Source organism: Onychostruthus taczanowskii, unplaced genomic scaffold (assembly GCF_017590055.1).
Source record: "Onychostruthus taczanowskii isolate IOZ18803 unplaced genomic scaffold, ASM1759005v1 scaffold34, whole genome shotgun sequence".
NCBI classification, from domain to species: Eukaryota; Metazoa; Chordata; class Aves; order Passeriformes; family Passeridae; genus Onychostruthus; species Onychostruthus taczanowskii.
This window is the reverse complement of record NW_024500794.1, coordinates 2,930,653-2,983,820: the sequence shown is the minus strand read 5'-3', so window position 1 is coordinate 2,983,820 and position 53,168 is coordinate 2,930,653. Positions and strand designations below refer to the sequence as shown.

The window sequence follows — 53,168 nt, the reverse complement described above, 5'->3', positions numbered from 1 at the left end:
TTCTTTGGTGCCCCCTCTTCAGGCCAGCCCAGCCCAGCAGGTCTCCTTGGTGGCTTCAGCTGCTGGAAAAATCCACAGGATGCTGCTCTTTAGTGAAAAAGAGTGCAGCAGTTGTGAAGATAAGCACAGACATGAATGCTTGTGGAGAGAAACAGCCACGTGGTTAAATCTCTGCTTGTATTTGGGCTAGAGAGAGCTGAACTAAGGCCTGGGAGGAAGCAGGAAGGGTGGGATGGGGGTGTGCTCTGTTCTGCCTCCTGCCCTCCCTTGATCTTTGCTTTTGATCTGTCCCTCTCATCCCACCAGTGCTTTGGCAGTGCCCAGCCCTGCACTGTTTGCAGGTCAGCTCCCAGAGATGTCCAGGGAAAGGGAAGAGTACTCCTGCTGCCCTGCAGAGGCTGAAATGGGGCTGCAGCCATTGCTGGTGGCCTCCTGCCCATCAGAGGAAGACGTGACTTGTTGGACCGGAGCCGTGGAGGAAAGGCTCTGTGGGAGTCGGCCGCAGGTGTGTCATGGGAAGGTCTAAGCAGCAGGAATTTGGCATAAACAAGATACTGGGCTTGTCAGCCTCGTTCCAGGCTCTTAGCCTTGAGAGCTGTGTCTTTACATGTGAGTTCAGCATGCTCTGTTTCATTTCTGGGATAGTGCTGATAGCAAAGCAACACCTGACTGCTGCCAGTTGTGGCGCTTTCTGTCCTGCTGTGGAAGCTGATGGAAGGAACAGGCTTTGCTAGAGGGACTAGTTCCCTTGGCCTTCACCCAGAGCTCACATACCTGAATCATAAAGGGCTGTGGTATGTAGCTCAGCAGAAATTGGAGCTGAGGGAGCTGGTCTGGTTTGGTCAAGTCTTTTCACTGAAGTTGCACAGACCTTTGAGGTGTGGTGGAGCCTCAGGTGCAATGTTGGGTTACATATTACAGACCCAGACCTCTGACAGAAAGGGGATGGAGGTTTTCACTGGGAAAAACTGACCACTTGGAGGCACCTGGCATCCTGAACCAGAGGTAAGCACTTTTTGCCTGAGGGACATACTGGCCTTGAGAAGGAGATGCCTCTCCTGCCGTGCCCTTCTTGGCCATATGGGCATAGGGCACTGACTGCCCGGAGACAGCACAGCACCAGCCACTGCTGTGGGTATTTGGTGGCTGAGCTGTGGCTTAATTCACATGAATTCACATGACTGGCTCTGGTAGGTGATGGGACCAGGCCTCACAGCTGTGGAAAACATCAGCTCTGGGGAGTGAAGTAGGAATCTGTGGGGAAAAGGGGCCACGTGCAGCCAGGACATAACAAATGGGGTAAGAAAGAGATTTGTCACCTTCAGCAACTGGCTCCAGAGCCTTGCTTGAAGCACTAGCAGCACGGCACCATGTAATAGTGTTAGCTGAATTAATAGTTCAGTGAGACATCTGGCTGTGGAGATCGGCAGGGCTTCAAACCCCTAAACACCTCCTGGTGCAATGAACTGGCTCTGCTGTCTCAGCCCCAGGTCTTGACCCCTGCAAGTACAGGAGGGGTTGAACTCAAGGGCTTCCAATGGGTCCTGGAGCTCGGAACAGGTGGGGTAGGTGCAAGGGAAGGGGATCTCTCAGCAGGACATGGTGTCTCACAACAGCATCCAGGAAGGGGAGGTGTACTGGGAGTTGGCTAAGCAGAGTGCTTTGATTTGGCTTTCAACAGCGCTCCTGAGTTTATGTTGGATTGGCAAGGGGATGGGTTTAGGTTACAGTCCTTTCCGGTACTGACAGATAATCCACTGGGCAAGGACATCCATTCCCTTTTCACGTGTGCATCCATGGACTGCTGGGTCAGGAGGTGCTGAGAGAAAAGAGCACAACATGTCTGCAGAAGCAGGGATGGTGTGGTGGGGTGATGGCATATGCATAAATCATTAGCTGTGAACAAGGTTACCCGAGTTGCTTTGAAAAGCTGTAACAAGTTTTACAGCCCTGCTGTGAGCTAGTTTATGCTGACATAGTGCTAGGAAAGTGGGGAGTACCTTAAACGGGAAGAAAGCTGTTTTCCTGTTTATCCCCATCTCCCTGTCCCTCTCCATAATGAACTTGTAAAAGGTTGTGGGGTGTTTGGGTTCCCCCGTCCCCGACTACTGCTCACGTCGCAGTCTGTGTTCAGGATGGGGCGTGCTGCAGACCTGCCAGCCTGCTCCACAGCCCCAAGCTGATTTTTCCTTCCTTCAGAATCTGGGGACCTGGATGAAGACACTGGGCAGGACGGGGGCTCGCTCTGGCCCCAGCTCAGTTAATGTGGACAGCCTGGGGCCCCCAGGAGCCCTGCCACAGTGGCACTGCTGCTTGCTGGCCTCGCGAAGCGCGAGGTGCTGCCTGCGGGAGAAGGAGAAGCGGTGCTCGCTGCAGAGACCGCAGCCGGGACAGCGGCAGCAATCCCTCTTCGGGTTCTGTGTGGGCAGCACTAAATGCAGCTGAAAGAGGAAGGAGGAAGACAATGTTTACCTTGTGGATGTGCATTTGAGGCAGCTCAATGCATCCACCTTGCTTATGTATCAAAATATGGAGAAGGAAGCAAAGCCTCAAGAGAGACAGTAACACGAAACAGTGGCAAGTGAGTGGAAGAGACTTTAGAGATTAGGGTGTGGGTTTTCCCTCCAGCATCCTTAGGAACATGAAGGCATAAAGACTTAAATAAAAACCTAAGACACCACAAATTGCTCTAGGCATGAAGCTGCTCTGTAAATTGAAACATTTTAAGTCTCTTCCAAAGGCAAGAATCAGTTTTACAAATGATTAAACATCTAGTCTTGCTTGTCTTTTGTTCCTTTTTTTTTTCTTATTATTTAAAAATGTAGCACAAATGAAAAGTGGATGCATGGGGAGAAGGGAGATGTGTTTGACAAAACACACTTGATTCAGCCTTTTTGACAGTTTTAAGAGACATGGTATGGCCCTTTCGATCTCTCTTCAGCACAAGTCAGATGCTGTGGGCATGCTTTAGAAGAGGGAACAAGAAGGAGCTGATTATATCTGGGCCACAGATGTGAAACAGACCTGCAAACCTTTTAGCTTCTATTTTGTAAAAGCTCATTCTTGAGTACTCATAATACCAGATCCTACAGTCGATTATAATTTTGCTTTGTAAGTGGTTGTGAGAAACTGGTTTAGTAATTCAGTAACTAGACTGTGGGAAGCTGTGCAAATTCCTTCAGCAACTTCATCTCGTGGGGACTAAAATATTCCTCAAACATTTAGCTACTTTTGTTGTTCAGTGACCTCTCTCTTTGTCACTGGCAAGAGCAGTGAATTTGAACATTCTTCAAATGTTGAATTGAATTTTAAAGCAAAAGTCAAAATCCAACGCCAGGTACATTTCAAGGCTGCTCTCTGGTCAAACATCACTTTATTTTCCAACCGTGTTACTGAGGGAGGGACCTGCTTCAAACTGGGCTTTCTCCAAATCCAAAAGCACACAGCTATTTAGGTGATTTACCACCCACGACCGAGGCAGGGCTCCGTCAGGACAGCCACTGGTGGTCTCTGGCAGGGAGGTGGCTCTCTGGCTGCTCTTGATGTGGGATACCCCCTCCAGCAAACTCAGCTCGTTTAACCCTCAAGGCTTATTCCTCGTATGACACTTGTCTTCTGCTCAGCTGGCGTGGTGGTGTGACTGCTGGTGGCACTGGGTGTTACTGGTCTCTTCCCACAGTGACAGCAGTCAGGGCTCAGGGTTGTGGTTCCTCTTCTAGATTTTGGGACAGCAGGAAAAGAGGTCCACCAAAAGATTCTGCTACTTCTGCCCAGGCTGGTGAATGGCTTTTCCCTGAGCATGTCCCACCTGTCCCCCTCAGAATAAAAGCCAGTGACAGCCTTGTCCAGACATTTTTCTTCTCAGAAAGGAAATGTTCACAGCTGTGGGGATCCAGCACGGGCTCGTGGCAGTGGTGTGTGGGAGGCTGCTGTCTCCCTGAGCTGGGGAAGGGGCAGTAGGGGCAGGGAAGGCTCTGTCCTTCAGTGACCCTCAGTACCATATGCTGTGGGGGTGGATTGAGAAGAAGGAAAGAAGGAAGAAGGACTACACAGAAATGGAGAGAGAAAATAAATTGGGGGAGCCTATGAGGGTCGGAAGAGTAGTATGTCAAGAGGCATGAAAAGAAGGTGAAAAAGGTGTTTTCTTGTTTTCCATAGCATTAGGGACAATGCCCTTTGAGTGCTTTGCTGATCCCCTTTATCACAGGGGCTTGGCAAGAGAAAGCAGGGAGCGAGGCACAAGGATCTTTGCTTCCATCCCAAAGGCAGTTTGGCAGTTTGTAATCTGATTCCTGAAATGGGTCTTCAAGCTGCAAGGCAGCTCTGTAGCTTATTTTTTTTTTTTTTCCCCTTTAAACAGCTTAGCACCTTTTAAACCTGGCAGAGTGTTCTGGGTGCTGGGTCAAGACTCTGCCCTGGGCCCTGCCCCATGGTCCCCATTGTCATTAGATGTCATTTTCTGCCAAAGAGGAGCGAGAGTCATCCCACGGCTGTCCCCCAGGAGTACTGACCAGCCAAGGGCTGCTTTGCTAGAGGCCAGTGGTACAAGGGAGTGGGGAGGAGGCAGGGGATGCTGCAGTGCACTGGGTTGACCCAGAGTCTTGGGTCCCAGGTAGGACAAAGTCCTGCTGGCACAGCCTCATTACCGAGGTCTGTTATCCGTCCTGCTGTGCTCTGCTGTTTCCAGTTTCTAGCAGCTGCTCTTGCATGGCATGGCATGGATGTACCTGGGGTGTGAAAGCACCCAGGAAGCAGTGAGCTTTGCCTCAGAGGCCTGGGGTGCTTCTTGCCTGTTTTCCATCCCCCTCTTCAGCCCCCCAAGTCCAGGCATCGGTGTGCAGCTGGCTGTGTGTGGGACTTCCTCAAAGCCAAAGCTTGGCTGCAGTGGAGAGGAATCCAGATGCAATCTTGGCCTCTTTTCACAAGACTCTAAGTCAGTGGCAGCTGGGAAGTGATATGTTCCTGTCTAATTAATTATTTTCCAGGGAATAAAAGGCGATGTTTTCTGTTTGGTCTCTGTAATGGATCCATCATTCCTTTAGGTATGATGTGCAGACAGACATGGAGAAGCAGCCGGCGTCCTCTGCTCCGTGTTCACATTGGTGTCTGGCTGAGCAGCTTCATTCTGGGACGGGAAGCAGCTGAGACCTGTGGTTTCACTATGGGGCTGTTCCTTTCCCAAGGGAGACAGGAGACTCATCACTCCTCAGAAACATCACAAAAACTGCTGACCCTGAAAACATGGAGTAATCTGCGATTTCCAGAGTGCCTCCCTTGTCCTTTCCTCCTGCAGCTGTTTCCCAAATGGCTGACATAAACTCGGAGCACTTTTGGGTTCACAGAGCTCCACATCAGCGACTGCTGCAAAGGCAGAAACTTTCTCCTCCATGCTGCAGTATGAGAGCTGCAGTGTGATGCTCCTGGTGGGTTTCCTTCTCCCTTGATTGTTGCCCATGAGCAGCACAGGGTGTGCTGTGGCACGGCACCCCAAACAAACCCCTGCAGCCCTGTGTCTGGGGACTGGGAGGAGGTGCTGCATAACTTGGTGTTCTTGCCACATATAACGTGTTAAGAGGGTCCTCATTGTCGCTGGGGACAGAGAAGACCACGTGTTGGAATACTCTGGGTAATAACTTGATAGTGGTGGGTTAATGGTCAGACTCAATGATCTTAGGGGTCTTTTCTAACCAAAATGATTGAATGATTCTGTGAAGAAACTGATGAGCTTGAAGCACTCCTGGTTGGATGAGGGCAAAATACAATTCCTGTCTTTATCTGTATAAAGACCTGTTTAATATGTCTAGTTACTATGCTGGAGCAAAAGAACTATTTGTGAAGAGAGATGTGCTTGTTAAGCACTCAGTGCTGCCCACGTACACAAATTTGTATTTTTTTAATAAAGGTATTTTTTGCACGTTCCTCATCCAAATGTGCTTACTGTTTCTTCCCAGTATATAATGGGCAGGTTTAGGCTGGCTTTGCTCCTCAGGGCCACCAGTGCCTTTCAGATGCAGGATGTTCCTACTTGCGACAGTGGAGCCCAGGAGCACCTGGGCCTGCAATCCTGTGTGTCATCCCCATGCCTTACCTGTCCCTGCAAGAAAAACACTCAAATTCAAGCTGCCCTCTCCTTCACAAGGGGCACTGTGTCCTTCAGCTCTTGGTCATGAGGATCTTGGGGCAGAAAAGGTGTTACAGTTAAATGGCAAAAGCTTTGCTGCCTGCCCATCCTCATTGCTGCAATCCTTCCTCTGTGGCAATGCTTTCCTGACTTTTTATGTGATTGTCCTGAAAGCTGACAATAAACAGTTCCTGTTTGTGGGCAAAGACAGTGCTGAGAACTATAGTGGCAGACTGAGGGAAGAGAGAAAGGGCAGCCCCATCCTTGGCACCATGAAGGAGTGGCAGCTGTAGGATTAGCTCTTTCCTGCATAACTCAAGGGAAGCTTTCCATAAACCACTGGCACCACTCCCTAGTATGAGTTCAGCCTCTACACTTGTACATTATTTATTTCTTTTCCCCCTAGAGGTCTCTTGCTTTGACATGTTCAAGTGCCTGTGAAACACCTGTGCACTTGAACATGTCCCTAGTGCTGTCTGCAGGGTCTACCTGCTCTGCCTGGGTAATCTGGGTGAATTCCTCTCAGAGCATCCAGAGTGGGGTACTTCAGAACAGAGGAGCATCCACAGTGGGAGAGGAGCACACAGAAAGCACTCAGGCACTTGGCACGTCTGGAGACCGTGCCAGTTAGGAAAGGCAGTAGGGGAACTTTTCATTATTCTTTGTGTTTGGGGTGACTGACAGGGGTGCACGTGGCCAGTGCAGGCTGCTACCTCATGCAGGGTGAAACTGTGCCTGTTCTGCTAGTTCTTTCCTCAGGTCAGTAGCTGTCCCTTAGTCACAGGCCAGGAGACTACCAGAGGGCTACTTCTTTCTGCCTCTTCTTGCTCCTTACCAGTGTGGGTGAAGGAGACCTTGAGTCCTGCTCACTCCCTCTCTGAGCTGGGGTCCTCCAGCAAACCTTGAGGAAAAAGCAGAAGGAGAATGCTGGGCACCCTGTCAGCCAGCAGAGAGTAGGGAGTGAGTGGAAGAGAGGAGGAGACCTCCACGCTGAGACCACACTGAATTTCAAGACTTCTGAAAATTGTTCATGACCCCAGAGCAACCAGTTGATTATTCTCCCTGAACAAACTTGGTCATCTTCTAGACAACCATAAGTTGACCTGGGGGCTTTGCTGCCTCGTCTATTCTTCTAACAATCTGTGTCTGAAAAGCACATATTGAGGGTTTGATACTCAACAAGGAGCTAACTTGGCCTACAGTCATCTGCCATGTTAGCACAGTATTCATTCAAGTGCACAGAGACAGAGAGAAATCCACCTATGTGTTGTTCATACTGGTATTTTCCACCAAGGGGATATGGCACACATGGGAACATATCAATACTTCAGCTTTTTCATATCAGTAGTTTCAAATTTCTGTTTCAGCTAATGTAGAGAGAGGGAGTCAAAGAAACTTATCAACAGGCAGGAAAAAATCTATAAAATCTTGCTTTGCAGTTCATCTAATAAAGGAAATATATAGTGTGTAAACCTTGTTTCTCATCAAGATTCGCATTTGTGTGACTGATTCTTCTGTTCCTCACGCTGTTATTTCCCTTCACATCACGTACCTCTGTCCTAAGGCAGTATAAGGATGGTCAGAACAATGTTTTTTGTTTGTAGCAAGAGAGGAGATGTGTACACCACCTATGCCAGCAACTCTGAACAACTGCAGAACATCTTTATAAATGTATTTTACACCATCTCTGAACTCTCCATTCATTGCACTATTGCCAAACTAATAAGAAGCTAAGACAATTGAAATCTGCCAGCATGGGAAAGCAGGGAGATCTAATGCTGCCACAGTGACCTGCACATGGATGGTGCTGCACTCGCCAGGACCGAGGTACGGACCCTGGGCTTTGTGAGTGACCCCCTTGACTGCAAACTGGTACCCTGAACTCCTTCTCAGCCTGCAGCCAAAAGGGGCTTCTCACATGGGATATCTGAGTCTCTAAGCAGGGAGTAACTGCAACTAAATACTCAAAAGCCAAACAGCTTGAATCCCTCCGCTGCTCACACCCCACTGCAACTCATCCACTATCTAATATGTTTGGATGGATGTGTTCCCTCCTGACATCTTGATCATGGGAAAAGATGCTACATTGGCTTTGGGTGAAGAGTCAGCAAAAGCTGGAAGGTCATGGGGAATAAAAGTGCTTCAGGGTGGGCCCCTGTGGATGTTCCCATTGGCTTGGCTCAGTGCCATGATCTTCAGACTCAGTGGTTTGTACTCACACTGGGCTCCGAGCTGGACCAGCCTGTCCAGCAGTTCAGGAACTCATGAGCTTTGTGTCTCATATCAGGGCCCCTGCACTGACTCCAGCTGTGGCCTCAGCTTTCAAGAAGAAAGAAGTTCAGACAGGGGACCCGGTGTTTGGTTTTGCATTGCACTGCCAGACAAGAATATCCTGTCATTATGTGGAATCACTGAAAACTTTAATAGCATCCCTAAAACCTCCCTCCCCTCCCAAAGCATTTTTCTGGCTCTTAGCATGTTAGGGAGTAGCTACAGACTCCCTCAGCAGAACTTGCAGGATTGAGTGGTCTTGGCAGAGTAGCTGCAAAGGGCATTGTGTTTAATAAAAGGGCTAAACTTTACAGTTAGGGTTTTCCCTATGTCTTGAAGTGAGATTTGGTCTTTGGATGTTAAGTGCTGGGCTGATGAACACAGAAAATACAAACTGGCTCCCTGCGTCCCTCTGGCAGCAAGCAGGCAGGAACTTTTCTCCTGCCCTGGGACACTCGGGGCAGATTCCCTGCAGATTCCTACTGTCCTTACTAAGGAGGCATGATTTGCAGCGGTGCTGGGTGCCTGCAGGTGCTGCCCTCCGCCGGGGCAGTCCCGCTGGCTCAGCACCGCTGGGAATCAGGCAAGGGGCTCCCGGCAAGGGCGAGGGCAGGGGGAGCGGGGCCGGGGGATAAAGAGGAGCAGCGGTGCTTGCTGATGCTCAAACATAGGTCTTCAAATGGAGGGACCTGCCGCAGGGCCAGGGCTCTCGGGCCCCACAAGTCAAACTGCACAGAGTCACAGTTAGTCGTCATCATCGTCGTCGTCGTCATCGTCGTCGTCATCATCGTCGTCGTCATCATCATCGTCGTCATCATCGTCGTCGTCATCTTCATCGTCGTCGTCATCTTCGGTATTTATCTTCCCGGAAAGCACATCCTCTATCCAGTCCTCCAGCTCCTCGGCTGTGGGCAGGTCGTCATCATCTCTGATGTCCATCCAGACGCTGTCAGCCTGTGGGGACAGGTGAGGAGGGGTTAGCTGTCCTCAGGGACACAGGGAAAAGGCGGGACACAGGTGTTGGGGGGAGCACGACTGGGATGCATTGGCTCCCTCTTTCCACAGCCTGTGAACAGGCTCAGCCAGAGCATCTCTCTGCCCATGCATTGGGATCCTCACCTCCCCCTGGAGTGCTGCTGTCTGAGCAGGGGCGGTGGGACTGTCAGCAGGTTTTCAGGAGTGTGTGGTGCTGTGTGCCCTGATGAGATGTGTGCCTGCTGCCTATAGCTGTGAGCAGGAGCCTTGCCCACCTGATGCATTCCTCACTCTGTCTGGACAGCTCTGTAGACTCCAAGTCTACGTAAAGAGATATCAAAGGGACTTCTGCCAGCACCCACTGCATCACCCCAGTTTGCAGGACATCACAGTGGTTCCCTCCTTCCATCCACCACCCTTCTGGGATCTCTTCCTTGGAGCCTTCACAACCTCCTGTCAGCACCCTTTTTCCCCAACCTCTTTTACCTTTGCCTCAGGACCTTGCTCTGGACTCTCCATGTGTGATAATGGTTCCTCCTCTTGGAAGACCCTTCCCTTAGATCATCTCAGCCATGCTTCCATGCACACCACGGGTCTCAGCTGAAGAGTGGTGAGAAACACCAATGCCCTGGAGTGCAGGTGCCCCTGCTCTTTCCCTCTGGCTGTCTGCATTACTTCCATAAACCAAAAGGGATGGGACAATTCAGTAAGAAGACAACAACAAATTTGTGGCTGTTACCCAGGGACAGCAAGATTATTTGTTCTTTGAGGTCTAGAAATGAAACTTTTCTCTCTGCTTTGCTACAGAGAAAATGCTACAGGCATTTCCTTGGGTAAATGCCTGGATAAGCCCCTTTCCATTCACTGGCTCCCCTCCATAAAACAGGATCAGCCTCCTATTTTGCAGAGGTGGTGTGAGGTTTTCTCGTTCAGCATTTGATGTTGCAGAAGCAACTTCACATATCAGAAGACAACTACCAGCTTTTGCAAATGCATCCAACTTTTTTTCCTGTCTGTGGTGTTTAATTCTCTTTAATTTATGGCTTGCTAAAAAGCCAGACTAATTTCTGCTCAAGGAAAGCTGCGTCTCCCATACAATATTTTCCTCCTAAATCACCAAAACTGCAATAAAAAAGAACCCTGGAGAGGCATGCAGTCCTTGCTTCACTCACATGTTAATGTCCCTAACCTCAGGACTGTTTGTGCGGAAAAAACTGACACTTTTAAATAATGGGAAGAGGAGTGGCTCCATTTCACCTCAAGAAGGTGCTGTGCAAATAAAGCAGTGATATTTTGCAAGGCATCATGACCCTAGTCCTGAGCCACAGTCACCACAATGTGATGAGCCAGTTGGGGCTGCTGGGAGCTCTGGTGTTTGCATTGGCAGGTTTTTACAGAAGTGATGGGGTCACGAGGGTTATGTCCACTGAAGCCAACAGCAGTGTTTATTTTCACTCTGTTGTGTAAGTCCCACTTTGTACCTGTGTAACTTGGCTGAATGCAGTGATGTAACACTGAAATAACAAAATGAGCTCAATGTTTGTTTTAGATATCACCTGACAACTTAGAACTTTCTTAAATCTCACTCGAGAAATAAAGAAAGGACTTAAGAGGAATGAAATAAAACCTGCAAATACTGTAATCAACAGCCTGATATAGTAATTTACTATATCAAAGCCAGATAATGCATGAGTTTTTACAGGTCTCTGAGTGACTGCTGATTAATAAGGCATATGTTCTTACCTAATTCTGCTTTCTATATGATTCTCATGCCACTGATAATCCCACTTCCATGAACTTCCATTGAGTGCAGTTTAATGTAGCTTTGACGTAATTTAAACATGACCAGTCACAGTAAATATAATGAAGGGAGGAACTCTATTAAGGGCAAGTATTAAGGGCATAAGTCTGGAAGACATGGGTTCTCTTTCTAGCTTATCCATTCATTTCTGTCATGGTGCTAGGTGACAGGTGCTATTTTGGCCCTTTTCCCTTTTGTCTCTCCCTTAACAATTCTGCTAAGAAGCATTAGCTCACTGGGTCTTCACTCTCTAGGTGTCTCCCCGTGGTCTGGTGGAGTACTGCTCTATTAGAGGCAAAAAGCTCACATGCAGCCAGGGCTGAATCTACTCCCTGACTCCCAAATCAGCCTCTCAGCTGCCTCAGTGGGATGAGCAAGATCCAAGGGCTCTGCTTTCTTCTAATCACCATTGCTTTGCCTTCCCCACCACGTCTCCCGTGTTACAGCCTTGCAGCATCTGCTGTAACAGGAGGTACAACCATCCAGTACACCCTTGCTGTCCCTCTTTTTCTGGGGCAATACAGGAGAAAGGACGTGGAGGCTGGAAGCAAGGTCAGCGTGGAGCCAAACCAGCACCCAGCCCCACACATTTGTCCCAATTTTAAGTACCTCTCTGTTCTCTTCTGATGAAACATCAAGCTCACTTATGACTCAAATTTCAAACATGAAGTCAAGCACCAATTTACAAACACTTCTGCGGTGGAGAGATGTCTGCTTCCGGAGACATTTACATACCCACACAGGCTCATTTTAAAGAGATTAAAACAAACACCCAGCACTTAAATGTTAAAAACAAAGGTAACAGTTTAGGCAGGAGCATGCTGCACTATGGGCTCTCTGATCATCTGGACTGTTATTCTCAGAAAGAGGAAAGAATGGTTTCTCTCTCTGTCAGGGCTGTTACACTGCACTCAGCAGCTCTCCTGAGATCTCTGCTGGTGAGGGTCAGTTTGGTCCCTCTCCCACCTGCCTTAAAGCTCACAGTGTATGGGCAACCTGAGATCAGTCCCATGGCTTTCTGGCTTGAGGGCAACCAGTGAAAACGGTAGCTGCTGGAAAGTTCTCCCAGTAGCACAGCTGTGGGTGCTCTTGCTCCCTCAGCTGTGCCAAAGTAGCCCCGGCCTCTGCAGGTCTCCCTCTGCAGCTGCTCCTGTGGGATGGTGTGGAAACCTTCGCTGCCATCAGGTGTGAAGGGGCAGGCAGGTCTCCCCTTCCCACCCAAATCCCCCCGGCACTTCCTGCACAGCAGTGGCCGAAGGGGAAGAGGGCCTGGATGAGCCCCAGTGTACCCTCCAGGTACCAAGGCAGCAGGATCAATCCCTTGATTACCAGTTTATGCTGTACTTCTGTTAAAGCTGTGTATTTATTTAGCTTTTTCTCAAGCTGTGCAGTTTCTCCCTGTCATCTGCTGGAGACAATCTTTCCCTCCTACACTCAAGCTGTGCCATTTTGCTTCTGTAGAAAAAAGAAAAAACCTCCTTTTACTCCTCTTCTCCTCCCCTAAGCATGGCTTTCTTTTCCCCCTACACACACTTTTTCTCCACAAAGCCACCCAAGCTGTTGGAGCAGGGAATGGACAAAGGTGCGTGCTGTGAGTTGGGATGGAAATGCAAGACCTTGAAACCAAACCTGGGCAAAGCCCTGAATCCCAGGCCACTGGATTCAGGGATTCACTGGATTCACTGGATTCAGAGCTGGAGCTGTCCCCAGCAGATGTGGTTTGTGTGTGATTTGGCAGCAGAAACACACTCAGACTAAAGCCCTCAAGCCTGACATCAGAGGTGTTACAAGCCCTGTGCCATGTAGGAAGGGTGAGGCCTTCACATTTTTACCCTGCACTTAACAGTGGAAATCCCACTGATTCCAGTGTCCCTCAGGACCCAACCTAATTTTGGGATCACTGGATTTTCTGGGCACGTGCTACTCACGTCAGTGACGTTCACCACCCCGATCTGTGGTCTGAACAGGTCGATCTTGAAGGTCTTCTCCCAGTACGTGATGAGCTGCAGGAGTGAGACACAAGGCTCAGCCAGGGGTGTTTGCAAAGCCCCCTTGGGCTGGGGAGTGAGGAATGTGCATCCATGTGTGCACGGGAGAGGGGAGAGGCCAAACACAGGCTTGGGCTGCCGCACATGGCAAAGGAAAGTGCCGACTCCAGGGGTGTTCCCGAGACAACGCCTTCTTGGGAGGCAGACCCAAGCAAGCAGCTTTCAAGGACCTGTGGTCCAGTTTCCCATCCTTCCCTGTCCCAGATTCCCTGGGGCAATTCCTGCACTCCCGTGTGTGCGTGCACGCTCCCCCACACCCCCCCATGCCCATCCCATCCATGAATTAAACCAAGAAAGGCAAAGAGCCTCTGCCACTCACCAAAGGAAAGTCGTCAGGGTCAATCCAGACGATGCTCAGGTCAGGATTATCGGTGTTGTCCCTGGCAACCTGCTTCAGGATTTCCAGGAACTCAAAACCGTCTGAAATGATATATGAACCACTGCAACTCTCCTGCGAATGCACAGGCACTTTTTGCTTGTGGGGTTTCCAGCTTCCCTGGCTCCCCTCTGCACACAGGAGTTGTTTATAGTTCTCATTAAAATGCTGTCTCCCAGCGCTTTCTTTTGATAATAAGGCTTTTAATTTCAAGCATCCTCCTCGGGTATTGAAATTAGTTACACATGAATTAAGCCCCATAATCCTTCCGTGGAGTGAAACAATGTCACTGTTTTCTTGTGTTGAGGAGGAACTGAGCCCCCAAGAGGCCAAAGCTTTCCGATTTGCTGATGGCTCTGTGAAGCACCGAAGCCACGGCTTTTCAGGAGTCGGTGGCTTTGTGTTTTCCACATGCCTATCCCACACCCAGCCCGCAGCACTCTCCCAGAGCTGCACAGCAAGATGGATGCAGAGTTAGGGAGCGAATCCTGGTACTGGGGCGGAGGGAATGATTTTTTTTATTTACCCCAGGCAATCCATTTCTATCCAAAATTTGAGTCCTGGCTAGGGCACCTGCTAGCGTAAACACCCAATAGGTGTTTACAATGCAAAAAAAAGCATATGAAAATACACTTTCTTGAAGGATGGAGAGTCACACAAGGAAGAAAATGGGCTCCTACCTGGGTCATCTTCTTCAGCAAAGGCTACAATGTGAATACCTTCCATGTCATCCTCCTGGAAACAACACAACTATTACTGATGGGCCAGGGAGGGAGGACAGAGTCTGGGTAGTTGCTGGAGAGAGGAGCAGTGGGATGCCTTCAAAAAGGACAATTACAACGGGAGGCTTGACTAGAGCCCCACTGACAAACCAGAAATAGGAGCTGAGGTGAGGTTGACTCATGCAGGTATTCAGTGCTGAAGGGGTAGTTTGGGTCGTGTTGCTGAAACTCTTCAGATAAAAATTAGGCGGGCACCATGATGGCAATGGCAAGGGAGCTTCTGATGATGTGAGGCAAAAGCTTCTCTGCAGGAAAGGCCAAGGCCTCTCTAGCACTAGAACAGAGGCTCCCCCTTCATGCCTGAGGTCACCCACTCTCATTAATTTTCAGCTCCCAGGGGATGGTTTGCAAGGAAACAAATATCTGCCACCGTGCTCAGCTCCAAAACAATGCTCCTTTGGGGCTAGCAAAGGAGGTTTTCTCACAATATGAGAGGCAAGATGGCTCATTTGGGCCCCTGTTTGGAGGTGAAGGGTCTAGGTGAGGGTCTCGTGAGCAGTGAGGGAAATTGAGTGCGGGGCTCATTTCAGAGCTCCAATGAGTGGAGGACAGAAATTACGGCCTGCTGGATTACTTTCTCCATGAAACATGTGCGTAATGATATTGGCAAAGGCCAATGGATCTGCTGGCCAGTTCATCATCTGCCTGCTATGAATGTCATCTCTGAATTATCCCATGGATCGGTTTCGCCTTCCTCACCCGCTGTCGGTCCCAGTTTCCATTTCAATTGGTTTTAATGCAAGAAAAAATTCCCATCTAAATGCTAATTTCTTTTCCCTTCTGAGCCCAGAGGTGACAAAGCCACCATCAAATACTGAAAGGGAAAAAAAACCCTGAAAGATTAAGTGGAAAACATTATCTTTAAAAACAATAGCGGATGCTCAGCCTTTGTGGATGTCTTCAGGGAATACATTTTCACTGGGACATTCCAGGCAGATTTACTTGGGATTCAGACCACTTACAGCTGGCAAAATTTACACTGTTGCTTTTTCTTCATATTCACCAGCAGCATTGTCAGACAGCAAAATAAAGAGTATATAACTACATGCCATATATAATTACATGTATGTACTGATATGATGCAGCTCTATTCTGGCCGACAAGGCAGCAAAACAAAACTGGACTAACTCCAGTGAAGGCAGTGAGGATATTGTGACCTGGCAGTGAGATCAGAATCCAGCCCCCTGCCTTCTGTAGTTATGAGCCCCCTGCTCGTAGCAGAGGCAAGCTCTGTATTCCCAGGCTGCTGGTTGAGCAAGTATCCCACCACTGGGAATTCACACTTTTCATGAGGCTGTTTTAGAATATGGTCAGTACAAAAGTGAAACCACTGCACGTGTAATTTGGGTCTCATTGAAGCTCCATAAAAAACCTTGGAGGGGCTTTGGTGGATCTTGGAAGCTGTGTTCTACACAGAATCTGTATTTCAAAACAAAATGAAAAGCTATTGTGCCTAAGTGACTCATAACTCCTGGTTCAATTTTATTACTTCTTGCCTTGCTGTATTAAAGACTCCCAAGGTTTTTGCCACTTTGGAGTCCTGCAGCGTTTCATGTTACACAGCCAAGAAGGGGACATCTAAATGCTGTTATAAATGTGTCCAGTCTTTTGGAAAAATTACTGCATCTTCCTTAGTGTCCGTAAAGCACCTGTTCAGCTTTGTTTTTCAGTGTTCATCTGGCACTTGAGAGCCCCTGACTAGCTTTTAACACCATATTCACTCATAGTGAAGGGATAATTTTGTTATACACAATTTTTCTTTCATTTTCACCCTTCTCTTCCCCACCCCTGCAGATCCCAAGGCTCCTCTGTGTGTGATAGGGGCCAAAATTTGGGTTAGTTCTTCACAGTTGCTGATTTGCATCTTGCTTGCACTGTGAGAACTGCAGCCAATGCACGATCTGCTTTGAAATCTGTATTATTAACTGTACTGCCTGCCTTCACATCATTTTGAATTGTACAAGTGCTCTGGTACTTTTACAAGGACACATAGTGACAGGATGGGGGAGAATGGATTTAAACTGAAAGAGGGTAGATTTAGACTGGATGTTAGGAAGCAATTCCTTACTGTGAGGGTAATGAGGCACTAGAACAGGTTGTCCAGAGAATGTCCCAGTCCCTGGAAGTGTGCAGGGTCAGGTTGTATGGGGCTTTGAGCAACCTGGTGTCGTGGAAGGTGTCCCTGCCACAGCAGGGGATTGGAACCAGATGATCTTTAAGGTCCCTTTGAACCCAAAGCAGTGTATGATTCTGTGAGTTTCCATGAGACATCTGCACAATCTCCATAGCTCACCCAGCCAGCAGGCCACAGAAATCACCCCACCAGCAGCTCTGGTGTCCTCAGCACTTGGCTGAGATGGAGCATCCTTGGGCAGAATCACTACACAGGCCCCACACCTGCCTGGCTCACAGCTTAGCTTTCCCTCTTCCATCAGTGAAGCAAGCAGGAGCCAGCCCAGCTCCCCGTCGCTGCTGCACAAAGCCTCTGAGCACCCTGTTTGCACTGGGGCACGAGGCTGCACAGACAAGGCTTTCCCTTTTTCCCAGAAGAGAGTACAAGGAAGGAAAGGTAGTGTTTTGCCCAGGCAGAGGCTGCAGCTCTTGAGCAGCAGTTTCTTGTAGGAAGCTGGCAGGGGACACGACGGTTCCCGCCACACGTGCTTACCCACGTCTCAAACATGTCCTCTGGGCGCAGCTTCCTCAAGGTGGCCCTGAAAGGAAGACAGAAACGTTCTTTGAGGATATATCCAGCACTGCCACACGTGACACTGTAGGCATCACGGGAAAGGTCATCATGGGCAGGTTTGGCTGGTGGCTGGAGTCAGCCACCACATCCTGAATGCAAGAATGGGGGCACTGTTGGTCAATTTCTGCCTTTATTTATGGGGATAAAACCCTGCCCATGGCCCCATTGGAGTCACTGCAGCCACTACTCCTGCTTGGGAAGATGAGACACCTCTCTGTGCTGGGATGTGCTGATGAATTAGTCCCACGCATGGCAGACTGTTCTGTCTGTGCTGAGAGCAGGAGACAACAATCACTTTTGTTTTGGAGTCCCTGGGACATTCCTAATGGGCTGTGTCCCCCCTTTCTCCTGCTTTCTCCTCAGCATAATTTCAGAACAGAAATCTTTCCCACCTCTGCTAAAGCAAAGAAGACAGAATTAACTCCGGGAAGAAAATTTGGATCCTAACAACGACTGACAAGAAAATTTAAACCCTAAGACTGGTCAAATCAAATTTGTTTTGAGAAGTAGTTCATAAAGGAAAAAAAAAATCATTTTCAGACACATCTGTAGCAGGAAGCCTGGCAGGCTGAGAGTTGACTGTGGTGTTAGAGGGGCATCCAAGGAACACAAAGCCATAGAAGACAAGCACAAATCATCCTTTGCACATCTGCTTGCTGTGGTATCAGCTGTTTGGGGAGGATCCCCCAGCAGAACAGGTCTCCCTGGCTGACCTGCCCCAGGACCTGCTGCAAAGAGAAGTGTCAGTCTGTGAGGTTTGAGAACAGATTGGTAGGAGTGGCAGCATGTTGCCAAAACCAGGTGGAATAAGTGAGATGTGTGACCTGTCACTTCCATTTGCCTTACAAACTGAGCACTGGAAACAAGGGAACATTTTTTAGAGGTTCATAAAGGACCTGAGGAGCCACAGAACTGAGTCCCAGTTAGATCAGAGGAGGAGAATCTCCTGTGGATTAATAACACTGAAGGGTGGAAATGAATGGTCAATTTTCATGACAGAGGGAATTTACCAATTAAGATTCATAGCATATTCTTTGGCATGATCATATGCACAACATATCCTCACATAATCTGAAAAAGGTGGGAAATAGGAATATGGCAGCATTTGCTTATTATATCCAATTCTTTGGCAACCAACAAAGGCCTGACTGTGAGTTGATACAGAAGATCTCCTGAGACTTGAGTGTCTACATGATAGACAGACATATAGCAAGTAACACACTTGCAGAAAACCAGCCCTGATTGTACAGGTGCAGCAATTGGTTCTAAATTAGTTGTAATTAATTTTTGCCTCTCAGGAAAGGGGCCCAGGTGTCACAAATTGAGAAAGAATCAGCTCCAAAGGAAAAAGGCCAAAAGAAGGTCGCAAACAGTTGGGAAATGGCCAAGGAATAAAACAGACCATTATGGCAGTGGACAGCTACACTGTGAGCCTCCACAGTTCTGGTCACGCCATCCCAGAAATTATACGGACAACTGAAAAAGGCACTTGGAAACGTGGGTGTGGTGAGTGAAGGTATGGAAGGACCTCTATTTGATGAAGGTTAAATAATAAGAATTCTTTATCTTGTCAAAGAGGTGACTGAAGAGGGTTTTGGCAGGAATTCTAAAAAATGGGAACGGTAAAGAAAATGTGAATAGCTTAGAACATGGCCAAGGCTGTAATAATGTCAAGGCTCCAGATTTGATCCCTGCAAGGGCCGTTCACTTAAGAATTGGACTTGATGATCCTTGTGGGTCCCTTCTAAATCAGAATATTCTGTGATTCTCTCCCTACCTTCAGTATTAATCATTTTTGTTCCTCTTAAGAAAGAGTTAGTAGGTGCCCAGAGAAATTATTAGGTAGCAAGTATAAACGAAACAAACAAGAATGGTCTTTTGATACAATGCATATTTCAGCTGCTGAACTCATTACAATTGGTACATTCAGCATCAAAACAGAAATAAGGTTAAAACAGCTATAGAAATTGAAGAAACAGCCACTAAACACAAGATCAAGGATACAGTTTTTGAACCAGCAAGTCCTTTCATTGTTGATGGTCTAAAACTAGAGCTTAAATCAGGTGAATGCATATTATGTATTTAGGTGTACTTGTACTTGGCTTTTAAGAGACTTTCCCTAGCTGTTCTCTGGGGGAAGCTCTTGGAGAAAGGAAACTCAGTGGGAAGGATCTGGACACACCCACGTGTACTGGTTGCTGTGTTGACTCTGGATACTTCTCTGTGTTGAAGGAGTGAGGCAACTGGGGTTTGGGTAAGTAAGAGAGAGCAGAATTCAGCCCCCATGTTGCTACACCACAACTGCAGACAAGTGGGGGTCCAACCCCAAAACAGCATTTTGCATGTGAAAGAGGCATCAAGCCAGAGGGTTGCACCATGTAATTTGTATTTGTGGAACTGAGATGAAATCTGGGCTGAGACCTTGGAGTGGCAGTGACCACCGTGCTCCGATGGACACCAGTTTCTGCTGCCTTGGACAAGTCACCCCACGGTGCTGACCACCGGCTTCCTGACCTCCTGTGGAGAGGATGGACTTTCCCACCACAGCCTGCAGCTGCCCAGCTGAGCTGTCTACAGGGAACCAGCACATGGCACCTGCTGAGTTTGCTTCATTTTAATTTACAGCTCATCTCCATGTCTGACTAATTCCAGCCTGTGGCTTTAGGCCTTTTACTGGTGGCAAGGCAGGATGAAGCATTTCTGCTCTAAGTTCAGCATGAGCTGTTGTGAACATATCGCTGTCACTCCAGGCTGCTTCTCCTGCCATGGCAGCACCTTGTCAGATTTGGGATTTCAGACATGTTGTTTTATGGACTCCTTTTAATTTTTTTCTGAGCTTTGGCACTTGCAAAATACATGCCTCCCTACTTGCTTCTACCAAGCACCACAAAACATTCTGAAATATCTAAGACTTGGAGAAATTCCACTGCAATTTTGTGCTGGTGAAGAGTTTGCCTTATTAGGATAGAATTTAGATGGCTGTGTTTAATCAGCCTTCTGATGCTGCTGCTTGACAGAAATAGCTTGGGGGAAAGAAAATGGGAAGGACTAAGGCCAAGAAACCTAGAAGGTCAGCAAAGTGAATTGTGGATACATGGAAGATAGAGGAGCCCTTCATATTTCAGAAAAAGCAGAGAAATGTTTCTGGTGAGTCTCGGACTCTGGCAATGATCTCCTGTCTGTGTGAACACAGACCTCCAGCTGAGCCTGATTTGACATCCCCTCTCTATATAGATGGCCCTGCTTTCCTCAGACTCATCTGGCCCTTTGTCTGCTGAGAAGTGCAGTTGTGGGAGCAGCAGGTAGCCTGTGTCACTCTCCTGAGGCATGTTTCTAAGGGTATAAAAATACAGCACCTCCAGGTAGTTGTGCCCCTATACTTAACCCTGTGCTTTACACAGGATCTGCCTCTCCAGTGACTTCCAGACTATTTTTGTAGCTGAGTCCCTAAGCAACTGTGCAATAAACCTGACTGCAAGAAGCAAAAGCATCCACAGCTCCTGCTGAGTTGATCAAACACTGTAGGTGCTCAGCGTCATTCCCACACAAGGCTCAACGCTGCTATAACAGCTGTGGCTTCTTCTCTGTGCCTACAGTCAGCAGGAGCTTCTTGGGCCATTGTGGCTCCTCTGAGCTTGGTCTGAGCTCAGAGACTGCCTCCAGACATATCTGACATCAGGAGAGGGCTACACCCATTAGTAAACCTGCTTTTGGGAAGGAGGAGATTGGACAGGATTTGGATTTGGCTTGCAAGGCCTTGGAGAGGGTCATCTTCTGTACAGACCTAAATTAAAAGCATGGGCAATTAGGGCAAGGATTTCACTCTCCACTGCCTTCCAGCCTCACTGCTTTTTGAGTGAGGACTAACCAGGGAGGAGGAAGAGGAGGAGGAGGGAAGCTCTGTTATCCCAGCTCCCTTGTGGTGAACTATGACTGCTGCACAGATACTTGTACCTCTGGGAGTAGGAAAAAACCAGCAATTTCACAATTTCAAACGTGGGTCAGAAAATCATCAAAAGTGGTCATCATCCTCATGTTTTTTGAGAGCGATGCCCTAGAGAGGCAAGGTCACAATGACAGACACCTTAACCCACTTCCCTTGTCCAGGAGCATCCTGCGTGCTACATACCTTCTGTGCTCTCTCACAAAGTCCACCAGCTCCTCTTCTGAGTAAGGCTTATCAGGGATGTGAACAGGCTCATCCATAAAGGGTTCATAGAAGTCCACCTCATTCATCTTTAGGCCTAGCTTCTTGGCAACCTGTTGCAGTGCAGAAGTCACAGGTGAGAGAGCCTGATGTGCCTCTTTGCCTAGCCAGAGTCTTTGCTGCTGGCAGACCGGAGATCAAGGTGCTTCTCCCAAAGCATGCACTCCTAGGGGTGCCCCACAAAATAGAATGGATCTCTCCTTGTTTAAAAACCCACTGATTCCCCCTACACTACTGGTGTCAAGCAGTGGGGCAGAGCAAAGCCACAGCCCAGGGCCTGCTGACTTAGAGGGGCTAGGTTCCAAACCCACATCAGGACCTGCCTCCTTGCTGCAGAAATTGCTTTTTGTCTTGCAACAGGGCCAAAATATCAATGCAGACACCAGCACCACAAAATCCAGGAATGCTGAGAAGGAGAAGCTGAAACCATACAATAGATCTGGGAACATCCTGAGCTCTCAGCAAACAGGTGGTGGCATATGTGAGCTAGCATGAAGATGTGTGGATGCTTACCCCTTTATCAAAGGTGGCAAAGAACTTGACATAGGGCTGGAAATGTTCAGCAGCTTCTTCAAATGCCTTGAAATCTGAAAGGAGGAAAGGGGAATGAAGAAGATATTTCACAGACAGCTGGCCACACTCTGACCAGCCCAGAAGATATTGGGGGAAGAACAAATACAAATTACTGTGAATTCCATTAGAATGCCCAATGTTTCTTCCACCCTTCCAGGGTTTACAAAGAAGGATGATTTCATGTGCAGCAACATGCTGTGCAGTCCCACAGTGTTCAGGAAAGCTGCAGAGCCCAGCTCTGTGAAGCAGGTCCATGGGGAAGTTCAGCTTGGGAAACACATGGAGTTGCTCCAGCATTAAGGATTGCTGCCATTCCCTAAACAGTCACCAAGTGTGATCAGGTGTGCTTCCCCCACTGCAGGAGGAGGGGGCAGGAACCAGGTAAGTTTTTACTGTGACTGCTACCAGGTCCCTCTGAGCCTCAGGGTTCAGCAAAGATGCTGTCAGCCTGCCGGGGGAGTTTAAAACAGGTATTTCCCACCTTTCTTCCAAGTAGTTATTACTGAAGAGTGTTAGGGTCACAGCCCTGCCCAAGCTGCACTGCAGCCCAGTTTGAGAAAGATGAAGGGAGAGGTGGGTGGGCTGTTGCATTGCAGACCTGGTGCTGTGTGGTTTGTTCCCTTGGGAATACCTGTCTTTCTGCTGAAGGCAGGACATGCCATGGTGGGGTGCACACTGCCAGCGCTGCCCAGATAGCAGGGAGGGCAGCTGGGGCTGGCAGATGAGACTGCAGGGCTTGACAAGGAGATTCTCACGTCAGGATTTTTCTAGGCTTGTGAAAGTTGGGTTTGCCCAGAATGGTCCCTGAGTTGCACATCCCTCAGGGCATGGGACCAGCCTCTACCCAGTCTTGGGAGTCAGCAAGGAGGAACATGTCAGTGCCCCTGCCAGGCTGCCCTGCTCACCGCTGCTGTATGTTTGCTATGGTGGTATTTAATGTGTGTCCCCCTTTCCCTTCCCTCCTTCCTTCTTTGATCCCTTGGGCTCACTGCTCACAAGAAGGGGCGCTTTGCTCCTCTTAGTTGTTCTCTCAGTGTAACTGTAACCTCAGCTGATTTTGGGTGAGGTAAACTCACTTTTACTGCAGGAGCCCCTGGATCATGGCTCTCTTCTCTTGCCAGCAGACACCTTGTGGAAGGATCACCAATGCTGGTGTAGGACTGGGCTCATGCATTACACCAGCAGAAACTTGCCTGCAAATGCACTCATCCTCCAGCAATTTTCACTCTGTCACAGGCTGCCATATACCACACTACCCTCCATGTTCATGCAGAACAACCAGTGCTGAGCCTCTAGAGCTGCCAGGCAGGCTCCAAGGCCCACGAGGAACACGTTTATCTTACGTTCTGAGTCTTCTCCCTTGAAGTAGCCGATGAGTTTGATTTCGTCGTCGATCTGGTCAAAGGCCTGAAGCTCCAGCTTGCTGTTGATGACCTCCACGGGGTCTTCCAGCAACTGCCATGACAAATGCATGTGGTAATGCAGTGATTTGCAGCACCAACCTGTGCCTGGCAGGGTGTGCCACAAGCAGCCTGAGCAGGGAGAAAGAGGTCACCCAATTTCTCTGCTGTTGGAAACCCTGCTTAGTGCTCTCTGCCTTAACGTGAGGAGCTGAGGGAAGCAGGTCACCTTCAAAGGGAGATGTTAGTAGGTTCACTGCAGAGGTGGAAGCCTTGAGAGGGAGGCTGATAAAGGACTGGGTAACCCAAATGAATGCTAAGGGACCTATTTTGATAAGGGATAAGGAGTAGCAATTGCAGCTGGCTTTAAGGAGGCCAAGTTGAAAGGAGCTGGTATGATCATTGGGAACATCTGTGAATGATACCTGTGTATCTAAATCTATATATATTTTTTTTTAAGTGTCATTTGCTGGAAGAGGTCATTGCAAAGATCTTGCTTTTGAAAAACATTAAAACCAGCATGTTAGATGGTGACCAAACAGTGGTTTGGAGCAGTAGAAAATCTGGATGTGAATTTTCCTGGGTGATCCTCATCCTATGCAAAATAGTTTAAACCTATTCTTTGGTCCTAAACACATGACAATGTTAATGATGAAGTTGCAAGACCTCTCTGGCACTTTAGACTGTCATTGATGCAAACTTTGTTTCTCTTTTCTTAACTAATCACTGCTGGTGGAAAGGTTCAGTCTGATTATTTTGCCCAGCTATAGTGGTATAAATCAAGTGTATTTTCACTAGCAGAAAAAAAAAGCAGGCAAGCCACTGCCTACAGAGGAGTAGAGAACCTCTGGGTTTCTCTTACTCTTCAGATGAGGCTGCCAAGGCACCACAAATGTGTCTGGTTTTATTTTCTAGCTTTGCCAGGTCTTTTCCTTCCTGAATGGAAATCACAAAAACACAAATCCTTGCTCTCTTTCTTTTTTCACAGAACATGATTTTTCAGTGACACACCGCATGGCATAGCAAGCAAAACCTCATGCAGTGCCTTGCAGCATCCTCGAGAGTGATGTTCCGGTGTGAGGCTGTGCCTTTGCTGTGCCCGCAGCAGCATGTGTGATTTCCTGCTGCCATAGTGGCCTGAGCCATGGGAACCTGGGATCCCACTGCTGCAGGGTCATGGCAAAGCTCTGCCCTGTCTGTGGCCCTTATGGGTGGGGCGGCTGCTCATTTCTGTCCCTGAAGCCCCTTGCATGTGTTTTGGTCACAACACCCAATGCAGCCGCAGACATTGTCGTGGGAGAGCTGAGGTCCTAGAGATCTGTTTTAATTCCCTGGCCATGCCTCTCCTCACCAGCAGTCCTGAACCACAGGTGACCATGTAGGCAACCTGTCACCCTGGGAAACAAGCCCTGCCAGCTCTGCTGCTCACCTTACCTCCCTTATCTGCATTACTGCATGGCCACTTACACAGAAAGCCTCGCTTCAAAGGAAAGCCAAACCACTGCGAAACATTCTCATTTATAAAGCAAAGGCCATGGGTTTTGTTGCCTCTCCTAGGAATAAAATGTAAATAAAGAGAAGTGCAACATAAAGATGTGGGATTCAGCATAACTTTTGCATTTAGGCACAAAGGTGAGTACATTATTGTGCCCATGCACAAAATGACCCAAGACCATTTAGTTCTAGGACTCTGATCTCCTCTCACTTGTGGTAGTGCAATTTGGCAAGTTTACTGAAGAGATGCTATGTTGCTTGTGTCTAGAAATGGGCAAATAGTTTGCAACATAACCCTTTTTCAATGCACTGAGCTCTTTTTAGTTGCTCTATGAGAACCTTACTTCTTGGATATTACGTTTTTGAAAATAGCTCTTTTTTTAAAAAAGAAAGAAAAAGTATGAAAGATTTTGCAAATGACTAAGTGTTTACACACGAGCTTGCTAAATGGGGTGGGTGAACAGCAGTCAGTTATAAGGATTGTAGCTGACTTCCATTCAAATACTCTGTATATGGGAAAGAGGGGAGGTTGTCTCTAAGATATAAAGTGTTTAGTAGCAGATAAGGATACCACCTTTCCTGGGATCTTGTGGCCAGATAGGTATTGGGGAAGATGCCAAATGCCATCTCTACCAGTGAATAGCAAGCAAGGATGAAATTTCAAACAAAGGTACACTTGTTTTTTTTAGCAAACTAAGTATTTGCAAGGTCTTCTCTGAGAGGTTTTATCTAGCTCTGAGCTTATCTGTGCTTACATCCAAGAGGAATTCCACCAAGACATCTGCAGCCAGTTCCCCATCAAATTCAACCAACCGCTCATCCTTAAAGACATAGAGACTTCCCTCTTCAAGCAAGCCTGAAAGAAGAAGAGAGGAAACAATAAGTGGTTAATATGTTGTTAAAAGCATGTTTAGTGCAGAATGTCTTGCTTGTTATCCCAGCAATTCCTCCTGGGAAAGTGCAATTGCCAGTTTGCTGTGTTGGTCTTGTTAGAAACAACCTGAGTAATCTCCTGACTGATGTTTCATGACACAGGGGGCAGACTTCAGCCAGAACTGGCGCTAACTTCTTCCCAAATGCTGAACTTTTCATTCAGGTCACAGTTGGTCTCAGCTGGAAAAATTCTGCACCAGAAACTTGTTTTAGCTTGGCTGTCTATCTTGCAGTAAATACTGGGCTCTAACTGGCAGCTCAGATTTTAACAACCTGTCACTATATGGAAATTGGATTTTGATTCGGGTTGTGCTCACTGTCCAGAGAAGGCTGAACTATGTGAGCGTCACCAGTGACCTGAAAGTGAGCTTCAAACTGTCTGAGGCTTAGCTGGCCTTGGCAAAAGGGTTAGAAACCAATGACAGAGATACCACAGACTGCAGGGTGACAGATTTCAATGCTATATCACTGGACTGAGGTCTGACTGCCACAGAACCTTGTTGGAGGCTCCGAAATCAACAGCGCTGGTCTCCTGCAATGCAGGATGGCAGGGTACCACTGGCCAAGGAGGTTGGTAGTTTGTTGCTTCTTGGAGAGGCAGAAGTTCTTGTCTTTAGTTTACCTCCCATTAGCACTCACAGCCTCTAATTTAGAAAAGAAAATTACAGTCCAGTATGTTTAAACCTTAGGTTTAGCAGTATATTTGTGTGCTGTTGTATTAATGTAAAACAGCATTTCTGTATTGATTTGTGGGCTAAAATATGAAGGGACTGCCAGGCCCTGGAAGGCAGCTGTGTCCAGGGGTGGGCAATGCAGCAGCCTTCCACCTCTAGAGCAGATTTCCTCTTTCACTCTGGGGAACAAGCCAGAGTGATTGGCACCTGACTGCCAAGCCACTGCAAGGCTGTGGCTGCTCCAGCTGTTAACAGGGGTCACTGGGTCACGGGGCTGATGGCATTTGGGGGACTAAATGTTGTCCCCATATCTTCTGGTTCTGCACTGCTGTGTTGGTCCTGTCTCTGTGTAGGAAGAGCAGAAAGTTACTCCATGGCACCTATTTACTATTTCTGCACAGAAAGCTATGAACTTACACCCTGTCATCATTACAGCATGAATTGACTTTCTTTTTCACTTGGTTTGGTTTGGTTTGATTTTTCTGGAAGGGTCTTGGCTTGTCTCTCTCATCCTCACCCCCACGCCTGATCCTGCCCCTGTTGGGGTGGGCTGGTGGTCAGTGTGCAAGTGCCACCATCATCCTCCCCATCCTGGTAACGAGGATTTGGCTGTCCTCTAAGGGACTCCCATAGGCACGTCACTCCCACAGTGTCTCCAAGCTATTCCAGAGATGTCAAACCTGGGACTCACCTAACTTTTTGGCAAGTTTGGCATCCTTCTTGGAGTCCACCATCCCAAAGCCAATGCTCCTGGGCTCCAGGACCTGAGCTGCCAGCTGTGGGAAGAAGCAGAGAGCCCAACATTAGTAGTGTTAACACCACAGGGTAGCTAAAGGGCACCATGCCCTACTAGCATGACATGACAGACACAAGTGACCCATATTCTGCTGCTGAGCAGCACCAGTGGGTGGGCTGTGTCACATGCTGCCTCTCTGCTGAGATAACCCAGAGGTCACAAGGGTTGGGTTGGTTCCCATTGTGTTGCAGCAGGGAGTCTGCTGGCACTGCCGTGTGCTGTTTGACAGTGGCCTCAGGAGAGGGCTCCTGTGTGAACTGGGGACACCAGAGCAGGGGGGATGGCTGGAAGGAAATCCTGTGCCACCAACACAAAGCAAAAGCTGTTTACTCTGTGGTGCCTTGGTGGCCTCCTGCAGGGGAGTGTGACATGGGCACCATGGACATATTAACTCTGGAAGTGCATGGTGCCAGGCAGCAGTGCATGCAGGACTCTGCAGCATGATTTATTCTTCATGCATGTGATGGGGTGGCCAAAGCAGCCTCCTTTTCCTATGAAGTGCTCGAAGTCATGCCTCCTATCTAGGCTTCAGTAAGCCCCCAGGTCCTGGTCCCCTGTTTTTACTAAAGAAACACATCTAAGTCCAGCCATGCTCATGTTCACCTTCTCACAGCTTTGCAAAACCACTGCACCCTGTTCCCACCATCTTTGACGAAGGGGCCTCTTGAAGATATCGAGTTCCTGCCTGTTTTGTGAAAATAGATATGTGAGGAAAGGAGAGACGCTCTGCAAGGGCCTGGTGGTGAGAGCGACCCCGGGTGAGACACTGTGAATTCCAAATTGGCTCCTAGAATGCACTGACCCTGGTAAATGGATCCACTTATGCACTGGATGACTGACAGCCCCACCACAAGCATACTAGAGACCCTACAAGGTAGTAATGATGCTCTGAGAACCACCAAGCAGCTGTAAGAGCCTTCTCCTCCTCCCTCTCCCTTCCTTGCTGCACAAATGCCTCTGATGCTGATGGTCTTCTTGCTGTTCCTCCTCCCAGCCCTGCCGGATGGCGGGGGATGATGGAGATGAGGGGTCAGGAGCCTCTGGGGCAGGAATGTCCCTATTAGGGCACAGCTGTCAGTGCTTGGCAGCAGGAGGCTGGAGGGGGGCAGAAGAAAGCCATGGCCAGAGAGATGGTGGGTTGATTTATGAGGAAGCTCCCCCCCTGCCCCGGCTCATTTTGGCTCCCTCCCCCAGACTCAAAGCCAGTTTGAATGTCACCCAGCGGCACTGCCACCATGGACACGTGGCCCCTTGGCTCCCCTGCTATAAATAGTTTCTGCCTGTGCCAGGCCTCTGTGAGAGTGAGTGGTGATTAGAGGCATTGGGGGGCAAAAGTGGCGGGGCAGCCACCTTGCCTGTGCAACGGGGTGTCATGGGGCCAGCCAGATCCCTGTGCTCTCAGCCTGTCCCTGAAATTCTGGGGGCTGGTGGCAGGCACCCTGGTGATCAGGGCTCAGGGACCTTACTGGAACAAAAGGGAGAGATGGAGAATGTAGTTATTTTCTCCTTTCCACCAATTACATGTCCTCAGGGCTGTCCCAAAGCCCTCCAGGAGGAAAAGGACACCACCAACCACCACAGCATTGCTGCAACTTTGATCCCCCTGCAGCCACCTGCCCTGTTGTCTTTAGGGGCAAATGCCACCGTGGGAGGCAAAAGGGGTGCCTGTGTTGCACAGGAAACAGGGGTGTCAGTGCTGTCCCTGCTCTTTGCCAGTGCTTTGAAATTAAGGTAAGGCTGCAGATTCAGGGTTTGTGCTTACAGTGGACGCTGCCTGAAAGGGGCAGAGCACTAATTTGTGTTTGCACATGCATTGATTAGGCTGATAAGGCACCCGTCTGGTTTGGCATCCCATCTGGTGGCTCAGGCCACCTTAGAGCACCCGAGAGCAGCTGGAGCCCCACATTTGCAGTGAGAGATGGACACCTCTTGTGAGCTCTCTAGACATCTGCAAGTGAGAGGTGGTAAGAGAAGAGATTTTAATTTCCTGTTATGGGGATCTGCCCTGACTGGACAAAAGGATGGAACCTGTAGGATCATCAGCTTTCTGGGACATTGTCAGCACGTCCCTGCTTGTTGGTGGTTGTGTACACCGGCAAGAGGCTCCTGAGAGCCACCACTTGAGGCTCTGGCTGCTCTGTGACCAGAGGAGAACACAGAATGGCCAAGGGAAGAAGACTTGTTCAGTCACGTCCAGTCCATCCATACTTGATTTAGTTTCTTAGAGTTATGTCAGCCACGTGCCAGACAGAGTCAGGGCAGTTTAAGCAGAGTAGTTCTTGACTCCTACACACAGGAGATGGTTAGGGTTTCTTGTGAGTGTTTGAAGGTCAGAAATATGCAGAAAAGCTGCAACACCTGCTACAGACAAGTAGTTGGATGTGAGCAGGGATGTGTGCAAGGAAGGACGCATTGGTCAGAATTCATGTATGTCAGCAGGCAGCACACACAAGGTTGCTCTTCGGAGGGGTGTGGGTGCAGTTCTGTAGCTGTGAGCATGGAAGCTTGCTGGAAAAGAGTAAAAGTGTCAAGAAAACGTGGGTGATGTGATGAAAGCCTCTTTCTGTGAGACTGTGGCAGTGCTCAGTAGTCAAAAAGGGTCTCAGTAATGCCGGAGGTGTGCCTGTTTGTGTGGCAGGGCTTGTGTGACTGTGTCTAGCAAGACTGTCTCCTGGAGGTGTGTGTATGGTGGGTGTGAGTGTTTGGAGGTGTTCCTCTTCACAGGCTCATCCCCAGAGATGTGCAACAGTTTGGGCACATAGGAGAGTGCTTGTGGTGTGTGAGTGTGCCTGAGGGGGCAGAGCTGGGAGCTCAGTGGGCAGCCTGCCTCCTCTGCAGGGACCTTCATGCCAGTGAGACTGAGGAGAACAGTACAGCCTGAGCTTCTCTCCAGAGCAGGCTCTCACAACAGGGAGGTCTTTGTGCAATATGAGACTTTCAGGAGCTCTTCCCACTGTGGCAGAGCCTGGAGGCAGGAGACTTTGCAGGGTGTTTTTGGTGGCATTTGCAAGTGCAAGCTGTGCAGGGGCTGCGCATTGCTCCTGGCCTTACTTTCTCTGCTTTCCACTGCAGCAGGAGAGTCTAACCCGTGCATAGGTGACAATACATTCCCACACTTATATCTGAACCACAAAAGGCAGCAAAATACGGAGCATGCCAGAGGCACAGCAGTTTGGCTAATTTTCCCCTACTCATTACAGTATCAAGCACTTATATATCCCCTTACAGTATTTTCTGTTTCCATAATGCTAGTGGGATTTGAATGCAGATAATGTTTCTAATCTTGACAATCCTCTTGGCTCAGGGCCTTGGGACAGAGGCATCTGTAATCTAAGAGCACAGCCCCTCCTCCTCCTGCCTTTAAATTCATATTGCTCGAAGTCCTGGCCAGCCAGAGCCCTTGCCTTTGTGTCAGCCTCTATCTCCATAGCACATAATTTAGCTTCAACAGCTGCATGGAGACATGGAGGGTAGAACCATGCCCTGGAAGAACTGAACATAACAGATCATGCAGTCCCTGAGGTAGAGCAAGAGCTTTGGGCTGGCAGAGTTGGCTGAGAGCATGAGCAAAGAGCCCAGTAAGTTGCAAGTTCATGTCCCATGCACATTTTACAGTCTTATTCTCACGTTCATGAAGTCTTTGCAATGCATACTTTCTACCCATAGGATCCCAAGCTGTGTCCTGTGCAGCACAGGGAAAAAGAGCTGTGAGTTTGGCAGCACTACTCCTTTCTCCCATATCCCTGAGGAAAGAACCATACTTGAATTTGGGTGACTGTGAGGGGGTGAGTGGCCCTCTGGGATGTGTGGGAGGTCCAGCCCAAAGCGAAGCTTTGTGCAAGTGTGCAAGAGCCCTCTCATCCTGGATGGTGTCAGCAGTTACAGGCACTCAGAATAATGGATATGTAAAGGCACAGCTCCCTGCCCAGCATCTCAGCTCCACACCCATGGTATCTATCTGAGCCTAGGTGTGATGCTGGGAAGTTTTGGGAGATTTAAACAGTCCCATGGGCTCATTCTGAAATCCTAGGTTATACAGCAGCAGAAATGTCACTGTCTGCCTGACCACGCTCTTATTCCAGCTGGAGACAGCACTGATTGTGCCAAACCTTGCACTTGTCAGTTTTGCTGCTAAATGGCAGACAAAAATCCCTCAGAGAGGGTTAAAAATGGGAGTAGGAGGAGTGGCTGCCTCAGCATGGTCGGTTTTCATTGTGAAGTGACATTATGGCATTCTGGCCTGGATTTTCTTCCCACTTCTCTAGCACCTGCCCAGAGCTCCCACAGACAATAAAGCTCATCTTCCCCAGCTGCTCAGGCTTGGGAGGAAGGGCTGGGGGCATTTTTGTGTCTCTGAAAGCCATCATGAGTACACTTAACCATGGGGAGCTTTCTGTTTTGCTATTTAGCAATGGAGGAAGAACAAAACTCCAGTAATGCAGGGAGAAGTGCAACAGGAGATGATAAGGAGACGTCCCTCAAGCACTCTACACTCCTCTGCTGCTTCTCTCCTACTCTCTTTAATGCTGCAGTTGATGCTGATGGTCAGAACCTGGTTGATGAAATGATGATGATTTCATATCCCAGAATGTTAGGTTTTTATTTCTAGAAACAGCAGGAGATGACAAGTTTTTGGTGTATTCCCCCAGAAGTTTTGAATCCTTACACAGGATTGCCACCTACACGCTATATATGGCTACTCTCTTTGAGACATTGGGCAGTTTCTTGGAGAACAGAGGCCATTATTTCTCTTTCCTAATGCTGTGCTGTCCCCACTAGCACCCCCTTGCATACCACACTAGTAATATCTTAGGCTTTTCCATAGTTCAGGCTGTCCTGAAGCACTGTGGTGATCAAAGAGCAGGGACAGAAGCCTGCTGAGCAGCTGCCACTAGAAAAGTCACTTTGCTGGCAGTGGGGACTGAAGGAGAGTATGTTGGTCCCACCTTACTACACTTTTCCACCACCTGAGCTGCTTGGAGAGGCTGAACCTCCCGTCCTAGGGATCACTGCTCCTTGGACTAAAAGGCAAGTCCCCAAATATGGAACATGCAAAGGTCACTCCCTCAGAGCTGGCTTTCACAGGTAATGCTTCAAAAATGCTGCCCTGGAGCTTTAATTGTTGCACAGCCACTCAGAGGGGTCAGACATACGGCAGCGTGCTCTCCGGCTGCCTCTCTAAAGGTTTCACATAGCTAGGGCTGTATTTTTATCTGCTCCTGGCATCCCTAATTTTAGCCAGCTGCCAGCCAAAGCACAGCCTCCCCAGCCACAAGCTAACCAAGGCTGGTGCCCGTGCCACCGAGCACCCATGGGCGCAGGGGCCACCTGCCACCACTCCCAGCCGGTCCCTGCCAGCACGACATCTCAGATGTTTTGGCAACTCAGCTGTGCAACTTGTATGTCAAGGGCAGACAGGGACATGAGTGTGTCTGTGTGTGTGTGTGCTGCCCCAGGCGTCTGGGACTGGGCAGGGGCCACATGGCTAAGCTGCCCTTTCTGAAACAGAGACTGACAGTGTAGTTTGGGGGCTGTCCTTGTCCTTGACAAAAGTGAGGCTGTTTCTCCCTGGTTCTCCTTCTGGCCTCAGAAAATCTGCTTTGAAATTGAAGGCTGGATGTTGTTGTGAAGCTGATGCAGGGCAGAAAGCTGGGTGCTTTAAGTGGGTGCTGGAGGAGGGAGGCATGCTTGGTATTAAGCCCGTTCACCTACACGTGTCCATGTCATTCCTATGCCTCTGGCTCTCAGGAACAAGCCAGATTTCTCCAGTTTCTGACCCAAATGAGTGTAAGCCAGCACCTCTGGAATCCCAGAGAGTTCAGGATGCTGCAGGCAAGAGCTGGGAGCTCCCACCCTGCATCCACAGGAAGGATCAGCGAGTCAGGGCCCTGGGGGAACAGACTGGTCCTTGAGATAAGAAAGACCTTTTCCCCAAGGAGTGAGCAGAGAGAAATAAGAACTGAAGAAAGCTTTAAATATACACAGCCCTCCTTGCACTGGGTTCGGGGTGTCAGAGGTCTGCTAGCTGATGGCAGTGTCTCCTGCCAGGGCCGAAGAGGGTTCCCAGAAAAAGAACATATCATGTACAGCAGCTGGCCTTCACCGGAGCTGTGTCAGAGAGCACGCAGGAATGAGCACCATCAGCACCGCTCAGGAGGGAGCGCTGACCCTCCGGGGTGCTGGGAGGGGAGGAGCGACTGCCTGGGAATTGAGTTCTTGGTTGCTGCTCGCTCCATTTCCTTGGGCAAGTTTTTTTTTTTTTTTTTTTTTTCTCATGTATGTAGGTAAATCCCAACGTGCAAAGGGAAAAAATAAAAAGAAAGGAGAACTTGGACCTTGCTAAGTCACTTATTTCCTAGCCCGTGGATTTCGTGTCTGGTTGCCTGTTATTTAGGGACAGAGGCTGCAAAAGGACCTCTTTGGTCATCAGATTCAGAATTGTGTCATTCGGTCTCTGTCACAAAGCAGTCAGTGTCCATTTAAAACTCATGGGACTGTTCTCCCCTTCCTCCTCTGGTGATTAGGGACTTTGTAGTTCCAGACTTGTTTTATTCATAGCCCATTTGTCCTTAGACTTTGCGCTTAAATAGCTCTTCTCCCTCCCGGGTGTTTAAAAGGAATTATCATATCCCCTTTCCATTCTTCCCACAAAAGAAGTTCAGGCACGAAGGAAGGGCAGTCATGGTCTTTGATTAGTTTGGTTTTAGATGAAGGGCACTGGCAGACCAGGCTCTGGAGTAAGGTCAGGGTGGGCGAGCATGGCATGGCCACCCCTACCTGGTCTGCCTCACAGGGCAACAGCTGCCCCAGCCTGTGGTCAGCTTCTGCAAAATGTCAGGGTCCGGGGCAGGGAACTTGAAATGGTAACTACAAACACCACACATGTCCTCTGAGTAGGTGAGTGTGAGCTCAAGCTAGCCCTTCTTGGGCCCTTCACTCAGGATAAGGCCTAGAAAAAATTCTCCATCATGAGCCTGGTGAGGCAATGGAACAGGTTACCCAGAGAAAACATGGATGCCCCATCCCTGGAAGTGTTCAAGGCCAGGCTGGAGGGCCTTTAAGCATCATGGTGTGATGATCCACCCCGAAGAGGAAGTCACACCTCATTTAGTGAAAGGTGTCCCTGCCCATGGCAGGAGGGTTGGAACTAGGTAGTCTCTAAAGTCCCTTCAAATCCAAACCATTTTGCATTTGTATGAAAGGCACCTCATTATACAAAAATGAGACCCTGCCTCCTGAGAACCAGCCCAGCAGAAAGACACTGGGAACCCTTGCTGGCACTTTTAGGGGAACCTGACTAGCATGGCAGGATGGCAAGACCAAAGAGGATGGACTTTTCCACATTTTTCCTCAATTGCATTTCTGAAGGGAGGGGTGGCTCAGAAATTTCTGAGTCTCCATGCATCTCAAGGTCTTGCGTAGAAATGGGCTCAAACTGCACCAGGGGAAGTTTAGATTGGATATTAGGGAGAATTCCTTCATTGAAAGGGTGGTCAAGCCCTGGGATGGCTGCTCTGGATAGTGGTGGAGTCGCCATGCCTGGAATTATTTAAAAGACATATAGATGTGGCACTCAGATATGGTTTAATGGTGGGCTGTGCTGGGTTAATGGTTGGACTTGATGATCTTAGAGGTGTTTTCCAATCTAAATTATTCCATGATTCTAGCACATCTACAGAGGTTGTCTGCAACAGCTGGACTGTGATAAGAGCTCCACACTTCAGGGCCAAGAAAGGCCACAAAACCTGAGCAGACTTGGCCTTGTACTCTGCCAGCAAAGCAAGCCCAAGCTCACAGGGGTCTGCCATGTCTCCAGGAGACATTTGCATTCTTTAGATCCCCTCCCCAATCATAATTTAGCAGATGAGAAAGGTGCCTTTCAAAGCACATTTATGGCTGTGAAAGTGCGGTCTTAGGAGAGATGCTGCTCATGCAGTCTGTCCAAACTCACGTCTTGGAACTGACAGAGGAACTTCAAAGGAAGAAACATGTCAGTAATAGGTATTTCAGCCTTGGAAATTATTTTGGCCACAATTACACAGAAAAATCAAGGCACACATTGTCCCTAGATGTCAATGTGCCCATCTGTGAAACAGGGAGCTTTCTGTAACCTGTTTTTGTGACTGGCTTGTCAGTGAGTGAAACCCCCTGGGTGCTATTGCTAAAAACCTGTACTCTGCTGGCTGTTGCTGAGTTGAGACCTACTTACATGGCCTCAAAGGGGAAGTAATCAATGCACAGTTTTCCTTTTTCTTTTTCTTCCTCCCTTCCTTATTTTCTACATTGACTTATCTGTAGTGGAAGCACTTCTTTTGTAGAAATAGAAGCCAAAACACCACTTTTATTACAGGCTCTTGCACACATACCTATCCAGACAGATGTCCCTCATCTCTCACCTTGAGGACTTGTTCTGTAAGGACCCAGAGAACTGAGAATTTCTGTGATAGTCATTGAACATGTCTTGTCTATCCATATTTATACTCATACCTCTTCACTAAATTGTGTTGAGGCACTGTCCCATAAATATTTTTTCAAAGAAAATGTCTGAAATCTGAGGTTTTGAAACAAACAGAAAAGGGTGCTTAAAGAAAGGGCTTTGGTTTATATTTCTATTTTTGCTGCTATTTTATATATTTTAAAGATTTTATATTTTTATACATAGAGATGGGGATAAAGTAGATTCTCATCTCCTGATTCCTCTGGATTTTTGGGATAAAGTATACAGATCTAAACTGATCAAACTTTATTCTGTGTTGCATCAGAAGCAGAAAGAGACTTTTTGCTATGTATTACATGGCTCTGAGCTCTTATGGGAATATCTGCTCTCTAGAGAGTTCAAGACCATATGAGAGAAACTACCCCCAAACCAGCTGATCTTGTACTACTTTTTCCATCCTGAGCTGGAAGCTGCAGTAGTTTCAGCACTTGGAAATAAATTAATTAGAAGGTAGAGCTTACATACAGTTTAATCCCTGCCTTTTACTGGACTCAAAATCCTTCTTTCCCTTTCACACCACAGGGAGATACTGGCTGTGTTTCCACGTGTTACAGAATTGGCCAAATATGTTCAGGAGTTTCACTTTGTTCTGCCATTTATTGCTAGAGGCTGGACTGATCCTAGGCCTCATCTGGAGAGGGGAGTACTACATCCCTCTTCTCTTGCCTCTTATCAGACTGGATTGTGCTACAGCACGAACTTTCGGTCTAGGGGTACTGTTGCATTGAAGGGACCAAAATATCTGGGCTCGATGAGCCTCTCTTTTTTAAGGATATTACACATGCACACAGATGGCAAGGGAAGAATGGCAGGGGAGCTGGGACTGAGGGAGTTTCAGCAGAAAGAGGATACCAGAGTGCATCACAGGCAGCCTGCTATGATAGTGAGAACCCCTCAGCTGCTGAGGAGAGCTTCTCAAGTGCAAAAGGAAAGCCCCTAACACCAATGCTCATTTATTCTTGCTACATGATTCCTAGAGACAGGGGCTGGCCCACTGAAAGGCCAAACTCCCTATTTAGGATATTCAGAGATGAGAAGGAGAAGGTCTTAGAAGTGATGGTAGGAGACAGGTAGGTAGGGTGAAACACGGTAGAGGAGATAGAGAGGAGGAAAAAAGCAGAACAGGTATTTCTCAGCTTATTTCCTCTCTTAACCCTTCTTCATTAAAGTTGAGACTATTTAGGACAAGCAGATTTTTCTTTTACTTGTCTGTTAAACAACTATTGTGATTGCTTGGCTTTTTTGTCTTCTTCACTGTGCTCACTTCATGGAACATGCAGAGTTCTTGCAAACATCCCCACAGGGTAGGAATGGCTGCTGTTATCTCTGGGACTGCTTGGATCAAACTCTGAATTGCCCTGTGGAGGCTTTTCCCTACTCAAGGTGTAGGTGCTTTCCAGTAGCCAGCGGTGCAGAGTGGAGTCATAGGAGAAAGGTACACCCTTTAACCTGAGCTGTGAAACAGCCTGTGCTCATGATATCTCTGCCCAGGGTTGTCTTAGAACAATCCTTCCCCAACTCTTTTCCATCCTAGCCAGAAAGCAGTAGGCATCTCAAATCAGTTCTTTTGCTATTTTTCCTGACAGACCAACCCAACAGCCCCCATCTTTCCAATGTGGACCTGAGGGGCTGGCACTGCCACCTCTGGAGCTGTTGTCATGAACTAACAATGGTCCAAAGAAGCTGCCTTTGCTGCCAGAGGGGTTCAGTTGTCTCTGGACCCTGCTGTCACCAGGTGACACCCAGCAGTGTAGGTGGTAAGAGCTGTTAGGACTGCTTCATAATGATAATCACCTTCATCCCCTTCTAAACTGGAAAGTGACCCTGGGCTGCATGGGAATTTGTTGATCCAGTACACCTGGATACAGGGAGCTGAACACTCCATGTGCTGTGCCAAATGCAATATCAGCTTGATGACATCATCCCTTTTCTGGTGACAGTGGGTGTGCATCCTCAGCTTTCAACAGTGTCAGTCAGTCCTACATGCTTCTCTTCTTTCTTGGGAAGGAAATTTTTCTAATCATATCACTTCTTGGTTGCTGTGCATAGTTATGGTTTAGTAAAGTCCTTAAATAAGTGCTTAACTTTACTTATGTGCTATCATGTTGTCAGTTTGACTTCCTAAGTAAATGAGAGCCTTGTGATTCTCTTCTCTCTCCCCTGTCTATCAGCTGCCTTCCCTAATAAGCTTTTTACCTATTGGCCCTTTTAAACCAAATTTTCCAGAGCAGTGATCTCAAACATAATGAAGCTATTGCAAGTTTTATGAAGTGCAAAGACTTGGAAGGGAAAAGACTGAAGTGCCCTGAAAGAAGGAAATGTTGCCATATGAGCTCAGCCCCCATGGAATTTCAAAGGACCCAGTTAAGAGAGAGCCTCTCGTGTTCTTCACTCCTGGGAGAGGCCCCAGTCAGAGCTTGCACTGATGAGCTACGTATTTCAAGGAAGCCATGGTGGATCTCTCTTGCTCTTTTCTAAGGTAATTCTTCATGTCTTTGATCTTTGGAGTTGTACATTTCTTACAAGGCACGTGTGAGAGAAGCAGAAAGGATGGACTATTTGGGGGTTTTCTGGACTTACATTCTTTAAGCCCATGTGCCCACCCATGCATGTCCATGAGACAATCTGATGTAACAACCCTTAACCACCAGCTCAGAGCTTTGCTTTGCTCCACACCTGCCTGTGTGTTGGATGGAGGCTCACTTTTATTCCTAAGGATGGAGACTGATGATATTGTGTGGAAGGGGGCTAAAGACACACTGTATTGCCAGGCTGTGAAAGCAGCATGTCTCAATGTAAAACAGCACCAAAACTGTCAGTAAAGTTAGATGGATAAACATGAGGGGCTCTAGAAATTAGCATCTTATCACAGGCAGCACCCTGTGCTGGGAACCTCTCAAGACAGCTGGCAGGGAATAGTGAGGGCTGGAGTATTTACCTCTTAGATACTGCATTTCAGGCGTAAAGGATCTTCAGCACTCCAATCCCTGACCGCTCTACTGAAATTAGATATGTAAAACCTTCCTGAGTGAACTTTTCTCAGGTTTGGCTGGAAGGAGAGCCTGTCACTGCTTCTGTGCCTACAGAGCAGCTCACTACTCTAAGGCTTGCTCAAATTACAAGAGGTCTGGGTTCAGTTGCTGACTGCTTCCAGGAATAATGATCCCAGGCAGTTCATCTCACAGGCAAACAGCTCCACATCTCAGTCAAGGAGCCACTGCAGACAATTCTTTCCTTCTCCCCGTGCTGCTGAACATGCAGTGAAGTCCAGCAGGTGAACGAGCTCTGACAGGGAAAATTAAGAGTGACCCCCTATGGTACAGCAATTGTGGCTTGAACTGAGGGAGTTGAACGCTCTCACAAGAAGGAGCAGATTACAACCTGGCTTGCCCACTCCTTTCAGAGTGCTCCCATGGTTAAATTAGTACAGAAATTGGAAACTGTAGCACCATTCTGGCCTGTGTCCTATGCAGAATAGAACATATCTTCTCTGTTGCATTCTGAGACCCTCTCCCCTTCTGATTCCCTCTGGGTGACAGAAGCAAAGAAGTGCTCAGTCTGCAGATTTCTCTTGTGCTTGGGCTGTCAGATTGCTGCTGCTGCAGTTCCCCGTCCAGGGGAGGGACTGTTCTCAAACCGTGATACATGCACTGAATCAGCACTGCAAGTGCTTTGGAAATTTTGAGGTCAAAGCCACAAGTGCCAGTTGATGTGTGGCACCATTAGCTGGAAGCTGAGCACTAGGGGACTGGAGGACTACAATTATGTAAAGTCTGCTGCAGGTCTAGCCCTCAGTCTCTTGCCCAAGGTCACATAAGAAGTCCATAGCAGAGAGCAATTGGAAACCAGAATAATAAATCACCAGAATCCTAAGCTAATGTACTCATGGCTGAATACAATCCTGAAAAAGAAAAGCTAAAGGCCATATTATATTGCAGCTGTCGCACCCTTGATAGCATAGGTAATGGTGTCATGAGGACTCAAACTGATGGTAGACATCAGACCATAGAGTCATGGAAACATGGAATGGCCTGGTTGGAAGGGATCTTAAAGGTAATCTAGTTCCAAGCCACTGCCATGGACAGGGACGCCTTCCACTATGCCAGGCTGCCCAGTACTCTATTCAACATGGCCTTGAACATTTCCAGGGATGGGACCTGCTTCTGTCCCAGGTTTCCCATTCCAGGTTTCTATTTATATGTATCTAGTAACTTTGAAACCTATCAAGCACAAAATAGCTATCCTATTAAACAACAATGTGATTATACTATCAACAATACTCATTTCAGCTAAAGTTCAAGCACTACTTTTTTCTTTTCTTTGCCAAATGTTATTTGATCACTCATCTGCAGAAAGTAACCATTGCCTGACGGGTGAGTAAAATCTGGTTAGGTTTTGGACCTTTCTTTCTGGCAGTCATCAGGCTTGTTGAGGAGGTCAGCAGACCTTGAACTTGACACTGAACTTTTTTGGGTCCTAGTCCTCAGCAAGCATATTTTCTTATTCACATTTCCTACACTCTCAGGGATGCAATGCATTTTCTCGCTGGATCTGACAAATAAAGCTGAAGTGTTTCTTCTGCAGTTCTGAATTCACTTTCTTTTCAAGTGTGTCTTTTAGTTAAGAGGGAATATTTGCAAGCTCCTGGTAAGAAATATGCACCTAACAATCGAGGCTTGCAGCTGTATGATTCCCTGGATTACAGCTACAATACAAGAAAGAATGCTACAAATCTACATTGTCACTTTTACCATGATTTATTTTACTGAGGATTAATGAATCATTCGTTCATGAAAGAATTAACAACACTCTTTTTCCAGCACAGAAGAGAATGGTTGCATTAACAAGCAGCTATAGACTGATTCCAAGCAGGCAACCAAGTGTCAGAAAAACAAAAAGGGATTTAATGCTGCACCAGCAGGGAGCTTTTGAGATGGGGAGCTAGGACACCCATTTGCTGCACAGCTTGATAAGGTTTCTTGGCTGACTGCTCCTAGTGGGATAAAAAATGGGACTCAGTCCAGAATACAAGTGGGATACTGGCTTGCACAGAATGAGAAAGGATCAAAAAATTTCAAGCTACAGACTCAGGTGCTGAGATTTGGGAAAGCTGAGCAGAGCTGAGTTCGTGTTTCTGAGGTTCTCAAGGTTACTCGCTGTTGCCTGAGTTTCTCACAGACAGTCCAGAAAAGCTATTTCCCAGCAAACTGAGAAGAGCGCAAAAGAGGCTTTTTCCTGGACTTTGCAGAATTCAGGCAGGGGCTAACTGAAATCCAACTAAACAAACTTTTGGATGCCCAACCTCCCCTGCATGAAACCATTTGACTCTCCTGTCCTGTGGCTCCTCTCCACGACTCTGAGCAGTGCTGTGGTACTGACCCCGACTGGGACACGCAGCAGCACTTACCTCCAGGACCATCTCTGTCATCTGGAACTGCTTCTGGGAGACCTTGTCAGAGCCTACAGGCTCATGGAAGAGCAGGCAGAGCATGTCATACTTCTTCAGTGCCTGCTTGTAATTCTTCTCGTTCAGGTCGATCACTCGGTCTTTCCCATCGTAAGTAGGGAAGTTCAGTCCCTCTTCTGCCTTGCAGCAGAAAAGCAGGTAAAAACCTGCCAGGATCCAGCAAATTGCCTTCATAGGGGCACCCTTGGAGTGCAGCAAAGGGTGGGTAAATGTCCCCCTGTTTCTAAATTTGAGAAGAGAGGGAGACCAAAGACTCCAGGTGAAGTTTGAACTAAGTTTCTCTTAGTTTCTCTAAGTTTCTCTCTGCTGCTTTCCTAGACTTGAGCCCAAACACTGCAAGGCTGGTCGGGAGCAGCAAACTTTGCTGTCCTGTACTCACAACAAAGAGAGAGACAGACGGGAGAAGCTGTCAGGCCAAGCCCTGGATACCTTACATAGCTGTGTCCAGCTCCCGTGTCATTAGGAACTCCATTTTTAGGAAGCAGTTGTTTCAGGCTAAAAATAAACCCTGCAATGAATAAAAAGGACAGATATGACACCATTGAGGGACTTGCTGGCACTCTGCATCATCTGAGAGAGAGGGAGTGGGCAAGAGGGAGGGAGTGGAAGATGTCAGTCCTCGGAATATGCTGGCAGGGTTTGAGAAGGGACAGACTTCACTTGCACAGGGAACCAAGGCACAGGCTGTCCTACTAGGAATTGACAAAAATAGAAGGTATTTACTGCAATTTATAATAAGGGTATCTCTCTTTATATTCCTTTGGGCATCACAGTGATTAAGCTTTTGATAACAGATCTCAGGTTAAACAGTTTCAGAGTCTCATCTGCACCACTAGGGGAAAAGTCCTGTTTCCTCAGCAGCAAAGGAGGTGAACACTCCTGGGACTTCCTTCTCCTGCCTGAAGCACCATTTGGAGCTGCTAGCTGACATTCAAGGTGCTTTCTGAAGCACATTCTCTCTTGTGGGGCAGCAGGAGAATTGCTGGCCCTTGGACCTGCAATCCAAAAGCAGAGGGAAGCTTATGTCACAGCCTCCTATTTTCACAGCAGTTCCCAAGCCACATCCATTGCTGGAGAGTGGTTGTGCCCAAGCCAGTGTCTTTGGACAGGAGACAGGGCTGTCCTCAAGAGGACGGTCAGATGGCACCATCACCACCAGCCACCCTTTCTGGGACCTGCCTGTTGGACTGGAGCAGGTTTTTCACATAACTCTCTTGCATTTCCCAGCAAGCTGTCCTGCATATTCCTCCTTCTTCATGTCCCAGGGATGGTGGCCAGTTCCTCCTTCTGCGGGAGCTGAGCACCAGCTGCTGCTTTGCTGGATCACCTGCACGGCGCTGCTGGGGGAGAGCGGTTCAGAGGCACAGTCCCTCAGCTCTTCCCTCCTCTGACCACGGTGTCACCTCTGACCCATGACTGGCAGCAACAGGCAGGTGGAGGCAGGCCAGCTGGCCACAAGCCAGCCCTGGGGCTGGCATGGATCCACTGGAAAAGGCCTGCTGAAGGGCTGGCAGAGAAGAGCTTGACAGGGGGCACTGCTCCCTTCCCCCTGCCAAAGTGATGTGCAGACAAGTGGCCTTATCAGGTCTTTTCCTTGCATGCTGCTCCATCACAGCTTTGCTCCATCCACACCAGGGAAGAGACAATATTGCTTCTTAATGCAGTTGTTTCCATTTAATTGTATGTCTGGGATTGTTTCAACATTTGGGGAAAAAGGTGAGCATTACTTAGCAGTTACAGAATCATAGAATCGTTTGGGTTGTAAAAGACTCTGAAGATCATTGAGTCCAGCCATTAATCAAACACTGCCAAGTCCACCACTAAACCATGTCCCTAAGCATCACATCTACATATCTTTTAAATACTCCCAGGAATGGTGACTAGAACACTTTCCTGGGCAGATTAAACACATCTCCTGGCTGACTTAGGAGAACACATCCTTTCACTTCTATGTCAGCTTTCACTTCCCACCTGAACAGCCCACAACATATTGACTGAAACCCTCCGGGTAATAGTTTCCAAATCTGTCTTATTTCCAAAGCCTTTTCAGAAATTTGACATTTGCTGTCAAATTAAAGTCCTAATGAAAAAGCCTGAGGAATATGGGTAAAAGCCAAAGAAAGACAAGCTTCCAAAATACACTTCTCAGAGGCAGACTGCGGGGGCAGTCATTTTTAGAGGAAAAGGTAAGTCTGAATTGCCTTTAGTGGGAGACACAAGTCTTGTGTCACCATGGGTGGCAATGGCTGGTTAGGTTTATGCTGAGTGTTTGGGATGTAAAACACAAACCCAAGTTTGAGGGATGATTAGGCATACATTGGGCTGGCTGCTTGCCTTTGAAGGACTCCCATGGATCTGGGGTGCAGGAGCAGGCTTCACTGGTGTCACAACGTGTTTTAAAGCAGGAGCATATTAGACAGGGTGTGAAAATGAAATGTTTGCAGCTACTTCAAAAATTGGCTTATGAGGCTCCTGACCTCCTTTATTCTTGTAGATCTTCAGCAATTGCTCCACTTTGATATTGCTAAAGCTATTTCTGATGCGCTTTTTCTCTAGTCTGAATAACTTTTTAATCTGCCTAAAAATAGATAGAATCTAAATGTCATTTTCTCCTCTTTGTTTTTTTTTTTTTTTCTATCAAAAAAGGAACAAAAATGCTTCTTATTCACAAAATTGTTGCTTTGTTAGCCCCACATGAATCTTGTTTATCTGCTTGTGGCATGAATAGCAAATATTTGTGATTTTTTAGGCTTCACCTCTGCATCAAAGGGAATTCTTCCAGCAGACCAACCCTGGATGTCATGGTCCCCAGAGAGTCCATCTCTTTGTGTCTCCACTCAGAACCTCAGTGGGGCTTCTAGGGCTAAATCTAGTGGACATTTTCTGTGGTCTTCTAGCTCTAACTGCATCTATATGAAATTAAAGACACCCTGTTGACCAAGGCAGAAGTAATGGTGAATTCCTCAAAGTTGGAACAACTGCCTCAATCACCTGAAATCCTTAATTCCAATAAACTTTAGTCAAAGCAGATGTTCTTCTTGCAGTCCTGCCTATGCAGGTATGAAATCCTGGATTCGTGTGTTTTGGGAATTTCAGAACAGCAGTTAAACACTTGAATCTGAGCAGAACTGCTTTGTTTTTTTCCCCTGGGGAATAGCAGAGCTGGGACTGAAGCAGATGCTCCCACAACCTGACAAAGGCCATAAGTGTTGTGCCTTTCTCTTCATCATCTCTCTTGGTGCTAACAGCAGCACACTGAAATGTGCTCATCTCAACCCCAGAAGCAAAACTCCTTGGAATTTCAAAACATGTCTATCCACTCTCAGATAATGTTTTAAATTTGGAATTTTGGGCCAGGCTCACTGTCAAGAAAAGTATAGTGTGCAGACCCCATGCATTTGGGCAACCTGAGTTTTGTTGAAGGCCCATTTCTACAGGACACTGGCATAAGTTTTCTGTGCATGTCAGATCTTCTTTCTTAGGGTAGGAGCAATAGCAGCTCCCCTCAGGAGGGAAGGATAAGAGGAGCAAAGAAATTTCGCAGGCTTCTCTGTGAAACTTCAGCTTTTGCATTCCTCTGTTCACTGCAAGTACTTTGTGCTCTCTTCCTGCATAGAATGGTGTCTTCCTGATCCCACTTAACTGCCTGTGGTTTCAACACATGTGTTTCTGTGGGCAGTGTCACACGAGGGAATGATATGGTCTGAACTAAATCCTGGGACACTTGCCTTTCAGCTCAGATATCTCACTTCCTGGCAAAGCTGGCATCTGTCAGTCTCTGATATAAACTGACTGCAAGGTTCAACCTCCAGCTCTGATTACTTAACCATTGACGCCTTCATCCATTCTCTTGCTGCTTCTCTTAGCCTGCATAAAAAAAAATAGCACAATGCTTTCCCCCAGCTAACTATCCCAGAGATGTATCCCTGAAAGCTTTTTGAGGAATGAACTGGTAGGGCTCACTGCCTGTTCACCCTGACAGGTGCCCATGTTGTTTAAACAACCTTCAGAACTGGCTCAAAACTTGAGGCAAAGAAAGATAATTAAGAGGAAATACTTGCTGTTGGTTCATTCACTACTGTCAGCTTTCTGGGTCCATCCATCAAGCAAAATCCTAGCTCCAGGGATTTAGCTTGCAAAAGCAACCCTGACACTCATGGAAATAGGATTTTACTTTATTTCTTCCAATTTTGTGAGGATAGGTAGTCAGTAACAGTGCTCAAAACAGTACAACCTCATCCCTTCAATTCAGGCTTGCAGAAATGCAGGGTGGGGATTTAGGACAAATAAAAATCTCTTTCTTCTTGATTTTTTTTTCTCTACTTGTATTATAAATTAGGGATATACAGTTGCTGTTTCTTCCCTCCTGGCCACTGCAGCAGCACTCCATGCTGCTGTCCTCACCTTCACTGTCCTTTCTATCTCACATAGTAAAAGAAGTCCCCAGCCACCGCTGATCCAAATGCTTCAGTGAGCCTTTTTTTCCAGGGCTTCAGGATTTAGGGTTTTGATTTAGCTAATCTCTTTTCAAGCTTCTAAGACCTTGTATGTTTTGCAAGATAGGAGTATTCAGAAAATATGCCTTTTGCCACTAGCTAGCCAAGCAAGGTCAGAGCGGGTAATAGCTTGCAGAGTACTGCTATGGCCAGGGTGGGAGCCTCTGAGACACAGTGAACCTTCCTAAAGAGACCAAGGAGAACACTGTCATCCTGAGAAAAGCTCTGCTGTGTAAAAAATGTAGATCTCTCTCCCTTCCCTTCAGCCCTGAAAGGTGGTAAGCCCTTCATAGTGCTTTACATTGCCTGTACTCCAATGCAGTCTTGCCAGTGATGGCAGGGAAGTACAAGGCAGAGGAGCTGTATCATTGCCATTCCCCCTCTTTTTTTTTTACCTGTTTTTACCAGTTTTACAAACTGCTAGAGATCTTTGTAGTACCTGACACTACTTTTACTGAGGTGTCTTGAGACCTGCTGTGTGATAAGAAAATGCTATAAACCCTTTCTGGTTTTGATGAGGAAAAACAAATACAGGACAGACAAAAGCACTTCTTTGAAATTATACAGAAGTTGTAAAGGGAAGGTCAAGATGATAATCCAAGTGTCCTAACTCATTCTCAGACACATAGGCATTTTAAAAAAATCTTGTGTTTTTTAGGCATTGTGTCCCCCTGTGCAAAGTTACTCTGTGCCACCTTAGGGGGATCATTGCACCTTTCTGCCTTTGGGACCTCGTCTGGCACCTCTGACTTGTATGTATCAAAAAGTAATTTAGAAGGTCAAAACTGGGACTGTCCCAGAAGTACTGGGATAGTTACCTCTTAATGAGCTAATAATCTCTACACAGCAAAAAAGGATTTAACTAAGGCATCACTGTGGCCAAATGGAAATGTGCCCATTGGCGTATATGGAAATGGGAGAGAAAGAAATTAATTGAAAATGAAAAGCATTAAGAGAAATTCTGGAAGGAGACAAGGCTGCTGCTTCATGCAGAGATCTGACAATGGACATCTGAGGGCAACCTCTTGTGGTGGTTGGGGAGCCCATCGGGTGGACTGGAAAAGGTGGCAGATAGTTTGCAACAGGACACAGAGGCAGTGACCTGCCTACCCGTCCCAGCCAGGCTGGGAGCTCTGCCAGCCTGTGGGAGCAAGGTTGTATTTGTCCACATGCAACTCACCCTGGAAAGGGTAGAGGGGCTCCCTGGAGGGCTTCCTCTATGTAGCACCAGGATGGGAGAATTTTGTGCATGTGACAGACGTAGGCTGGCTAGTAAAATCTTTGCTTTGCTGGTAATCACAGTGAGTTGGGGCCCTCCAGCTGTGACTCAGAACTATTCCAGTCATGCTGCACAAAACAGCCCACACAGAGCCTTGGCCACAGTGCTGCCTGCAGCGGGCTCCTGCCCATCTTCTCTTCTGCAGGACCTGGGAGAAAGAAGGGGTCTGGCATGTATCTGGTGCTGGGGCCTTCAACCTTTGTTTGATGTATAAACTCCTAAAATATGCTGGTGTCAGTGCAAATTCCCGCACAGCAATTTTAAGCTGACTGATTAGAGGTCTTTTTTTTCTTTTTTTTTTTTTTCTTTTTTTTTTCTTTCTTTTTTTTTCTTTTTTCCAGATACCTCTAATGCACCCTACTTCAGAAAAACCACCACACCATTTCACTCCACCCTGCCCTGTTTAATGCCACTTTCTTCTGCTGAGATATCACAAATGATGAGTTAAAGCAGTTGCCCCTTGAGGGGAAAGGTGTGGGTGGGTGCTTCATGAGGGACAGGAAGGGGCTGTGCATAGGAGATGGATGTTCAAATTTTCCATAGTCACAGGCTTCCCACCTGGGCTTTGGGAAAACCTTTCCATGTGAACTGTGCCAGCAGGGTCCAGGGATGACATGATGCTGCAAGGTGCTCAGACATCAGACTCACAGGGTTTAGAGCTTTAGGCAGGCAGGGAGCCTGCGTCAGGTCTGGGCTCCTAAAGGTTTTGGCATCATGGAGAGCTGGAGAAACAGATACAACTGCTGCTGACCATGTTTTCAGGAGAGCTGGCTCAGAAACCAGGCCAGGCATGTTCCTGTGAGAGGTGCTGAGATCTCTGTGAAAGTCCAGTGATCCACAGCCAAGCCATGAGCTAGTGTGAAAGTTTGGCCCAAAGATGGTGCCCCAAGAACTGGGGTCTGAATTGTGCAGACTGAGCTCTGACCCAGGGACCTCCGCAATTACAAATAATATCATAATAGTTTAATCATTATTAATGAATTAAAGAAATAAAGCACATGATCTAACACACAGTATGTTCCCTTCTGAAAAATCTTAGGGCATGTACAGCCCAGCCATTTCCATCGGTTCTCTGCCTTTTTCTTGGAGGAGTTGGGATCACTGGACTCTTGCCCAGCCTTGGCCATGATCGGTATGTCCAAGCATGTGTCCATGTGTCTGTCTGCATGCACCCACGCACGCACGCATTAACCACTGGCACTGCTTCCACCCAGCTCTGCCAGGACAGACTCTAAAAGATGGATCCCACATGGAGCACACCCATTTGGGGTGGACAGGTCTGGGGTGACACCTGCACCTCAGGTTTCTCCTAGCCATGTGAGCATCAGTGTATTTAATAACACTTGATTAAACACCCCTCCAATTAATTTAGCGGCGTGGCGCCTGCTGCTGCTGACGGAGCTGTTCCTAGCAGATTTACACCTGTTTCAGTGGAGTGGCTGCTCAGCTCTCCTCTGCTCTCAGCCTCTTGTGCTGCCCCTCAGAACCTTCCTCCTCCCCTGCCTGGACAGTGATGCCTGTTGGGGCACAGCTGACAGACTGGGAAGCACTGGGGTGAGCTCAGTGTGCCATCAGGAACCTCATTCCTTTTGAATGATGAGCCAGACAAGCTTAGCGTGCTCCTTAATTGTAAGGAGACAGAGAGGATTTGCTGCTCTTGAATTTCTGCTCCATTTTTACCTTCTTCTTCTCCTCTAACTGAGTTTTATACTGTCTGGGATGGCCCTGATTGTCTCTAAAAAGTTAATTTATCAGGTACTTGCATTTCTGGGGTGAATAAGTTTCCAGGCAGTCCAGATGTCTTCCAGGCAGTCCAATATGCATCCTCTGGGCAGGCTTTTTTTTTTGGTGCCAGGCAAATTTTGCAAACTTTTCAAATTCTTCCATGTGAATAAGTCCTACTGGCAGCAAACCCACCATGGATATTGGTATGTAGCTGGGTACAGTTACACAGTGTTCCCAAGAATTCAGATGCAATGACTCAAGTATCCCCTTCCCTTGAATCATTAAGTTAGCCTAGAAATATGGAGATCTGAAAAGTGTCTTGCTTGCTACATCTTTCTCTGGCAACCTCAGGGTGCCCCTGCTCAAGCTTTTACCTACAGTCACAGAAGAGAGAAAAGCTTCTCTACTAAAGCATCTCTGTTTGAAAATCAGACTGGAGATATTTGGTTAATAGCATGAAACCTATCATGAAGAGTCACAGAATGATCTGAAAATCACAGGATGATATAGTGGAAGGTTAGCAAAAAATTGGAGACCTTGCCTCCCTTCTTGGGATGGCTGGAAACTGTTGCTGAAGCTGATGGTGGGAAGAGGCACGTAACAGAATTACTGAGTCATGGTTTGGGTTGGAAAGGACCTTAAAGACCATCTGGTTCCAAAACCCCTGCCATGAGCAGGGACACATTCCACTACACCAGGCTGCTCAGAGCCCCATCCAGTCTGGCTTTGAGCTCTTCCAGAGATGGGGCATCTAGAGCTTCTCTGGGCAACCTGTTCCAGTGCCTCACCACCCTCAGAGTAAAGGATTTCTATCTAATAGGTAATTTAAATCTACTCTCCTTCAATTTAAATCCACTAGCCCTTTTTCTATCACTTCATGCCCTTGTAAAAAATCTCTGCCTTATTGACAAAATGCCTCTGCCATACTGAAAATCAGCCACTACCCACAATAAATGGGGATTGCAGAAACATTTAGGCAGCGGAAACATTTTGCAGCTTCTTCTGAATTGTTTTGCCCTTTCCTTAGAAATGGCTAGCCACTCTTGAAGAAACACTGGCTTGCCTTGGTGAAGAGTCTCTTCATTCTGGGACAGGGCACTGGCCCATTGGCTGTGTCCAAAACCCCTGGCTGGGAAGCAGAGGCTGGGAAGCAGAGGGTCAACCTGGGTAGGCTGGATGCTCAGAGGAGCCCTGCTAGAAGGAAGATACTTCAGCAGCAGCCTCGCACCAGCTCTGCCTGAGAAAGAAAAAAACCCACCACCTCCAAAAACATGCAGCCAACACTTTCGTGGAGGAAAAAGCAGCAGCTGTGTCTCTCCAAGCCTGGGGCTAGCAGGGTGTTATACCAGAGCATGGTTTGGCTTTTCTTTCTGACCTGAGGTTTCTAGTTAAGTACCACCTGGCAGCACCCCTGAGCTGCAGCCTGGGTCATGGTTTCCGTAAAGGGCTGCTGGGTTCACTCATATTTATAACTCTTGCCCCGGCATGGCGTGTCAGCTTGCAGAGGTCAGCTCTTCCCTGGTAGCAGGGAATCATTCCACAGGCTGTGCTCCTTTTCCATCCCTGCCTGCCAAGGGGCCTCCCACCCCTTGGCAGATGGGATCTGGGGGTGGCAGACTGAGGGGCATGGCAGAACGGTCTGAGGGGTGAAGGGCACGAGGAAACAGGTTGCACAGGAGATACAGTGCCTGGTTTCTTGTGTAAACTCTGCAAGGGAGGTATGTGACATTCTCTAGTGCTCCAGGGAATGTGGGAACCACTACATCCCTGTGGGAGACAGGCTGTCTGCAGCCAGGTGAAGAGTTTTCTTCTTCAGGTGCATTTTAGTAGGTACTGTGGGTTAGAAGGATCGCAAAAAACTAAGGCATGGCTCCTTCTGCTCTGAGTCCATCAAAGATGGCTTCAGATTGACTCTTAGATCTGCCAGCTGTACCACATGGTACACTCCAAATGGAATTGTACCAAAGAGAAGATCAGATGCCAGCCTGGGGCCAACATTCAGACATTTCTCATGGTTTGGCAGCAAGCCATGACATTGCTCTCAACAGGTCCCTTGCTGGGTGCCGTGGTCCTAGTGAATGCTGAAAATCCCTGACTGGGGGGTATTTTAATGGGCAGGAGACAAAAGCCAGCTTGGAGGATGTGACAGGTTTTAGAAGTCAGGCTGTACACTGATGGTGTTCCTCATCCTCTTGTGTCAGAGCACGTGCTTGGGGTGAGGAACCAGCACTGCCAGCTCGGCTCTTCCGCCTCTCAGGAGCCACACGTTACAGCTGTGTGTAGCGCCCGCACGCTGATGGCCGCAGCTAAGCTCCTACAAAGCTCTCTGGATTAGCAGGTGTGGATATTCAGAGCAGGGATGCAGTAACTTGAGCTGGAGTAGTTAGTGAAGTCAGGCAAATGTCACACGTAAAAAGAGGAATGATCTAGCACAGCAGTTTGTGCTCAGTTCTTACTGGACCCTAGCAGGAAGCCAAGATAACTTTATTGTAGTAAATATAACTGATACTTGTTCATCCTTGGTCAATCTTTGTTTTTCTTTTCTTTTCTTTCTTTCTTTCTTTCTTTCTTTCTTTCTTTCTTTCTTTCTTTCTTTCTTTCTTCTTTCTTCTTTCTTTCTTTTCCTTCCTTCCTTCCTTCCTTCCTTCCTTTTTCAGAGGGAAAGATTTCCAGGAGGATTACAGATCTTTCATTATGCTGTCCAGGATGTTTTGACAAAGCCATAAATACCCGCCTCACCATAAAGTGGTGTTTTCTGGAATTCTTATATTACTATTTTGCCAGAGTTAAAGCCTGCAGATTTATGACCAATTTTTCTAGCCTCTTTTAAAGACCAATTTCAAGCTCCAGTCATTTCAGGATCATTATTTCATGTGCAAGTAGCAGATTTTTGTGGTTTAAAGAGCCAATTAGATACTTAAGGCTAGTTTTGTGAAGATGTGAAACCCTGATGTTTTTTCCTGCTCCTAAAGTTTGTTCTGGTTGCTGTTTGTCCAGATCAGACCCACGGAGGAGAGGTTTAGGCAGTTAAATGAATCAGAACAGGGTCTGAGTCACTGATGAATTTAAAATTTTTCAAATCTGATTAAGAGCCTGAGTATTTAAGACTGAAGTTAATCCTTTTGACTTCCAAATGTTGTGATCATATACAAAACGATGTGGCTGAACAGCATCATTTATCCTGACAGTGTCAACCCAAATAATTGCACATGCAGAAAAGGAGACTAGCCAGCAATCATCTCAGGCGGGCTTTCCATGACATTAATTGAAGTGCTAATTGAAAAAAAACCCAGCTAAAGCTCTCCAGTGGCAGAAACCACAGATCTTGCAATATAAAGTATTTTAAAAGTGTGTTTTAATTCGACAGAATGGTTTGGACTGAAAATATGTCTTTCGACGTTTTGAACTGCAATATTTTCATTTTTATCCAAAATGCTCTTCCTGTACCTAAACTGTGTCTCAGATGAGAGTTGGGAGGCCACTGCTTGAGGATCAGGCATGTGAGCACGCACACATACACACATTCACTGGAAATATTTTGAAGGAAACCTGGGGAGCCTGATACTCAGGAAGAAGTTGCAGGAGCAGCCAAACCTGCCCAGAGTTATCCAGCCCAGAGACATTTCACTTTTTAAACTCTAGTGAACCAAACACTATGACCAGCTGCTGTCTTATAGCTATCCAGTGTCAGCAGCTTGGCTTTTTTTTTTTTTTTTTTTTTTGGCCTGTAAATTACTGTACACAGGTGGGGAATTTATTAGCATAAGTAAAATTAGGAAGCAGCACTCCATCTATCTCCCCAGTGACACTGACAGGCTGTGAGATGTTGACCTTCTATGAAGTGTTAGTCAGTATGGCCCTGAACCCAGCGAAAACATTAGGCCTGTGCTTAATTTTGCATCCCATTAGGTCTGCCCTCGTGCTAGAAGTTAAGTATGTGGGTCACTGTTTTCCTGGATCAGATCCCAACTCCTGAAGGTCCTTCAAGATTTAGCTAGATAGAGCTTCTTAAATGATATGATGCAATTAATGGAATGGGATTCTGCTCTCTTTTCTGTTAGTGGCTGATTTGTGATGGGGAGGCTGGGCTGCGCAGGAGTGTACAGCCAGCTATTAACGGTTTCTGACAAACTATCAACTATAAACACATTAATAAGTTTTAATTATCAAAGTCTCTGGGATGTCAGCCTTTTTGTAGCTGATAAAGGCTGTCCCTCCTTGCAGACCCAGAATCCACATGCTGAGGTCTAAATTAAGAGCCAAACTCTGAAGCTCAAAAGTGACTTTGCTTTAGCTAGGAGCTGTCAGGACACTGAGAGCAGCTACTAGAGGATGATCAGGTCTTCAGATTGAGCTGGTGACTCTTGAGTCTCCTTGGTGGTGAGATATAACCCCCCTGTATCACATGTTTATGGTGTGCCTGGCCTGGCAGGAGACAGGGACTGATCTTTCCATCTTCTCCAACACAGGCAGAGGAGACCGTGGACCTAGAACGATAGAATCACGG

The 53,168-nt window shown here is 47.5% G+C and overlaps 1 protein-coding gene across 1 annotated transcript; it reads right to left on the bottom strand.

The window, feature by feature from the left end:
* Positions 1-7,776: 7,776 nt before the first annotated feature.
* CASQ2 (calsequestrin 2) lies at positions 7,777-41,589 on the bottom strand. Its single transcript, XM_041410891.1, has 11 exons — positions 41,102-41,589; positions 27,093-27,177; positions 25,550-25,650; positions 23,244-23,355; positions 21,841-21,914; positions 21,250-21,380; positions 17,040-17,085; positions 14,273-14,327; positions 13,536-13,636; positions 13,097-13,171; positions 7,777-9,346 (listed from the first exon to the last, which is right to left on the bottom strand). Exons 1-11 carry the CDS (start codon positions 41,333-41,335, stop codon positions 9,137-9,139), a joined length of 1,224 nt encoding a protein of 407 aa, XP_041266825.1. The 5' UTR covers positions 41,336-41,589; the 3' UTR covers positions 7,777-9,136.
* Positions 41,590-53,168: the final 11,579 nt, after the last annotated feature.

Coding starts and splice junctions, on each gene's coding strand:
- CASQ2 (XM_041410891.1), bottom strand. CDS start 41,335: ATGAAGGCAATTTGCTGGATCCTGGCAGGTTTTTACCTGCTTTTCTGC. Junction 21,915..23,243: donor CAAGGGAGAAGACTCAGAAC/GTAAGATAAACG, acceptor TCCTCCTTTCAG/ATTTCAAGGCATTTGAAGAA. Junction 9,347..13,096: donor GGGTGGTGAACGTCACTGAC/GTGAGTAGCACG, acceptor CTGTCCCCACAG/GCTGACAGCGTCTGGATGGA.